General features: G+C 39.6%; 1 protein-coding gene across 1 annotated transcript; it reads right to left on the reverse strand.

Moving 5' to 3' along the window:
* Positions 1–11,432: 11,432 nt before the first annotated feature.
* On the reverse strand, positions 11,433–50,985 carry LOC126474379 (uncharacterized). Its single transcript, XM_050101846.1, has 4 exons — positions 50,818–50,985; positions 45,648–45,965; positions 43,449–43,621; positions 11,433–11,517 (listed from the first exon to the last, which is right to left on the reverse strand). The coding sequence occupies exons 1-4, from the start codon at positions 50,983–50,985 to the stop codon at positions 11,433–11,435; spliced, it is 744 nt and encodes a 247-aa protein (XP_049957803.1).
* Positions 50,986–72,089: the final 21,104 nt, after the last annotated feature.

Below are 72,089 nucleotides of genomic sequence, written 5' to 3' on the forward strand. Positions count from 1 at the left end.
TTTCATGTACAATACGTTTTTTGTTTAAATAAGGAAATTTCATTTACTTTACTACTTGATTGAACGAAGGAACAAGTTTGATATGTGTGTGAGATATGAATATTGGGAATTCTAAGTAAGTGGAATCACGAGAATGTTGGTTTACTTCATCTCAGATGTTCCTCTTTTGAGTGTTCAAAACAGTTTGCAGATTAAAATACATGTGTGAAACCAAGTCGATTTGGGTGCTGGAGAATGTTCCCACAGTGGTGCAGGAACCAAGGACAGAAGCTAGTGTAAAAGATCTCATAGCATAGGCCATCGTAGGTAGTAGTGGTGGAGTTCACATTGAGAGTACCACACAGTGTTGGCAGCTGCATGAATATTTTGGACAAAGACCAGAGAAATCGTATTCATGTTCCTTTGGATTTCGACGAAGTGCCTTCACCTCAAAGCTGATACTGCACTGGCTCAGTGCTGTGTCGACTGTGATCTCGCAAAAATTCTGTGATATAGGGTCCATCGAAAATGGAAAAGTTGTCAGTTCAGAAACTGACGTTCCCCTCCGTACGCTGTGGCTGTGACTGAATTAACATTTATGTCTGTCCTGTTCAAATCTTTTACGTAGTGAGTTACCGGGGATACATTTTATTTTAGCGTATGTTAATCTTTCTTCCCCTTTGATTCACGGAGCGCAGGAAGAATGAGTACTTTTTAGCTTTTTAGCCTCTGTGCTACCTCTTTTTTTTTTTTTTTTTTTTTTAAAGTGTTCACTTCAGAATAGACTATGTGATGAAAAGTAACCGGACACTGCCAGAACCATACTCTTTTATATTCGGTGCATTGTGTTGCCACCTACTGCCAGGTACCTCATATCAGCGAGCTCAGTAGTCATTACACATCGTGAGAGAGCAAAATGGGGCCCTCCGCCGAACACACGGACTTCGATCGTATTCGGGTGATTGGGTGCCGCTTGTGTCATACGTCTGTACGCGAGATTCCCACACTGCTAAACATCCTTGGATCCACTGTTTCCGATGTGATGGCGAAGTGGTAACGTGAAGGGACACGTACAGCACAAAAGTGTTAAGGCGGACTAGGTCTGTTGACTGACAGAGACCGCCGACGGCTGAAGAGGGTCGCAAATTGTAACAGGTAGACATCTATCCAGACCATCGCACAGGAATTCCAAATGCATCAGGATCCACTGCAAGCTCTATGACAGTTAGGGGAGAGGTGAGAAAATTTGGATTTCATGGTCGAGCGGCTGCTAAAAGTTCCAAACGACGCCTCGCTTGGTATGAGGAGAGCAAACGTTTGTGGAGTAACGAATCACGGTACACAATGTGACGATCCGATGACAGAACGTGGATATGGCGAATTCCCGGTGAACGTCATCTGCCAGCGTGTGTAGTGCCAACAGTAAAATTGGAAGGCCGTGGTGTTATGGATTGGTCGTGTTTTTCATGGAGGGGCTTGCACCCCTTGTTGTTTTTGCTTGGCACTGTCACAGTACAGGCGTAAATTGATGTTTTAAGCACCTTCTTGCTTACAACCGTTGAGGAACAATTGGGGGATGGTGACTGCATCTTTCAACACGATCGAGCACCTGTTCAGAATGCACGGCCTTTGGACGGGTGGTTACACAATAATAACATCCCTGTAATGGACTGGCCTGCACAGAGTCCTGACCTGAATCCTACAGAAAACCTTTGGGGTGTTTTGGAACGTTGACTTCGTGCCAGGCCTCACCGAGCGACATCCATACCCCTCCTCAGTGCAGCACTCCGTGAAGAATGGGCTGCCATTCCCCAAGAAACCTTCCAGCACCTGTTTGAATGTATGCCTGCGAGAGGTGAAGGGTAAGCCAACGGCATATTGAATTTCAGCATTACCGATGGAGGGCGCTAAGGACTTGTAACTCATTTTCAGCCAGGTGTCTGAATACCTTTGATCACATTGTGTAGGCACTTGGTGAATGTTCATAGCTCTTTCCCTGAAACACAGTTTTTAAGTTCACTGTGCAATTTCTCTTGAGAAGTGTGGCCGTTTTTAGCATGTATCAAAATCTCGTCAGTAAAACAAGCCACTGTAATGTCATACCTCCCTTATTTTTATGTGTTCTATGTTCCCTTTGAAGCGTCTTGGTATGCGCCCTATTCACTTATATAGTATTTAAAATATGTATTCAGTTTTTTCAGTTTTGATTTCTATAGGACAAATACGAGTTTCAAATTTATTATGCGCTGTGTTCACATGTGTTTTAAAATCATTTAAGTCCTCTACTAATTCCCCAGTTGTATCTGGAGTTTTCTCTAGCTGAATTCTGATGTTGTTTAGGTCTTACTAATGCTTTTTAGTGCCTGACCTTATCTCTCAAGCGTAAATTTTTGCACTTGTTGGTACAACTTCTTTTCTAATTTCTAAGTCTGTTTTCTAAATTTCTCACATCGTTTTCACATTTTATCCTACTTCAGCTGTCTGGCTTCTAGGTTTGTTTCACAATGAGTCTCGCAAGCTTATTAAAAGGGCTATTACTATCGTCAATTATCTCTTCGTAGCTGAAACCTTGAAACGGTGAATTCACTTGCTCTATCCTCTTCTGATAGTCCATCAGCAATATTGTCTGGAACTTCTCGTTCGTTATCTTGTGTCACATTTTCTACCCCACATCTTGACTGTTAGCCCTAATTTCGGCACGCATTATCATCTTTCGCAAAAAAACACACAAAAGAAACAAAAAACAAAAAAAGGCACTCCCTAAACAGAAAGTTCCTCGCATGATCTATTGACCATACAACTTTGAAGAAAAGTTAAAATAAGCGTAGTTGGTGCGATGTTACACTTCATTGTAGAAAATGGTTCTCACAATTCCACAGTTCAGTTTCCTCGTTCAAGTAATTTTTTGCTTTCAAAAGACATCAGCGTCCACTGGAGTATTTTGGTTTCCATATAAAGTCGTCTTTCAGTCTTTATGTTAAAACTGATCCACCTCAAACTCAAAAATTAACCATCGCACTTTGACCCGTATTACGTCACCTCACCACCCCAGCTCGTACCACCGTGTTGCGGTGTTACTGTACCTCTGTGGGTAAAATATATGTTTCCCCAAAAAGAATATAAAGTGAATGTTAATCAACTTGCCATACCATTGATGTCAGATGAAATGAAAGTTTTTGCAAATAGATGGGTGTAAGTCAGTATCATGAGAACAGTAATTCACAAAGTAAAGTTACCTTCATCTTGATGCTCTTCATGCGTCGCTGCAGATGCTCTTTCCTGGATGTTTGTTAAGTGAAAACTGCCCAGTGAACTGTATGGTTCTCAATAATCATGTGAAGTCAGTTGTTGCTAGAGGTGTAATATTTATTACGTCACAGAGTCCTCTTCGAAATATTACATCTTACTGGACGCCGCAGTTTTTAACACAATTACTAAATCTGTCGGCAATTACAAAAAATTGGTATCATACGGTAGTTAGAAATGAAATGCATTGAATCTGATACCAGCTCAACCGCAGCTGTTCTTTCTTTAAGGAAATATAGTCGAAATGCTTTGCTAAACAATGCTGATTACAGTTTTGTTAATTACACACCACACGAACTACTACATCAAAGATATATCTAACATGTTTTTGGTTTCAAATTGCGTACATTAATTTTTGGCTTGAAAAGAATTTCAATACACATTACAACAATTCAAATAATCGCTTTGTTTACATCGTCAATAAGATTTCATTTTATGAGTTTTAGTTATTATTAAGTAATTAGGTGGTGTTCTGATTAGGAATTGTATATCAAATTGACAGTACATTAAGCAGAGCTGTTACTCGTTTCAAACACAGGGTGTATCAAAATGAACCATCTGATTTGGCATGTGTGTCTTGCTGAAACAATGAATTTGATTTTTTGATGACCGAGAAATTAAAAAAAAATTTCATACATTCTCACAGGTGTTTATATGCCCCCACTTGAGTTATGCTGTATATATCAATGCGGTATTCAAACTGTTCTCCCATTGCTGCGAGCTTGTCATAAATTACAACTTCCACAGCTGTTGCTACACGTTGTCTCAGTTCATTCATTGTTGTTGGTAACAGAGGCAGATAAATAGAGTCTTTTACAGACCCCCACAAGAAATGATCACAAACAGTGACGTCCGGTGAACTTGGAGGCCAGTAATGTCAGGTTGAATCATTTGGTCCAGTGCGACCGATATATCGCACAGTAACCCTTTGATTTAAATTTCCCACACTTCTACATGCCAGTGTCGTGGTGCCCACCCTGTTGGTAAATGAATTCGTTTGAATGAGTCTCGAACTGTGTCAAAAGAAAGATCTCAAGCATACCGATATATGTGCTTCCTGTAACAGTGTTGGAAAAGAAAAAAGGACAATGTGGACTTCAAATTTTAATGTGGGCACTGAACCACAGTGGAACTTGAGTTTTTATATCAATAAATCAAAAGCCTGAATGAAAAAAGTTGAGCGACAGGAGCAAAAAAATTTAGGACAGAAGACTGAACCATAAACTTTTGAGTTTGTAGTCGGACACTACCTTTCCCCATGAAACTACATAAAACACATTAAATTTGGGGAGTCCCTCTCATCTAGCAAAACTTCACATAGTTGTCCCGTACCCCATATTCTCACATTATGATGGTTCACCTTTCCTTGTAAATGGAATGTTGGCTTGTTACTGAACACTAAGTATGGAAGAAAACTGTCATCCTCCATCTTGCGAAGAATGAAATTACAGAACTCCACAGCCGGCCGGAGTGGCCGTGCGGTTCTAGGCGCTACAGTCTGGAACCGAGCGACCGCTACGGTCGCAGGCTCGAATCCTGCCTCGGGCATGGATGTGTGTGATGTGCTTAGGTTAGTTAGGTTTAAATAGTTCTACGTTCTAGGCGATTGATGACCTCAGAAGTCAAGTCGCATAGTGCTCAGAGCCATTTGAACCATTTGAACCAGAACTCCACACGTTGATGTTTCTCATCTTCACGAAGAGCTTGCAGAAGTTGAATTTTGTTTGGTTTCATGAGTAAACGTCGACGCAGTATACGCCAGACGGACATCGGGGTCATGTTGAGCTGTCGATCTGTACGGCAAACGGATTTCTGCGGTCTCCTTGTGGAACTGTTGTGGAAGCGTTCGACCTCTGTCAGACACTCAGGGCCGGCCCGGCGAATAGGCTCTACACAAAAAATGGTTCAAATGGCTCTGAGTACTATGGAACTTAACATCAGAGGTCATCAGTCCTCTAGAACGTAGAACTACTTAAACCTAACTAACCTAAAGACATCACACACATCCATGCCCGAGGCAGTATTCGAAGCTGCGACCGTAGCGATCGCGCGGTTCCAGACTGAAGCGCCTAGAACCGCTCGATCACACCGGCCGGCTGGCAGGCTCTACACAATGTAGCGTTGCTCTTTTGGGGGGGGGGGGCAAAAGTAAAAGAATCATTAGTTTTTTTTTCAAAAATTTCGAAAATGTTAATATTTTGCTGAGCCACTTGGCAACAGAATCAGGGATTGATTACACTATTATAATAACATACGTTGAGCATTAAATACCTGAATAAGAGTAGCAGATTGATTTATTTGAGACCGTTCGGAAGAAACATTCACATTTCTGTGCATTTTTATAGTCGCGATGTACTCATACCCAAAACAACACTAAGGGACCAGAACATTTATAGACTTTAAAAGAAATGCAACAGTACGCAATTAAAAAAAAGAGTTTGTTAAGAAATAATAGCAAAACGATAATGTTCCTTCTGCCTCACGCTGCGTTCGGCCCATCAGCGTGATCGTAATTTCTAGTGATGAACTAACACAAAATGATTATCATTCAAGTAAATGAGGAGCTGGAAATCATGAAGGTTAATTTACTAAAATAAGCACACTTATCTTTAACACACGTTTTTTTAATGCTTCGTATCTTTTCATATTAAATTACAATATATGACCATTGTGGTTAAATACTTTATACATAACAGTCAAAATGTCCTCTTGATGCTATCTGTTCGTAATCAATTACGAGAAACTACATGTTTTATGATTGGAAAAATAACAATTAGCATATTCACTCAATATTTTCCCATAAAATATAAAATACCGATGCGGAACGCCGCAAGTCCGCGTCCACGTTTCATGGAATACAAACAGTAAAAGGTGAGGCGCCCAATGCCTCATTTGTCTTGAAACAACAGAATTATTTTTTATATCATTAATCAATACATGTACCTAGAGATTTACAGGCACCGCGCAAGAACGGCAAAGATAAAGGATAATATATTCTGTCGCTGCTTTGCGATGGTTCATTTCTTTTACTTTACAATTCTTCGATAACTCTGGCAATCAGGCATTTACTATTTGGGGTAAGTTAATGTTTGGGAGGCGAAAATTATTAATATTAATACAAACAACCTGTTTCTCGGAATTGTGCATGAAATCGTCTAATGCTGTGTGCTTTAGGAGGATCTACGCCATACCTAATACGAAAGTCGCGCTGAACAGTTACTACTGGCGCGCACTGTACAAAACGTAGAACACAAAACGCTTTCTGTTGTCCCGACACCATTTTTACTAGATCTCAAATAACATAATACACTAATCCTCAATTTAAGTAGTTCTAAGTACTAGGGGACTGGTGACCTCAGATGTTAAATCCCATAGTGCTCAGAGCCCACACTAATCCTCATAAATTAAGGATAATGATGATACATGGTAAAACAATGCTCTGGTGGGCGGTTTGTGGATTTAAATCACCTCGGGGTATGACCATGATGACCTGCGGTCGTCATACGGTAGCGCTGGCAGCAGTCCATATACGCAGAGGTGTGTTGGTGCACGCCAGAGTATGTTGCAGCGGGTAAGTGTGCAGACGTTTTCAGACGTGCTAAAGGTGACTGTGTGTCGAAAATGGTTCAAATAACACATATTGATGACGTTATGAGGGGTAGAATGCTAGGGCGACTGGAGGCTGGTCAAACACAGCAGATCGTAGCACGGGCCCTCCGTGTGCCACAAAGTGTGATCTCAAGATTATGGCAACGATTGCAGCAGACAGGAAACGTGTCCAGGCGCTACAGTACAGGACGTCCACAGTGTAAAACACCACAAGAAGACCGATATCTCACCATCAGTGCCCGCAGACGGCGACGGAGTACTGCAGGTAGCCTTGCTTGGGACCTAACCGCTGCCACGGGAACAGTTGTCTCCAGACACACAGCCACAGACGACTGAACAGACATGGTTTATTCGCTCAGAGACCTGCAAGGTTCATTCCATTGAACCTTGGTCTCAGGAGAGCCAGTAAAGCAAGGTGTCAAGAACACAGTACATGATCATGGGAACAGTTGTCCCAGGTTATGTTCACGGACGAGTCCAGTTATAGTCTGAACAGTGATTCTCGCCGGGTTTTCATCTGGCGTGAACCAGGAACCAGATACCAACCCCTTAATGTGCTTGAAAGGGACCTGTATAGAGGTCGTGGTTTGGTGGTGTGGCTTGGGATTATGATTGGTGCATGTCTTTGACAGAGGAACTGTAACAGGTCAGGTGTATCGGGACGTCATTTTGCACCAGTATGTCCGCCTTTTCAGAGGTGCAGTGCGTCCCACCTTCTTCTTGATGGATGATAATGCGCGACCCCTCCGAACTGCCATTGTGGAGGAGTACCTTGAAACAGGTGAATGGAGTGGCCTGCCTGTTCTCCAGACCTAAAACCCATCGAGCACGTCTGGGATGCTCTTGGTCGACGTATCGCTGCACGTCTTCCCACCCCTACTACACTTCAGGAGCTCCGACAGGCACTGGTGCAGGAATGGGATGCTATACCCCAGCAGCTACTCGACCACCTAATCAAGAGTATGCCAACCCGACGTGCGATATCCCATATTGATGTCGGGGTACATGCACAAGAAACAGTGGCGTTTTGTAGCACATGTGTTTTTGGACAGTTTTCTCACGTTATCACCAATACCTTGGATTTACATATCTGTATCGTGTGTGTTCTCTATGTGCCTACGCTATTAGCGCCAGTTCTGTGTAGTGACACGACGTGTGGCACCACATTCTGCAATTATCCATAATTTAGGATCACGAGTGTAGTTATGATTTTTTTATATGCCCTGGAAAACAGTATTTTTGGTGTCAATTTTCGTAATGAAACGTTCTAATAGTAATTAGACAAACTGATTCATCATGTTCCTCGCAAAGGATGGATGTAATACTGATGAGTGCTTAAATTGCCGTTATTGAAAATTATATTTCGTTATTCAAACGGTGAAATTACATACGTGGCTCCAACCTACTGATACAACAGTTAATTAAGCAACCCGAATGAGCTTTAGTGTCGATTGAAGATAAATTAGTTCTTGGAATTGCGTGAAAAACGGGCTGTTTCATCGGATATTCCGATGTCTTCACGCTCACGTTTCCAATAAATTAACATCTTTTATGGTAAATCCTGACGACCGTGTTTAATTTCTGACACCCTTCAGTCCTTTAACCTTTCTTCGGTTTATTCTCAATCCAAGGTATGTGCCCATCGAGCTATTTGTTCCACTGAAGAAGTCCTCCAGTTTCCCTCACTTTCACTGAGGATAGTGATATAATCTGACGAAGTTATCGTTGATATTATGCCACTGAATTTTAATCCCTCTTTCCTTTTATTTCCACCATTGCCTCTCGATGTAGTGGCTGAAAAGTTGAGGAGAAAGACTGTATCCTTGCCTTGCACAGGTTTGAATTGTAAATCTCTTTTGTCGGTTCCCACTTGTTTGTTTTAGATGTACGTTACCTGCTTTTCCCTGTACACTGTACCCAATTTTATCGAGAATTTAATGAGTCTCGCACCATTATCCGATTTTCCTGCAACTGCGAACCCTAAGATGGCTCGAATTTTCATAAGCCTTGTCTCCATTGTCAAGTTCTCCATAGCCTCGTCAAACTCTTTCTCTAACATTGCCTCGCCTACTTCGACTACTATTCATTGTTTCTTCTGTTATGCCAACATGCTGTTCCATCTCCTCATAGAGACCCTCAAAGTGCCAATTCCACCAATTCTCATTCCATAGTTTTTATTAAAGATTTTTTCTCGTCGATTCTTCGCAGAATCTCTTCTTTGTAACTCTCTTAACCTAATGCCTTGATGATTCTTCAGAGGCTTCCAATTGTTTCATTCATGTATTCTTTACTATTCTGTTTCAACAGTCATAGAGAGTTCTGCTCTAAACACAGAATTTCATGAATATTTCTCTAGATTAAAACTTTATATTTCTTCATGTTAGCAGCAGTTTATTTTTATAGAAATCATATTCACATTGCGCAACCATTGTGACTCTATCTATCTGGCACGTTTATTCTTTGTCTATTCCGTTTCTGAGCTAGAATTAGCCCAACTTTTCAGAGGGTCTTTGGACCAAGATTAACATTTACCCATCCAGGAAATCCGTCACCTTCTCTCAATGTTACCTTAGTTCCTTATTCCTTATGTGCATATTATAGCCATCATCTAGCACGAGACACTTTTATCTTTCGGCGAATACTTGTTTGTAACAGTAATTCGAGTCATTCTGATTTTCTGTCCATGACAAACAACTCGCACATCGAAATAAACCCTCACTTCGTTCACCACCATTCCATATCACAAATAAATTTTTTCGTGGCTTTGGGCACACATGTAACCCTACACGTAGAATGCCCAGACGCTACATACCTGCCAAAGCTTTTATTTTTTTCCCTTCTTTTTAACGTAGGGAAACATTACAGCATTCACTTGCTTCTGGGCCCTATACGCTTACAACTTCATCTAACAGATGCAGTTTAATTTGGTAATCTACACAAGACAGAAGACACAAACATGTATGATCTGAAGGGCATGAATTATCCTACAGAACTGACTTATTACATGTTGCAAAAAGTTAACAGTGCAGTAACAGCAGATGCAGGTTCTCAGAAACGCTCGCTACCACGCGGGTCGGAAGACGGTAAGATTTCTGGGCGTTGTGCTAGGACCTGCTCAGTTTAAATTTATATATCTTGAAACATATTTATCTGACGTTAATAAAAATTTTGTTAGTTTGTTGCCACCACAACCTAGTGAAAATGAAATTCCATCATTCTCAATTTACAGAATTTTCCAATTAAAAATAAACAAGCTCATGCCATTTTTCTGAAGTAACTTTTTCTTAGCACAGGATAAACTTAAAACAGAATGCGTGCGTTAGTTCTGCAGCTGTCTTTCATGGTTATCGGAACCCGCATTACTCTGGTCGTACAGCGTGATACTGATTTTATAAAGAGCATTGTTGAAGAGGGCTTGTATGCGTGCTGGATCGTGCGGTCAGCTGACAGTGACCATGGGTAGCAGCGGCATTTCCGGCTGAGTCAGCCGCTCGCGGGCTGGGCACGCGGTACCGCAAAATTCCCCCCTGGAAGCCGGCGGGACAAAAAAATGGCTCTGAGCACTATGGTACTTAACTTCTGAGGTCATCAGTCCCCTAGAACTATTTAAACGTAACTAACCTAAGGACATCACACACATCCATGACCGAGGCAGAATTCGAAACTGCGACCGTAGCAGTCGCGCGGTTTCAGAGTGTAGCGTCTAGAACCGCTCGGTCACCCCGGCCGGCCCGGCGGAACAGGCAGGACGCTTGGCCCCAGCAGCTGCTGCGAAAGGGTTGATTATAAATGGTTATAGGTACCTACCCTCCGTATCAGATTCCTGATTTTGACCTCATGTATCATTCTGTTTCTCGTGAGTGACCAATCTACTACATGCAGGTACAATGATTTAGGAATGCCAATAGTTCCTAACTGAGTACTTAAATATTCGTTCCATTCGATATTATTGAATCCCGTCTCGAAATTTACTAATACAATATATGTTTTCTAATTTTTCCCAAGCTAGCCCTCTTTTATCAACCGGAGTGCTACATTGCCTTCTCGAGTTCCCTCACATCTCTCAAAGCAAAACTGGTCCTCTGTTAATCTACTTTCAGTTCACCTCTCGGTTTGTCCAAAATTCAGTACTGTTTTCTTAGAAGCACAAGATAATACGTGTGGTAATTTTAGAAATACCCGATCTTGCTTTTATCGGAAATGTAAAAGACACATTCACTTCAGAATCTCATAAAAATTCCTCAACCACATAAATTTTCCAAAGACACGTGTCCTGGTGCACGAAGACTTCCACTGTGTCTCACTAATACCTGGGCTAAAAGTTTGTGCAAAGGTTTTTTGAAATTATGATGTGAGTATTGAATGTCTCCTATCATCGTCTTGAACAGTGCTTCCATTTTTATTTTCTGTTGTTTTCTTACATAAGCCGTACAAGATAAAATATGCAGTAACTTTAGTTACTATTAGTAAAATTACCGTTGCATGGCCAAATGATGCCCACTGGACGAATTTTGTTTCCCCCATTTAACTCTTTATGTTTATTCTGCTCCTAGTACTACTATTGTCACTAAAAAATTTCTAGTTGCAACATTTTCCTCAGCTTCATCTGCTTTTCCCAATGTCCTTTGAAGTATTACCAACACATGCAAAAACATCACCTCTTACATCCGATAATCCTGCGTTGTATATTCTACTGATTTCACTCAAGTTTAAAATGAACCTGTCGCTTTCAGTTTTAATCATGAAATATGAGATTTTTGAGTTCCAGTCTGTGTGCTCAATTCCTTTAAGGGGAGGTTTACTATCTTTTGGTTGAAAAAATCGATTTTTTAATTGCATTTTTGGCTCCATAAAAAGTTTGGAATCCACCCCGGAAATGTTTGTCATTCGCGTTTGAACAAAAAACTACACGCGCCAGAAATCAGCCTTTTTCACGCGTTTTTTTTCTTTCGGAGGACGAGTTATTCTACCGGTGCTTGCGAGGAAACACACAAAATTCAATTGAAAGTTTGAACGCATGTGTTTGGAAGTTAGCCCTCAATCATTTGCATTCCGGTGCGAAGACTGTGGAGATTGCGACTTTACTGGCAATGAGCAGCTTCAACGAAGGGTATTCAGCAACTTTGAAGACTGTGACAACGATGGACGTCACCCTGGGACTCTATTCTACGCAGTTCGCCAAGGATTCGGACGGCCACCGGATTCAAGAGGCAGAAAACCGCTCGTCAGCGGCCGTACGAGCTGCTATGGAACAGCGCAGGATGGCCCAGATCGAGCAGAACGCCTTCTGTGAGAAAGAGGAAGGACTAGTTTATGGACCCTGAATAGTGGATTGAACGTAAGTTGCATAATATTGCATTTATATGTAGTCAAAACTAAAACGCGTTTTTCTCGAAATGACTTTCTTTTTATCGCGCGGTATGGTAACTTCAAATCTACTGTACCGATTGGCATGATTCTTTGTTTCCGACGAAGCTAACTAAATTGTCTAGGAGTTGTACCACTTTTATTCCGATCCATCAACTATAAATATTTTTCATTGGCCGACAAATTCGAATAATCTGTGAAAAAAACCCTATTTTTTTAAATGGCTGCAATTTTGTTTCCTATGTTCTAAATAACTTAAGCGAGGTAAAATTCCTAAACAATCTTACGTACTTCGCTAACGTCAACTCAGTTTTGATTTCAGACGAGCCGGCTGACCTATGACATACCGCGCGTGGAGGTTTACATCGAAATTTTGTTTCGTTCCGATGGCACCTCCGCCTTTTCTCTTAGACATTTCCGATCGAAAAAATTCCAGTTTGTAGAGGATATATCAATAAATATTTTGACCAACTTTGACATTGATATCTGTAACACATCCCGAGAAAAAAAGTCTCAAAGAACAAGCTTTTTTCGGGCCAAAGATAGTAATCCTCCCCTTCATCAGTTTGTCTTCAAGTTTTTCAGTTTCGTTTTCTCCAGAAGTAATACGAGTTTCAAATTTACTATGCTCTCTGCGTATAGGTGTTTTAAAATCATTTAGTTCTACTTCCAGTTCCTCATTGGTCTGTGATGTTTTCTCTGCCTGAATCTTGACATTGTCTAGATCTTTCCTAATGCATTTTACTGCCTGATCGTGCATCTACAAATTTTTATCTAACAGATCAGTTCTTTCCCTTGTTGATCAAACTATTGTCTAATTTTTTATTCTGTTTTATTTTTTACGTTTTTCACTTTATTATCGTGTGTCAAATTTTCAATCTCCTTATCTCTCCACTCAACAGTGCTGTTTCTCGCAAAAAACATAAAGAAACTAACTAAAAAGCAAGAAAACACTCCATAAACACTGAACGAGGTGGCGCAGTGGCTAGCACACTGAACTCGCATTCGGGAAGACGACGGTTCAATCCCGCGTCCGGCCACCCGATTTAGATTTTCTATGAGTTCCCTAAATCGCTCCAGGCAAATGGTTCCTTTGAAAGGGCACGACCGACTTCCTTCCCGGTCCTTCCCTAATCCGATGAGACCGATGACCTCGCTGTCTCGTCTTCTCCCCCAAACAAACCAACCCCAACTCAATACACAAAGTTTTTCACACGACCTACTGATTACGACGTCGAAGAGAAGATGAAATAAGTGTAATTGGAATACTTCCGTAGTTTCGATGTTCCAGTAGATTGTAGTCACTGGTTCCCTTAATTCCACTGTTCAGTTTTCACATCCACGAAATTTTTTAGTATCAAATGATTCCAGCGTCCAGTCAAGAATTGTACTTTCCATATGAAGTTGTCTTTCAATCTTGATGTTAAAACTTGTCAAACTGAAACTCAGAAATGAACTTTAATACTTTTAGCCGAATTAAATCACTGTCCCAGCTCGCACCACCATGTAGTAGTACACCTGCAATTCTGAGTTAAAAAAATGATAGAAATGTTCCCCTAAAAAGAAAGTTAAGTGAAAGTTTACCAACTTCTACCAATATTAACGTCAGGTGAAATGAAAGTTATAGCAAATTCGTAGTTGTAACTCAGTATCTTCAGAAGGATAACTAGATTACCCTCATTTTGATGCTCTTGATGCATCATTGCATATCCTGTTTCCTGGAAGTTCGTTAAGGGAAAACAGACTGGGCATCTGCATGGTTCTCAATAACCGTATAAAAACAGTTGTTGTTTCACGTGTACTATGTATTATGTTACAGTGTCCCCTTCGAAAATTTATGTTTTCCTGGCCGTCCTAGTCCCTCTCTTATTCTTCTGACGTAATTTTTATAGCATTTAGTGCATTGTTACATACAGTAAATTCGTTAATTACAGTTATATAATTTATCGACATTTACAAAAATTAACATCATCTGGTACTCAAAAATGGAATGCATTGAATATGATATCTGTTAAACCTCAATATTTCTGTTTGTAAAGAAATATCGTCGAAATACTTTGAATAAACAACGCTGATTACATTTTTGTTAATTACACAGAAACTGCTCCATCCCAAATATTTCTAACATACTGCTGGTTTCAAATATGGGTACCTTAATTCTTGCACTGAACTTAAAGATGTGAAAACTATTAGCAGTAAACTAACTGAAAGTAAAGCACTCATAGTAAAGGCTGACGAACGAAGTTCTTTAATCGTAATGCATGAAAGAGAATACATAGAGAAAACCTAAAAAATTTTCCATAGCAACAGTATTACTGAAATAAAGTCAGATCCTGCAATCAAAATTCCAAAGCAAACTCCGTAAGCTACTACAAAACTGCAATGTTTTACTGAACAAATATGAAGTATGTAACTGTATAACAATGAATGCCCCAGCACCAGCTTGCACAGATAAAGGTTCATAAAGAAGATTGTCCCATTCACCTGATTGTTAACAGAAGAAACAGCCCTGCATACTTCATATGCCATAAACTGAAAGACCTCATTACCAAATTCTATAAATTTGAAAACAAATACAGTGTCCATAACACACATGAACTCATAAGCTTATTTAAAGACATCCACATCACACCAACAGTTAAATTAGCATCACTAGACATATCAGCCTATACACGAATATCCCTGTCAAAGACACTATTAACATTATGAGAAACAATCTGCTTAAATACAAGAAAAATACTATTGCAGAAATCTATGAACTCATAGAAATACTTACACTTATTCTAGAGCATAATTACGTTAGCTTCAACAACAAGTCCTACCAACAATATGATGGTTTGGCAATGGGAAGTGGCTTAGCTGGAATATTGACTGATTTTTTGATCAACCAAATAGAACAAAAATTCTTCTCAACCAACCAGCACATCTCAAACAAAATAATCTACTGCAGAAGATATTTTGATGATGCAAACTTGCTGGTACAAGTGCGTGTCACAAGAAAAACAAAATTGATTCACGGTTTTACATCTCTCATAAATTACGCAGTCTCATATTTTTCATTGTCACATAGTGATGTGTCACACTTATCTCTCATTAGCAATGACTGACTGTAGTTTCCATACACATCAAATGTTTAGATGATTCGATCGTCTGATGTTACGTGACGTCCTCCGTTAAAAAGTTTATACATTGATTTGGTCGTCACTTTCCATTTGCTTACTCAGATGGTTCGGCGCTGCAGTACAAGTGGTCGGAGCAGTCGTGCATCTATCGCGGAAGGAGAGCCATCTACGAATCTTCTTCTTCTTCTTCTTCTTCTTCTGAGATCTTCAATCTTATGGTTGGTTAGCACCAACACGCCGTGCTTTTGTGTCTTTGACCTGTATTTTGAGAGCGGTCATTCATGATCTGGTTTGTGTCACCCACCTACAAAATGAAGTAACATGTGGAGTACCCCAGTGTTATATAATAGGACCTTTGATCTTCACGACATACATCAATTGCATAGCCGATAGAATTAATTACAGCTCAGGTTTTCAGAGATGTTGCCTATGATGGTGATCTGTTCGGTAAAACACGCAATGAGATCGGAGCTAAGGCTGGCAAGTACACCTTAATATGGGGTAATGCAACGTTATTCCCTTCAAGGAAAAAAAAAACGTGTATACCAGGATTCTCATACTTGGGGTAACATTGGTCAGCGCTCACAACCCCCTCAGCCTAGCTCTCAGCGAAAGTAAAAAATATAGTGTAGTCAGCTGTTTTTCCTTCAAGAAAACGATTTTTATATCGGTATTACGCATGTTCTCAACATGGTCGCCATTCATCTCCCATAACATTGAAAATGCTCCATATCCTCAAGTACTGTCCCCCGCCTCTCCCTACAAATTATCGTCTGTCGTCTGGGTACTCCTGCTCGTATCCGGAAGAGGCAGAAAATACAACCAGTCCTAAAGCACCGTGATGGCTTAAGAGAGAAATAAACTTGTCCCTACAAAATTACTACCACCTTAAATTATCATTTTCTGGAAACAGTGCTAATTTTCTGTTTTAACCACAAACATCCTACGTTCACGCTTTTTTCTGTAACCGTGAAACAGTCCTGAACCGCAGCTCACACTACAAAAATTGCCTTACCTGCACAATTCGTCATCACTTCTTTTACTTACCAGTAAAGAGCGATAACAAGCTACGCAGACGTCGGAAACCGGTCTTATTCCTACCACCTAAGCGCAGAGTGGTAGTCAGACGTACAATGAAATGTATCTCACGCCACAGCCTCTAGATTTGGATTTCTAACTATAGCAGATTTCTTCCTTTCAAGAACAGATTCTGTTCTGCTCTATGAAGAAACACCGTTTGAGTGTCCAGTGAGTAATGATGAGTTGCGCTTCGAAACATCATTACGTTGGCAGTTCTAGAACCGAAGAACCTAAATCACGTAAAATTACATACAATTACATTTAGAATACAATGCATTGAAAAAATTTACCTTCGTACACAACAGGTATCCAAAATTAGTCCTCTATAACCACAATCTTCACGCACTTTCGACTGAGAAAAAACGTTTGTGGAAAAATTAATTAGCAGCATAAATTACTAAGTTCTTAAACAGTTTTATCAAATCAGCTTGGTCCATTTGCTAAGAAAACGTATTAGCATTTTCCGCCGAAAATTACTTTTCTGTCTTATGTTCACGATATTTCTTATCTGATTGTTCTAACAGATAAATATTTAGAAGTTGTTTCATTCAAACTCATCTAAGTACGTCAGAACACTAAATCATATACCTCTTCCATGCGACTTGTGAAGATTCCACTGTTGGCCTCCCTTATACAGGGTGCGACAACGTAACTTCCTGATGTCGAAACGCAGCCCATTCATGAATCCGAATTTTGTTTTATTTTTTAGTAACGTAGGTACATATATATATAAAGTTTATTTTACACAGTTTAAATTTCATGTTCTGTAGGTAACGCCTCCCATTGCCGATGCACTGAATAAACCAATTTCTGGAGCTTATCCTTGCCAGCATAGCTAGGCGTCTATTGCCAATATTTGCCCGAATGTTGGCGTTCCGGTCTTGTGGATGTTTCAACGGTTGACATGAATGCAGAATTTAAAAATTCCTAGAGACCTTTGATGCAATGCTCGGGGATCGGTTTCGGCCCAATGGCGCATGTTTTCTTTGCTGACACATCCAGTCAAGTGAAAATGGGCTCCGTCACTGATGAAAAGAATCACGTACTCAGGAACGTTTTTGAAAGGTGCAACACATGCGTTTCTCCAAGAACTGGGGTAGCGTTCGTAGAGTTCATGCAGAGTCGCCAATTTATACGGATGATAATGAAGGTCATTGTGATGAATTTGCCACACTGAACGGTCGAAAGGTCCAAGAGCACACGCATCTCTGCATGCAGATCGCCATGGGGACTGGATGTTCTCACATCATCTGAGGGGCCCAGGGAATCTAGTACGTCGCCTGGCGCAGTCGCGGTTTGCATGTACTTATTGACCAGAGTAATAAGTGATTTCCAGTACACGACTTGGCCAAATGTACCTATATTATTAAAATTAACAAAAAAAATCTGATTCATAAAATGGCTTTTATTGCGTTTTGAAATCAATCCATATGACCAACACAAACAACTGACAGTCAAAATTGACCTGGTTTCGACGCTACTATGAGCGTCGTCTTCAGAATTAGACTAACTGTTCTAAAACATATTAGCTATATAATACATTAATAAAATTAAAGTTTGAACTGACTGTAAAAAGATGCAGTCACATTTTAAAAAAGATCGAAGCCGGAAAGGCAACGTCATGAATAGTTGTGAGATGGCGAGCCGCTAAGGGCTGCTCGTACTGTGAACAAGGGTTGCAACAAGACTGAGGTGCCCACGTTAGAGTCTGGAACCGCGCGACTGCTACGGTCGTAGGTTCGAATCCTGCTTCGGGCATGGATGGGTGTGATGTCCTTAGGTTAGTTAGGTTTAAGTAGATCTAAGTTCTAGGGGACTGATGACCTGAGATGTTAAGTCCCATAGTGCTCAGAGCCGTTTGACCCATTTGCCCACGTTAGAAAGTGTGGGCAAGTAAACATGGTGTTGCTACGAGCGCCATCTAGTAGCCGCAGAAACCACTAGGCTTCTGTACATTCAAAATTAGACACATGAAATTGTGATGCAGCTAATTTTGGCATAACGTAAGCACTAATAATAATAGGATGAAGTTACATATTTATCTGCTTTAAATGGAGATACGTTTTGTAACGTAAAAAACGTTAGTTATGACATACAAGAAAACAGCAAAGATGTGATATGAAAACAACATTTCGGTAAACTGCATCAGGAAATCTGAATCAAAGATCAAGCAATGGCTTTATAGAGTCGACAAAGTTTTTATTTCTCAGCTGCACCTGTTCGTTGAGAATGAGGCCAACATGACGAGAGAGATGTTTGAAAATCTCCAATTCCTGTAAGAAATCTAACCTACCCACCTTCTTTTCGGTATGCAGAATATTGTTATCGCCTATGGCTTTAGGCAAGTGTCCAGTAATTAAGAGATGATCGGCAAAGGATGAATTTAGGGGACTGGTGCCGTTCTTTACAAAAGATGTTCTTCATATCTGATGGTGAAAGCACGTCCAGTTTGCCCTATTTAGTAGGAGGAGCAGGTATCGCAGATGATCTTATAAACGCCAGAACTTTCTGAAGCGGAGCGAATGGATTTCAAATTATGAATGAAGTTTCTCTTTAGATTATAATTAGTAGAGAAGGCAACATTGCAGTTGTATTTGTTGCGAAGCATGCGCTGAATCTGATAGGAAATGGGTCCGATGAAAGGAATAGAAAAACGTTCATTATTGACTGCTATGGTTTTAAGTAAATTTAAGTAAATTTAAGTAAATTTAAGTAAATTAAATTAAAATATGGTTTTAAGTAAATTAATCTCTTCTTTCAACTTTTCTGTTGAAAGTGGTATGGAGGTGGCTCGATGGACAGTACAGCGAAAGAAGTCAATATTTTGAGACTGTGGATGAAAAGAGGAAGCAGGCACGATTTGGTCAGTATACGTTTCTTTTCGAAAAATATTGAAACTGATGTTATTGTCTTGTATTGTAAGCGTCAAGTCCAAATAATGTAATTGGCGGTTTTCGTTTTCGAGTTCAATAGTGAAAGAAATTTTTTCATGGAGGTCGTTAAAAAGTTTAAATATATGATAAATTCCATCGGCGGTTCCGTTGTAGATGACTAGAATATATCAACGTATCTTGTGTAAGAAAGGATACCTCGGGAAGCGGCTGAGACACTGTTAAACAGCTTTTTTTCCAAGGAATTGATAAAGATGTCGGCAAGGATGCCGGCTAAAGGCTTGCCCATAGCGAGCCCATCAGACTGCTGGTACAGTTGTCCGTTGAATTCAAAGTAGTTGTACTTGACAACGACATTAATGAGATTCATAAAATCGGTAATCTGTTCGTCGGACAGATCTCTTCTAAATTGATGTAAATTTTCTTCCACAGTGATGAGCGTCTCACGTACCAGGACATTGGTATACTGATTTTTAATATCTAGGGAAAAGAGCTTGGTGTCTGAACTGCATACTAAGTTTTTAATATTTTGGACCAAAACGTGACTGTTAGGAACGGAATAATTATTTTCGAAAACGAAAGATTTTTTCAAAGTTTCGTGTAGAAATCGGGCCAAATCGTGATATGCGCTAACCATGCTATTGGAGATTGGACGTATTGGATCATTAGGTTTATGAATTTTGAACTGGGACCGAAGTTTAGTGGGTTGATGGTTCATATTGATGAGTAGTTTCTTTTGGAAAGGTTTTATAAGAAATTATGCATTGTTAATAGTTGACCTTACTTATTTCTGTAATTTAGGAGGCGGATCATCATGCAGATCCGACATGTTGATTTCACTGAAGAAATTTTCAGTTTTAGAAATATACTCAGAAATATAAGCAATGCCTAGACAACAACATCTATAGGATTTAGTTATTAAAGCATTTGCTGTTTTAAGTTTATTATTAATGGAAGTTACTAAAATTCTGTCGTTATGCGTAGCATTAGACAAAGTAGCTACATTTTTCTCTTGCATGCGGGTTTCATCATACGCAATCCTGGCTTGAGATGCATTGTCTGTCTTACAATAATCGAGACCGATTTTTAAATCAACAAGCATATTTTCTCTCACATTTCTGTCTGACAGGCTAGGCCTGACATTGTATTTTAGTCCTTTTCCTAACAGGACTTTTTCATTCTCAGTAAAGACGATATTGGTTTTATTTAAAATTCTTTTATCAAAGACGTGACTGCTTTTTTGAAATATATTGAAACTGATTTTACAAATCTCTAGATGTTTGTTAATTTGCGTCCACACGTCGTCAATATTAAAATTATAGTTAACACGATAAGTGTTTGTGATATTTAAGTACAAATGATATGCTTCTTCGTTAAGACGGTCTTTTTTAGCGTACAGCTCTTTTATCCGATTACACAGAATATTCTTAATGATAGGTCTAAAGGATTTTGGATTTTTCTTAGATACAGAAATATTTATGTACGCATTTGTATGAGTCGGGACAAGTCCCCTTTTTTCACACTGCTTGTTAAAATAGATGGCCATACTTGTATTTAAAATTTTCTTTTTTAATTCTTTATATTTAGAAGCAGCCTTAGATACCTGGGCAGGTAAGAAACGTAAATCCTTGAACATAGCTGCTAAGGTTCAGTGACCGTGTCAGAATTATATTAGAACAAAGAAGCCCTCGGTCACAAATATTAAGTCAAAATTGACCAGGTTTCGGCGCTACTATGAGCGTCGTCTTCAGAATTCGACTATTCTAAAACATATTAGGTATATAATACATTAATAAAATTAAAGTTTGTACTGACTGTAAAAAGATGCAGTACTTACAAGTCACATATTAAAAAAGATCTCAGCCGGAAAGGCTAACACTTTCAACAGGAAAGTTCAATGAAGAGATTAATTTACTTAAAACCATAGCAGTCATAATGAATGTACGCCTAACATTGTGGACGATATCCTAAAAAAGAAAACTGCAAGAACTACAGCGCTCAACACTTCATGCACTGAAGTTAACCCAAAAAAATGATTCTCTACTAATTATAACCTAAAGAGAAACTTCATTCATAATTTGAAATCCATTCGCTCCCCTACAGAAAGTTCTGGCGTTTATAAGATCATCGGCGATACCTGCTCCTCCTATTAAATAGGGCAAACTGGACGTGCTTTCACCATCAGATATGAAGAACATCTTTTCTAAAGAACGGCACCGGTCCTTTAAATTCATCCTTTGCCGATCATCTCTTAATTACTGGACACGTACCTAAAGCCATAGCCGATAACAATATTCTGCATACCGAAAAGAAGGTGCGTAGGTTAGATTTCTTAGAGGAATTGGAGATTTTCAAACAACTCTCTCGTCATGATGGCATCAAACAGCTGCAGCTGAGAAACAAAAACTTTGTCGACTCTATAAAGCCATTGTTTGATCTTTGATTCAGTTTTCCTGATGCAGTTTACCGAAATTTTGTTTTCCTACCACATCTTTGCTGTTTTCTTGTATGTCATAACTAACGTTTTTTACGTTACAAAATGTATCCCCATTTAAAGCAGATAAATATGTAACTTCATCCTACTATTATTAGTGCTTACGTTATGCCAAAATTAGCTGCATCACAATTTCATGTGTCTAATTTTGAATGTACAGAAGCCTAGTGGTTTCTGCGGCTACTAGATGGTGCTCGTAGCTACACCATGTTTACTTGCCCACACTTTCTAACATGGGCACCTCAGTCTTGTTGCAACCCTTGTTCACAGTACGAGCAGCCCTTAGCGGCTCGCCGTCTCACAACTATTCATGACGTCGCCTTTCCGTCTTAGATCTTTTTTAAAATGTGACTTGTAAGTACTGCATCTTTTTACAGTCAGTTCAAACTTTAATTTATATAATGTATTATATACCTAATATGTTTTAGAACAGTTAGTCTAATTCTGAAGACGACGCTCATAGTAGCGTCGAAACCTGGTCAAATTTGACTTAATATTGGTGTCCCGGGGCTTATTTGTTCTAATATAATTCTGACACTGTCACTGTACCTTAGCAGCTATGTTGAAAGTTTTACAAGCTGTGAACATTTCGTCTCGGTTTAGCGCAACCGAGCTCGCGTGTTTAGCCTTTGACTTACTTCAGATCTGAGCTTATTTCAGACTTCTCTTTTCTCCTAAGTTTCTCAGCAGTACACAATACTGTTTGTATTGATATGGAAACAAAAAAAGGTCAGAATCCTATTTCAATCACTTAATTCTCACCTAGCCTAAATTAATAATGGAGTTAACTTTCGTTCTTGATATTCATGCTCGGATTTTATATCTGCTGTAACTAAAATAAAACGATCGCGGATTGTTATCGAATTTACAAATACTCCTCAAAACAAATCTGGAAGAAGTGTTAACCATGATGACCAAATGTTATTATCAGCCAAGCATATTTCTAAATACCTAACCACATTTCTTCATTGAGTACCTATCCAGGTTTACTGTTTTTGTGGTGAATGTAACTAAGAAAGAGGGGCAGGGAGAGAAAGGAAAGAAATGAGTGAGGAAAAAGGGAGAAAATATGTGGATTTAGTGGAGTTGTGGGTTCAGAAGCTGTCCACGTAAAGCCGCCACGCTAATTCAACGAAACCTAAGTTGTAGAATTTAGTACGGATTAAAAGGTAAGTTGAAGACATAATTTGTTCTCCTCCAAGAGTTGTACTTTTTTTGCTCATACTTTTTTTGCTCACTGTAGTTAACACAAATGAAAAAATCCGAATTTTGTGTCACATTATTTTCATCATCTAATACGTAATTGTAATAACATTGTCATTGATTACCATGCTCCACTTGAGCTGGCAGCGTCACAGACAACGGAAGCTGGAGAAGTCGAAAAGGAATACTTCACAATACTAAACCAGTTATGGATGTATTAAAAATTGCATTCATGCCTATACACTAATAATTTTCTCACATTTTATCGTAACTCATGACGAGTGTACGTAAGACAGAAATAACTCGTTTTTGACGAACGAAAGTAATTGCATGTCGCCGATTGTATGTAGACAGAATTATCAGAATGCAACTAGCCCAGAAAGTATTATCGGTACTTTTTCCCAACGGGATCTAATCAGCAAAGAGATCATTAGGAAGTGATGCACACAGATTTGACTGCGTTTATTTCTTAATTAGCCGCTCCAGCATTGGGTAACGTCTGAAGAAATAGACTTTGGCTAGCCTTAGCAGAAGATTTGTTGTGTTGGCAGAAGAGCCAACACCGTGTTACTAGAGGAGGCCGATATGCACGCGTTTTAGCTCACGCAGGCAGGCGCGAGGAGGGAAGAACTATACTGACGTGAGGTCTGGAGCATGACAAGGAATTAGAATACAGAAAGCGGACGTAGCTAGTTTGATACTTAACTTTAATCCATTTATGATGACGTCGCTCTTGACGGTACATGATTCACAATATCAATATCATAGTAACTGAATATGGCTCCTTGCTAGGTCGTAGCAAAAGACGTAGCTGAAGGCTATGCTAAACTGTCGCCTCTGCAAATGAGAACGTATGTAGACAGTGAACCATCGCTAGCAAAGTTGGCTGTACAACTGGGGAGAGTGCTAGTGAGTCTCTAGACTAGACCTGCCGTGTGGCGGCGCTCGGTCTGCAATCAGTGATAGTGGCGACACGCGGGTCCGATGTATACCAACGGACCGCGACTGATTTGAAGGCTACCACCTAGCAAGTGTGGTGTCTGGCAGTGACACCACAAGATTAGCTTACTGACTTATGTATTGCCCCGACCAGTGATTTTCTTCTCTTCCGAAGGGCTCAGAACTTTCAAATTAAATTTATTTACGTGATTCATTTCATCTGTTCTTGTTACTCAACTGGGTGCTTAATAAGTGCGGACCATTAACCCTGCACTTCTTCCTACTCAGATCCATCGGTTCAGTAGCTTCTAGAATTTATTGCAGCTTCTTCTTGTCTCTCGTAAAAAGGTGCGAAGGAGAGTTAATATGCAACCGGAACATTACCAGAACACGAAATAACGCGGATACATTGCACAATCGGACGTCATTGGCTCTTTAGCTACATACTCTCCTCTATAATATTGCATAACCCGCAGAAAAAAATAAGATAATAAGAGCCTCTTTAAATTAGTGATGCCACTTTTACAAGGAATTAACACTAGCCAACGTATCTGATAGTACTGGATGATGTAGAGCCTGTAGACCCTTCCAAATCCAAGATAGCTGTCCAGTGAGTTCACATATATTTATTCGTCCGCTAAAAGAAGAGGAAATAGTATCATATTTAAATTTTCTTTGTTTTGTATACTTGCTGTAGGGTCCGTTCTTGTCACTGAAATGAATATTAGCGTCCCAGCAGAGCTTGTTCTTGAAAAAACTTTTTCTTTAGCTGAAGTCCCGATAATCGCGACATAACCCGAAGTTTGGCGTGACATGAACACAAAAAAATTCTATTAAAGGTTTCTTGATAGTGCCAAATTCGTTTAAAAAAACAGATTTTCATCAGTGTCTATTGTCGCAATAAAAGTGTAATTAAATGTTTCTAAATCATATTTAACTAACACATTTCGTATTGTTTACTCGTTAGATAGACACGATCTAGGCCTAAATTTTCCGAGTTATAAACGTTTAAAAGCGTGACCAAACACTCCTGATAACACAAATTCTCGAAAAGCAAACTAATTACATATTCATTCTTCTGTCACTGTATCTCTAAATCAGTACAAGAACAACAGCCACCGCACATAAGATCTTTGTGTAGTTTTTTGTTTTCACATAGACAATCTCGCGTCCTTGAAAAATTTACAACATTCTTTAAACTTAATTATTCTTCAGAAACTGACCATGAGTGAGAAATGTGGGAGCTGTTATAGGGTAGTGAGTAGAGGGATTTGTTTCCTATCTCGTAGGAAATCTTTTCACTGGGGGGGGGGGGGGGGGGGAGGGACGCAGTAGGGAGAATGTGTGGAGAACAGAAGAGGCTCTTTCCGGGAACTGCAGAGTATTCAGTAGGAACATTTTGATAGGGGAACAGGAAAGGAAAATCTGTGCCCTTCAGGCACAGTTGGAGGAAGCACGGAAGGAACTCATAAGTATAAAAGGAGATAAGGGCAGGAGGGTGGTTGGGAACTGGCAGCTGGTAGGAGGCTAGGAAGAAAGAGAACGCCGTCTGACTGTTTTATCATCAACACCAAAAACAGGTATCTACCACTGCCAGAGTTAAGTGGAGAAGAGTCTCAGTTAGAACGAGGAGCATGAAATGTGCAGCACAGTTAAATACACGCCAAGAATCCTTGGTATGTTCACAGTGTTAGGAAGAAGAAAGTGCTGCTGCTAGGTAGTAGCCATGGGCGAGGTGCAGGTCCTCAGTTACAGTTTAGGGGCAGCGTACCAGACCACCAGTACTTCAAGCCAAATGCAGGGCTAAGTCATATGATAAAGGACCTAGGGTCTTTATGTAACGACTTTACAAAAAGAGGACCATGTAGTGATAGTAGGCGGGGCAGGAAACAGTTTGGACAGAGGTGTGGCATATGACATAGGTGGTGACCGGGACAAGATAGCTTCCCTGACTACTGACACCAAAGTACACTTTGATAAGCTGTTCCGGCGTCATGATCGAACACACCCTGATGGAGCTGTGAGCGAATCAATGTGGAGTTATATATGGCTCTGAGGACAGCCAACTTTATTCATGTTTCTCTGGTGCCCGTCAGGACTATCAACAGATGAAGTTTCATTAGGCATGGCCTACACATAAACAGGACTGGGAAGGGAAGATCGATACAGCTGATTCATGAGAAAGTATAGGTGGTCGATCTAAGGCCACACATGGTCAAATACCTGTTGCCATAGGTAGGAAAAGTAGGTCTTCTTTAGGATAAATCCAAACAACAGGTTCCCCTGCCTAAAGAGTATCTCCAGCAGTTTAAAAAATACTGAAACAATCACTCCCAAGACAGATATTAATACTTCAAATATCACACATACCAGATGTCACAAAGAAAAACGAACCATTGGAAAGAGTAACATGGGGCATTTCACAGACTTCTCCATCAATACATGCAATCAATAAAAAATAAAATACAACTATTAGAAGTTGAGCTCCAATTTTTGAACTGCAGAGTAGTTTGTGTTACTGAGCACTGGTGTAGAGACACAGAAATCCAACATGTAGTATTATCATTGTATGAAAGGAAAAATTGTTACTGAAGAACTACTTCAAGGCATGGAGGATAATGCATTTATATCAGAAAAGGAACACAGTTCGAATCAAGACATGATCTCAGTACAGTAAGTGAAAACAAACACTTCGAAATATTAGCTATTGAATTAACAGGGCTTGATATAATCATTTTGTGTGTGTAGATCTCCCAGTGGTAGTGTGGACACTTTTTTCAATAAATTAACAGACGTTCAAGATAAAGTCTCAAGTACAAATGTCAAAATAATTCTGTATGGAGACATTATCATCAACACTAATATCATAAATTAATCCAGCAGTACCTTCATAAACATCATTCAAAGATTTGGCATGTCCCTATTGATCAATAATGCAACAAGGGTTACTGCAATGATCGCATCAGTAATTGACCATGTGGCAACAAATATGGACAGGGAAAAATGTGATGTAGCTCCAAAAAGATCTCGGACAATCAGATCATTTCTGTAATACATACAACAGTAAAATCAAGAATCGAATCAATCCCTAAGTTACAAGCCTACAAACGGCGTCTATCGGAAATCAAAAAAAAAAAAAAAAGATTTTTCAAAAGAACTACGAAAACAAAGCTGGGATGAAGTGAATAAGGAAACTAATGTGAATGTGAAATTCTCTAAATTCTCCACATTGTTTAAACTGAACTTCGAAAAGGTATTTCCAAAAGTATGCATGTCCATATCAACAATTCACAACAACATGTGGATAACAGCAGGTATTAAGAAGTCCTCCCACACACTTAAACACCTCAGTTCCATGAAATAGATTAGCAATGATACAGAATTCTTAAACTTCTATCATAGATACAAACAGACCTATAGGAAGGTGCTGAGTGTTGCAAAAAGTCATTTAATGACAAAATAATATATAATGCAGAGAATAAAAGCAAAGCAGTTTGGGGTGTTATAAAGAGGGAAACGGGGAAAGGCAAACAAACACAGAATAACATACTGCTAGGGGAGTGGGATAAGGTAATAAATGATCCACAATACTTAGCAAAATATCAGCATTTTTCAAGTATTGCAGAGAAGTTAGAGCGAAAATTTCTCAAAATTAATATAACACCTGTAAATAATGTTGCACTAATTACAATGATGTTACTTCCAACCACAGAGAATGAAGTCAATAAAACTGTTCAAAAACTAAAAAATTTAAAGTCAGTAGACTTAGATGAAGTACCAATCTGTCTACTGAAACAATGCATAGAGATTATGCAGGGCCCCTTAATAAATATAATAAATGAATCCTTCACATCAGGGACATTTCCAGAGTTGTTACAAAGGGCCAGAGTAGTACCTTTACTTAAGAAAAGTAATGCAGAAGACATAGAAAATTAGCAGCCAATTACCCTGCGATCACCATTCTCAAAAATATTAGAAGTATTTAAGAAAGACAGATTAATGAATTACCTGAATAAATACAATCTTTTAAGCGAATCATAGTTTGGTTCCCGAAGTGGCAAAAATACTGAGTCAGCCATAGTAGAATTCACAAAAGTTGTACTCAATGCTCTTGATAAGGATGAGTGTGTCACAAGCATATTTTTGGATCTTTCTGAGGCGTTTGATACAGTCGACCACAAGATTACATTAAATAAAATAGAACCATTAGGAACAAGACAGGTAGCTAATGACTGGTTTCGATAGCGTACAAAGAGTAGAGATAACATATAATTCAAATAGAGCTTAACATTTAGTAAAACACTTATCAGAACTAAATACATTATTTATAAGGGTCCTTCAGGGTAGCATGTTAGGACCAATACTATTCCTGATATACATCAATGACCTTCACAGTAGTTACTCATAGAGAAAAAATTCTCTTCTCTGATGACAGCAATATTATAGTCACTGAGAAAACAACAGAACTCTTTGCTGAGAAAGCAAATGAAACTATCAAGGAAGTTTATGATTGGTCGATAAGTAATCAAGTGACATTGAATGTAAAGAAAACTAATGCCATGAATTTGAGTTTGAAGAATTAAAATTACAGTGTTAAATTAAATGTAGATGGCACCTCTATAGACTGCGTAATAAATGCAAAATTTCTTGGAATGAAAATTGATTCTCAGTTTAAGTGGTGTGAACACAGTGGTACTCGCAAACAGAATGTCATCAGCATGTTATGCACTTAGAATCCTATCATCAGTTTGTAAAATGCAATGTCTTTTAGTTACATATTATTCATATGTACACTCAGTTCTTAGCTATGGCATCCTTTTTTGGGGAACAAATGCATAAAATATGGCCACAATTTTCTAACTCCAGAAGAGAACCATAAGAGTAATAACCAAAAATACTAGTTGAGCTCATTGTGAAGATCTATTCAAAACACTGGGGATCTTAACTGCTCCATGTGAATACATTTATCAATCAGTTGTACACGTCAAAAATAACTTTGGGTAATTACTGCACAAACAGCTCTGTCCATGACCATGCAACAAGCGACAGAATCAACTTACATTTACCAAGAAAAAATAAACATAAAACTCAGAACAGCATTTTCTACCAAGTAATAAAACTGTAGAATAAATTACCAAAAGAGACTAAAGAAATTGGAATACATTTTATACATTGAAGGATTACTTAGATGAAACCGAGGAGGGGTTTGATGAAAATGTTATACAAATAAATAATAATAATAATGATAAAAACATTTGGCATCCCATATAACACCTTCACTTTATGTTTTTTTTTTCCTTTCTAGAAATACTTACACCCAAGCTATGCATAGCATAATACTAAGACCTCTTCCTCTTTCTGAGCTCAACATCTCACTCATTATGGAGGGATGCTGACTCGGTTTTTCGGGATAGCAAATAGGAAGTTGTAGTACAGAAAATGGCCCAGAGATCACCGATGTGTGTGTGTGTGTGTGTGTGTGTGTGTGTGTGTGTGTGTGTGTGTGTGTGTGTGTGTGTGTGTAGTGAGTGAAGTGTTATGAAACAATGTGTGCATAGTGTGTGCAGTGACTGATAGTGAGATATGAATGAACAGTGTGGCATTACATTTTTAAAAAATTTATTTGTAAAAACGGTATTGTATACCAGGAGTAAATCTAACGACTGTCTCTAACTAGAAGCCTGTAAATATGTGTGTATACTAATTATTTTAAATTGGTCTAAACTTGTAAATACTTTGACATGTCATATTCCTTGTAAAAAGAGATCAACAGAAGAATAAAGCTGCTTCTACTACTACTATTACTAGAACTAAATATAGAGCCATTCCTCGTCAGCTAAAATTTCTATATCTATACATCAGATGGCATCTTACAGCGTTTGATGGCTCCTTTCTCTTTCTGACATCGTAATCTGGTGTGATACATCTGCCTAGGTGCTGTGGAAATCATTCATTCATTGTGGAAAATAAAAACACAATTTTATATCATCGAGGTAGGCTACCTATGGAGGCCAGTGACTGAAGTTTCATTCAATTCAGCACTGACATATGTGAGCATGCATAAATTTGAGGCTGCTAACGACATGTTGGTACTCTATTCTGCCTTCTCAAAAAGTCAGACCTCAGCACCAGTCGGTGATTTTAATTCCGTGGCCATCATACTTCCATGCAAATGGTCAGATTTTAATAAGTGGTCATAGTAGTATCTGAAAACGACGTTTCTCAATAATGCACGGTTATCTGCTGCAGTGAGTACACAAATGCATCAGCTTCAGTTTCTCAGTCTATCTTAATTAATGAAGAGACAAATATTTTAAAAATTTTAATATTTTGTAGTTCCTGATTCCCGCCAACCCCCCCCCCCCCCCCCAACATGAACCATGTACCTTGTTGCCGCATTGGTGGAGAGGCTTGCGTGCCTCAACGATACAGATAGCCATACCGTAGGTGCACCCACAACGGAGGGGTATCTGTTGAGCGGCCAGACAAACGTGTGGTTCCTGAAGAGGGGCAGCATCCTTTTCAGTAGTTGCAAGGGCAACAGTCGGGATGATTGATTGATCTGGCCTTGTAACACTAACCAAAACGGCTTTGCTGTTGTGGTACTGCGAATGGCTGAAAGCAAGGGGAAACTACAGCCATAATTTTTCCCGAGGGCATGCAGCTTTACTGTATGATTAAATGATGAAGGCATCCTCTTGGGTAAAATATTGCGAAGTAAAATAGTCCCCATTCAGATCTCCAGGCGCGAACTACTCAGCAAGACGTCGTTATCAGGAGAAAGAAAACTGGCGTTCTACGGATCGGAGCGTGGAAAGTCAGATCCCTTAATCGGGCAGGTAAGTAAGAAAATTTAAAAAGGGAAATGGATAGGTTAAAGTTAGATATAGTGGGAATTAGTGAAATTCGGTGGCAGGAGGAACAAGACTTTTGGTCAGGTAAATGCAGGATTATAAAAACAAAATCAAATAGGGGAAATGCAGGAGTAGGTTTAATAATGAATAAAAAATAGGAATGCCGGTAAGCTACGAAAAACAGCATAGTGAACGCGTTATTGTGGCCAAGATAGATACGAAGCTCACCTCTACTATAGTAGTACAAGCTTATATGACAACTAGCTCTGCAGATAATGAAGAAATTGATGAAATGTATTGTGGGATAAAAGAAATTATTCAGGTAGTGAAGGGAGACGATAACTGAATAGTCATGGATGACTGGAATTCAACGGTAGGAAAAGGGAGGGAAGGAAACGTAGTAGGTGAATATGGATTAGGACTAAGAAATGAAAGACGAAGGCGCCTGGTAGAATTTTGCACAGAGCATAACTTTATCATAGCTAACACTTGGTTCAAGAATCATGAACGTAGGCTGTATACATGGAAGAACCCTGGAGAAACTAGAAGGTTTCAGATAGATTATGTAATGGTAAGACACAGATTTGGGAACCAGGTTTTAAATTGTAAGACATTTCCAGGGGCAGATGTGGACTCTGACCCCAATCTATTGGTTATGAACTGTAGATTAAAACTGAAGAAACTGAAAAAAGGCGGGAATTTAAGGAGATGGGAACTGCATAAACTGGAAGGACGACAGGTTGTACAGAGTTTCAGTGAGAGCATAAGGGAACAATAGACAGGAATGGGGGAAAGAAATACAGTAGAAGAAGAATGGGTAGATTTGAGGGATGAAATAGTGAAGGCAGCAGAGGATCAAGTAGGTAAAAAGACGACGGCTAGTAGAAATCCTTGGGTAACAGAAGAGATACTGCATTTAATTGACGAAAGGAGAAAATATAAAAATGCAGTAACAGGCAAAAAGGAATACAAACGTCTCAAAAATGAGATCGACAGGAAGTGCAAAATGGCTAAGCAGGGATGGCTAGAGGACAAATGGAAGGATGTAGAGGCTTATCTCTCTAGGGGTAAGATAGATAATGCCTACAGGAAAATTAAAGTGACCTTTGCAGAAAAGAGAAATACTTGCATGAATATCAACGGCTCAGATGGAAACCAAGTTCTAAGCAAAGAAGGGGAAACAGTAAGGTGGAAGGAGTATATAGAGGGTCTATACAAGGGCTATGTTCTTGAGGACTATATTATGGAAATGGAAGGGGATATAGATCAAGATGAAATGAAAGATATGACACTGCGTGAAGAGTTTGACAGAGCACTGAAAGACCCAAGTCGAAACAAGTCCCCAGGAGTAGGCAACATTCCATTAGAGCTACTGACAGCCTTGGGAGAGCCAGTCCTGACAAAACTCTACCATCTGAGTGGGAAGACGTACGAGACAGGCGAAATTCCTCCAGATTTCAAAAAGAATATAATAATTCCAATCTCAAAGGAAGCAGGTACTTACAGATGAGAAAATTACCGAACTATCAGTTTAATAAGCCACAGCTGCAAAATATTAACTCGAATTCTTTACAGACTAATGGAAAAACTGGTAGAAGCCAACCTCGGGGAAGATCACTTGGATTCCGTAGAAATGTTGGAGCACATGAGGCAATACTGACTCAACGACTTATCTTAGAAGAAAGATTAAGGAAAGGCAAACCTACGTATCTAGCATTTTTAGAATTAGAGGAAGCTTTTGACAATGTTGACTGGAATACTCTCTTTCAAATTCTGAAGGTGGCAGGGGTAAAACACAGGGAGCGAAAGGCTATTTACAATTTGTACAGAAAACAAACGCCAATTATAAGAAACGAGGGACATGAAAGATATGCTGTGGTAGGGAAGGGAGTGAGACAGGGTTGTAGCCTCTCCCTGATGCTATTCAATCTGTATGTTGAGCAAGCAGTAAAGGAAAGAAAAGAAAAGTTCGGAGTAGGCATTAAAATCCATGGAGAAGATATGAAAACTTTGAGGTTCGTCGATGACATTGTAATTCTGTCAGAGACGGCAAAGGACTTGTATGAACAGTTGAACGGAATGGACAGTGTCATGAAAGGAGGGTATAAGATGAACATGAACAAAAGCAAAACAAGGATAATGGAATGTAGTCGAATTAAGTCGGTTGATGCTGAGGGAATAAGATTAGCAAATGAGACACTTAAAGTAGTAAAGGAGTTTTACTGTTTGGCGATCAATATAACTGATGATGGTTGAAGTTGAGAGGATATAAAATGTAGACTGGCAATGGCCCGGAAAGCGTTTCTGAAGAAGAGAAATTTGTTAACATCGAGTATTGATTTAAGTGTCAGGAAGTCGTTTCCGAAAGTATTTGTGTGGAGTGTGGCCATGTATGGAAGTGAAACATTGACTATAAACAGTTTAGACAAGAAGAGAATGAAAGCTTTCGAAATGTAGTGCTACAGAAGAATTTTGAAGATTAGATGGGTAGATCACATAACTAATGAGGAGTTATTGAATAGAATTGTGGAGAAGAGGACTTTGTGGCACAACTTAACTAGAAGAAAGGATCGGTTGGTAGGACATGTTCTGAGGCATCGAGGGTTCACCAATTTAGTATTGGAGGGCAGCGCGGAGGGTAAAAATTGTAGAGGGAGACGAAGAGATCGGTACACTAAGCAGATTCAGAAGGATGTAGGCTGCAGCAGGTACTTGGAGATGAAGAAGCTTGCACAGGTTAGACTAGCATAGAGAGCTTCATCAAACCAGTCTCAGGACTGAAGACCACAACAACAACAACAACAACAACAGTTCCTGATTCCAATCGAAAACATTATGGACTAGTGTTAAATGTATTTTCCATGTTGTCTGCTCATCTAGTAGCATTTAGTTGTGTTTTGTAACTGAATAATATGTATATTACAGTTATGAACCACTATTCTGGTAACTACTGTGGAACTTTTTGTTATTTATGAGATCAAGATGCTTATTATTTTATGTGTTAGAAACGTAACAGCAAAGTAGTTTTTAAAGTAGATTTCTTCAAATGCACTGACATATAAAAATGTCCAAGAAGTATCGTTCAGCTATTAAAATATGTTTCTAACGCCAATTTGTTAACTTATTATACGAATAGAGTGTGACTTCGTGTCTCTCATTGGCAACAGTTTTTCAGGCGTGACCTAACTGAGAAAAATGCACCAACTGGCTACAAGTTACAACCCTAGGAAATGAACAATGTAGCACCATATAATTCTCAAACATTAACATGTATTTGTTACTTATACCAAGGTGTTAAATTTTACAAGTCAGAGGTACATCTACATCTACATCTACATTTATACTCCGCATGCCACCCAACGGTGTGTGGCGGAGGGCACTTTACGTGCCACTGTCATTACCTCCCTTTCCTGTTCCAGTCGCGTATGGTTCGCGGGAAGAACGACTGTGTGAAAGCCTCCGTGCGCGCTCTAATCTCTCTAATTTTACATTCGTCATCTCCTCGGGAGGTATAAGTAGGGGGAAGCAATATATTCGATACCTCATCCAGAAACGCACCCTCTCGAAACCTGGCGAGCAATCTACACCGCGATGCAGAGCGCCTCTCTTGCAGAGTCTGCCACTTGAGTTTATTAAACATCTCCGTAACGCTATCACGGTTACCAAATAACCCTGTGACGAAACACGCCGCTCTTCTTTGGATCTTCTCTATCTCCTCCGTCAAACCGATCTGGTACGCATCCCACACTCATGAGCAATACTCAAGTATAGGTCGAACGAGTGTTTTGTAAGCCACCTCCTTTGTTGATGGACCACATTTTCCAAGCACTCTCCCAATGAACCTCAACCTGGTACCCGCCTTAACAACAATTAATTTTATATGATCATGCCACTTCAAATCGCTCCGCACGCATACTCCCAGATATTTTACAGAAGTAACTGCTACTAGTGTTTGTTCCGCTATCATATAATCATACAATAATGGATCCTTCTTTCTATGTATTCGCAATACATTACATTTGTCTATGTTAAGGGACAGTTGCCACTCCCTGCACCAAGTGCCTAACCGCTGCAGATCTTCCTGCATTTCGCTACAATTTTCTAATGCTGCAACTTCTCTGTATACTACAGCATCATCCGCGAAAAGCCGCATGGAACTTCCGACACTATCTACTATGTCATTTATATATATTGTGAAAAGCAATGGTCCCATAACACTCCCCTGTGGCACGCCAGAGGTTACTTTAACGTCTGTAGACGTCTCTCCATTGATAACAACAAGCTGTGTTCTGTTTGCTAAGAACTCTTCAATCCAGCCACACGGCTGGTCTGATATTCCGTAGGCTCTTACTTTGTTTATCAGGCGACAGTGCGGAGCTGTATCGAACGCCTTCCGGAAGTCAAGAAAAATAGCATCTACCTGGGAGCCTGTATCTAATATTTTCTGGGTCTCATGAGCAAATAAAGCGAGTTGGGTCTCACACGATCGCTGTTTCCGGAATCCATGTTGATTCCTACATAGTAGATTCTGGGTTTCCAAAAACGACATGATACTCGAGCAAAAAACATGTTCTAAAATTCTACAACAGATCGACGTCAGAGATATAGGTCTATAGTTTTGCGCATCTGCTCGACGACCCTTCTTGAAGACTGGGACTACCTGTGCTCTTTTCCAATCATTTGGAACCCTCCGTTCCTCTAGAGACTTGCGGTACACGGCTGTTAGAAGGGGGGCAAGTTCTTTCGCGTACTCTGTGTAGAATCGAATTGGTATCCCGTCAGGTCCAGTGGACTTTCCTCTATTGAGTGATTCCAGTTGCTTTTCTATTCCTTGGACACTTATTTCGATGTCAGCCATTTTTTCGTTTGTGCGAGGATTTAGAGAAGGAACTGCAGTGCGGTCTTCCTCTGTGAAACAGCTTTGGAAAAAGGTGTTTAGTATTTCAGCTTTACGCGTGTCATCCTCTGTTTCAATGCCAACATCATTCCGGAGTGTCTGGATATGCTGTTTCGAGCCACTTACTGATTTAACGTAAGACCAGAACTTCCTTGGATTTTCTGTCAAGTCGGTACATAGAATTTTACTTTCGAATTCACTGAACGCTTCACGCATAGCCCTCCTTACGCTAACTTTGACATCGTTTAGCTTCTGTTTGTCTGAGAGGTTTTGGCTGCGTTTAAACTTGGAGTGAAGCTCTCTTTGCTTTCGCAGTAGTTTCCTAACTTTGTTGTTGTACCACGGTGGGTTTTTCCCGTCCCTCACAGTTTTACTGGAATGATGCATTCAAACAGAGTGTAGAATTTGATTATATATGAGCCCATTTTTGAAATGAAGTTTCCTTAAATGCCATCCAGAAACACCATTAAAAACAAGTGAGTAATTATACATAGCTGTATGGATTTAAAAGATGTAAATCGCTGGAGAAACATATAGAGCTATCAAAACATCTGAAGATCCTACTGTGCCTACATTCTATACAAGTTCCCACAATATATTAAAAAAAGAAATCGTCATAAATGTGCACATTATGGCAGATGTTAATGGTAACAATAAAAGAATTCTGTCTGTATGGAAAATGAGTGGCTGGACAACCAGTTAGTGCACAAGACAGCTTCACAATTTTATTGACTAACTATATGGTGAATGATAAATCACGAAATGCAAATATTTTTAATTCTCATTTTTAACGTAAATTAAAGGAAGGGTCAGGTAGTTCATTGAAGGAGGAAGGAGATGTACTGAACTATTTATCCTACATAATTTCCATTGTCAGATAGCACTAGCATCTGCTGTTAAAATGATGTGACAAATTGAGTTCACAAAAGTGAATGCTTCTGCACATGAAGAATTAATCTTGAATCAAACTGGCAAGCATTTTTCCGGATGGAAGGATATATGCCTTTGTTATATGTGCTTATCGTAAAAAAATCAAGTGAAACATCTATATAAGTCCATTGATTCTCCTGAGGGGTATCATCTTCCAAGCTATCTGCGATGGAACAGTACTCAGCAGTAGTTTCAAATTTAAATATACAAAATTTACATATTACATCTTATTTGAATATACACTAAACTAAAATGAAATCTACTAAAAGATAACCTGCATGTATCTTTTAATCTGTACAATTGTTATATCTTAATCTTGTCAAAGCTTTTTCATTGTGTACGTCATGACATTCTTTAAGGAAAGCTTCAGTTTTATGGATTCAGTAATACTTCAAGCAAATAATTTTCAACATACGTAAAATGGGCTAAATGGAGTAATTATTTTAAAGATTGGTGGAAGAAGATATTTTGAAATGAAGGAAAAGTCATGAATTTCCCTGGAGGGAAATTAGCATTCTTTTCGAGGAATCCTATTGAGAAAGTTTAGAGAGCCAGCAACTGAAGCTAGCTGCCGAACGATTCTACTGCCACACACATACATTACGAAGGGACTGATGCCCTGTAGTTTCGACCCTTTATACCCCAAACCAACCAACCAACCATACAATGCTCGTAAGGACCGCGAATATAAGGTATGAGAAATTTGAGCTCATATAGAGTCATATAGATAGTCGTGTTTCCAACGCTATGGCTGCGACTGGAACAGGAAAGGAAATGACAAGTATGAGTACAGGGTACCCTTTGCAACGCACTGTATGGTAGTTTGCGGAGTATCTATGTAGACAAAGATGCAGCATAAAATTTAGCTGTTCTTAATCCTTTCACAGACAGGAACAGAAGAAATTTTTTGTGATGTTTCTCTAAGAATTAGTAACTACAGTAATTTTCCAAATGAACTCATAATACAGTACATTCAGTTCTATACTATAAATAGAATAACACAAACAGTTAATGTACCAGTAGTTAGTGAATATTGTCAGTGCAGGACAAGAAAACATGAGGAACAAGTAGATTTTCATAATAAATCATTTCTAATAGCAAAGATATGCGAAGCCCCTGCAGCTAATTTTACTTGTTCATAAATCAACTTGAAGCTCTGTTGGCTTATGTAACAGTAATCACGGATAAATGATGGTTGTTGGTGAGGATACTATAGATTTTTCTAAAAACTCCTACGGTAAGCATATATTTCAGTCAATAACGATGTGCATTCCTACTGAAAATTTCACAATGTAGGCTAGCTAATTGCTCAGCCAATTACAATATCATTATACAACATTCTGTTGAGGAAAACAATATTAAAATACCAAAAATCAATGGCTTCTCAGATCATGGCCGACAATTCATTTTGTTGTGTGTTAATGCTCATCAAGTTACAAAATCTGCTAAGTAGCTTAGGAATATAGTTAGTAAGCATAAAATTGCTTATGTCAGGAAACCCATTGAAGACATGCACTGGGGTGATGTAAACAGTATTGGTGACATGATTTAAAGACAAATAAGTTTTATTAATAATGTCCTTAAAAAGCGTGCCCTGGAAAGATGATAACGTCAGGAATATCTGAGACCAGCTATTAATAATATCTTCAACAACCAAAATATAGTGCTCGCTATAACAATAGAAATAACGTCCACTGTGAATATTTAGAATCAAAATAAATTAGTGATTATCATAAAGCATCAGCAGAGTTAATTCAAGAGTTTAGTTCTGAATTTAGTAATATATTAATTTGTTTGAGTTACCAGTCATTTTGTCAGTGGCACATCTAAATGAGTGATTTTTTTTCAACTCAACCCTTAATGGAAGTAAGTAGATGAAAAAAGTACTATCAAGCTTCCATCCAACTTACTTTTGCCTACGTATTAGAAAATCCCAGAAAGGGAATATGCAGTTGACTTCTTACCTGCCTGACTTCAAATAATACACTGACGTCAAAAATTAGAGCAACAAACCGAAATTTTGCCAGGTTGCATTCATTTTGCTAAAAAAACAATATAAACAGGTGATAATAAAAGGGAAAAAATTTAATGAATAAAGAACATAAACAACTGCGACATTCATAACCGAAGACAAAAATTTTCTTCGCTTTTTCCCAAGTTAACGGATTTGTACACACATTCCAGCAATTGGTTAATACGCAGTTTGGGGTGTGATCACCTTTGGCAGCAATAACGGCCTGGCAAAGACCGGACATGCTGTGAATGATGTCATCAATCTCCTGTTAGGGCAATGACACCTACTTTTCCTGCAGCGCTGCTCACAAGTCTTGGGGGATGCTGATGTGATGCAAGCCATCTCGCTAGTGCATCCCAGGCATGCCCTACGGGATTCAAAACGGGAGAGCGAGCAGGCCACGATATTCTTGCAATACTTTCCGCTTTCAAGAAAAGAGCAACCACACTTTCACTGTTAGGTCAGGCATTCTACTCCATCAGTACGAATTCTCGGTCCACAGCACCTCGCAACAACCACACACAAGCTCCCAAGTTCTCGCCACAATACATGATAGAGGTTAAACCTTGCTGTGTTATCTGTGCAGTCTCATGAAGTGTGTTCGAATACTTGACATAGTCCCGGCCCTAACCATTAGGGATCCTCCTCTATTTCGCTCTCTTTCCACAATGTTTGGGCCCCGAAATCGTTTCACGTTCCCTCCAGAAACGAATCAGTCGAGAAACACTCTCCAAATCAAATTTGAATCCATGTGTGAAAAGAGTATTTGCCCACTGTTCGTCCATTAAGGCGGCATGCTCACGACTCCTCTCTAGACGCTAGACGCTAGACGTTCTCTTCAGTGAAGATACTTCAAAGGTATGCATACAGCACATATCCGGCAGTAAAGGACAATCTCTCGAACACTTGTGTGCACCGTTTGCCTCAATACAACATCAGTGGATGCTGCAAAGTCAGGTGCCAGTTGTCGTGCAATATTGAGGTCGTACCATTGTGTACTTTCTGATGTCACGGGTGGTCGACTCTGGACTGGTGTTCGATATACAGTTTCGATCTCTGTAAACTGACGTCACATCCAACAAAACAACAGATCGATTCACATTAAGCCATCGAGCCACATTTGTTTTCGACTCTTTTGCTTCCACTCTTCCTATAGCCCTCTGCTGCAGACAATATAGTACCCGTTTCTTCTGTGCCATACAATACTGTCTTTGACTGTGTACACAGGGATTGTAGGATGTGGGACTAACCGGCAAACACTACCAGTTTGACAGTTGCCCTGACGTCATAGTAGGCGTGGTTGTCTATTGACTAAAATGCCATCATCAATGCAGAACACGATCTTATGGACATCTGTTGACAGTTTGTCTGATTATATCGCGAATTAGACCTAGGATGAGAAATAGCAATTTTTTGCTTTAATTTTGAACATCAAGCTATATTGTCGATGTGATAGCCTGGTTTTATACAGGGTTCCGCCACTGTGAAGGCCACTAAGACATACAGCAAAAATGTACTTCAATCTTTACGCAATAAATTACAGGGTGTTGGTGTATTCCGTGACCTGTAAAAAGCAGCTAACTGTGTAAATTACAGCAGTGCCCATTCAAAAAAAAAAACAGGGATATTGATGTGCCACAAGAAATCCACAAAATGCTTCAAATTGCGTCTCCCTGACAGGAAACGTGAGGTGTCAACAGCAAAGAGACCTGTATTAAGCTCTCAGGCATCATCAGCTGAGAACTAATTACATGAGGTGTCCCATGGGGTTCCATCTTACTTTTTTGGGGTAAGCAAAGGACGTGTCATCTCTAACATCTTCGAATGCCTAGTATATTACGTTTGCAAGTAAAGAGGCAGTTAGGTATAAAATTTAGAAATGTTATTGGTTACTACTGTTGTTATCCTTAATGATTGGTTGCTAGTCGATTTTTTGTCACTACATGTTCAAATAATGTTCTATATTCAGCTCAGAACATGTAAGAACTGCCCCCCACACCCAGTTTATTCCTACAATATGATTGGCATGGAGAAGAGGCTGACCGCATTAAACTTTTGAGACTACAACTTCATAATAAATTGAAATGGGAGGAGCATGTGACACCACTACTAAAGCACCTAAACAAATTATTTTTACCATTGTCGACACTGGTACACATAGGTGACATAAAAATAAAAAATGTGTCATATCTCGCTTCTTTTCATTCATTAAGCCATAGAGGACAGTTTCTTGAGGTAATTCATTAAGCGAAGCTAAACAATTGCCATATTCAAGAGTCTGTATTATAAATTATTTGTTGCATGAACTCAAGAACGTCCAGCGTGGCACATTCAAGGAAATTAGGATGCTAATTATTGTTACCCAGTACATTCATATTTTAAAATATTGCGCATAAGTAATATATCTCGTTTTCAAACCAAGCGTTAACTTCATGAAACGAGTACTGTAAATAAGTTAACTTCATGGAGGTTAAAGTCCCTTGCTTTAGTCCAGAATGATGTCTATTATTCAGGAACAAACATTATCAAAATCTTCTCGGCAGATATAAAAGTTTAGCCATTAACAATAAATTTCAGTCTAAGGAAAACTTAAAATGATACATTAGAGGTGAACTCGTCATAATCCAACAACGAATGTCCTAGCAGATCTTCATAATAAAAAAGTAAATCTGATATATATTCCAATTTCTTGCGTGTGAATACTCATGAATATTTGAAACTGGGAGAAATATTTTTGAGCCTTTAATATAGCTAAACTCGGTTCACAGAAATACTTCTTTTGAAAAGATGCAAATAAGTATCTTGTTTTATTCTCGCATTTTAACTTATTAATATCTTATGGCAAACTTTTCTGAGGTATCATTCTGAAGGAAAAATAAATACTTATATTTTAAATATTCTTTGTCAAATTGTTTTATGAGCTAACGTTTACCTTGATGAAACAAATAGTGTGGCAAAGCACCACCGTAAAGAGCCACACACAATGAGGCCAAATTATCATAAAGAAAATTAGGTAATATAATTCATGTCGTTCTTTGTCAAAGGGTTTTGAAGTTTAACATTCCCATGATTTTAAGAGTGCTATAGGAAGGAGGTGGTCACATATTTGAAGTAACAGCTCACCCTCAAGGAGGTAGGGCTGATGGTTCAGACTCTCATATCAATCTACAAAAGCATGTGTAGCGCAGTATTGGTACCTTCTTGAAAAGCAATTGAAGACTGCTGCAAATACCCTGTCATCTGTCATGAATGGCGGGCGGGGGGGGGGGGGGGGGGGTTGAGTCTTAAAGTCCCATTCATTTGTCGAACAGAATAAAGTTAGGTAGCAATATATTAAAACAAGAATTGTAAATAACAAGATTGTAACTTGGCAACTTTGGTAGTCGTAACTAGCACATTAGATGCACCAGGATCTATGCATGGTGTTCGAGCTGAAAGACATGCTGAACCATGTTCCCCTTCCTGCAGGGTTGATACAGCACATATTTTTCAGAGTGTTTTCACAAACTGTAAACTGTAATACATTTTCGCAAATTTTATAACACCATGTACATGTACCCTTGGGAAACTAGTCAAAAGAAATCCTCCACAGTTTGAAAAAGTGAAGATATACCTATAGATTCAACACGAGAAGAAATTATATTATGATACTTGTCACTAAGGCAGTCAGTTGATGATAATATTGTGTTAGATATACAGCCACACAAATATTTGATAATTAGAATATAAACGTAAACTTCTTCTAAAAAGTAGAAGTAATACGTCACAGCAGCCTCAGCTGTAAGGAAAGAAAAGTGGAATAACTGTTTTGTTGCACTTGTTTCACAAGAAATACTTGTAATGGCTAAGGTCAAAACGTTCATTTTTAAGAAAACAGAACCACAGCACTTTTCTATAACACTTACGTGTCCTGTAAAGAGAAGGCCTCAACGTATCGAGATAAATGGTGTCCTTGATCTACGACGCATTCACTTCATATCGTTGTTGAGATACCGGCCATTCACAGTGTTCCACTTATTTCTTTTGTTGTTGTTTTGTTAATGGACATGTATTGAGACAGAAAAACAGATGGTACAGTAGATTGCACAAAAGGCTTACATTCGCGACGATAATGGTTTAAATCCCCACCTTACCATCGAGATTTATATTTCTTGTGATTTCCCTAAGTTGCTTTAGGCAAATGATCGGATGGCCGTTATGAAAGGACACGACAGATGTTCTTCCCCTGCCTGAGGTAGTACGCCATGCTTAGCGGCTTTACCGTTGACGAAACAAGAAATCCTAGGATTCCTACCGTTGTTTAAGTCGGATGAGATTGAAATTACATAAATATGCACGTGCACCATTTCCAAATCATGTATGTCTGAGTGGGAATATAAGAGTTAACATGATACCCGATGATGGCGAGTAATTTTAGTTCCTTTTTTTAAATGTCAGAAAGTAATATGCATTATTCTGAGGTTTAAGAGGGAACGAAGTAAGTTCGAATTAAACTTTTCGAGATTCTATATTTAATTATTTTCAGTATATCATACATTCGTAGTTACTTTCGTTGGGTCTTGCTGAGGCACCATAGTTCTTGGAGTTCACAAAACAAAATCTGTGGTACGAAGAAGTAACATTCTTTATTATTTATGTCACTATACAAAATATGATAGTGGTCTTCAGAAACGTTAGTGGTATTTGATAGATAGGATGTCAATCGATCTCTCATTATATATAATCCTTGTGTTTTGGGACCTATGGTGATACTGCTGACAAACTGTAGCCGTTCATCGTCTTGAAATATCACGCGGAAGTTCTTTGGGTCGTGAGGCTTGCTTGTATTCCAGGAGTAGATGGCCAGTTCATCTAACACGGGGAAGAAAAGCAACTGCCCCTTCGGATCCACTGCCATTACTCCACTCTGCCCAGGCAATTCTCCTGGCAGATCACCCTGAAACACATATACCAGTCTTAATTAGAAAACTACGAACAGATAACAGAAAAAGCTATACCTGTTCCACTCACTTCCGAATACGTTTAGTAATGGTAAGCAACACTTCTATTAGTGTGACAGTTTTGGTCACACCACAGTTTCCACCACCGTAAAGGATATTTTCTCAAATGTGTGGCTGGTGGAATGAATATTTCATCAGCAGAATCCAGTACATTGCACAGGATGGCGAATGCCCCACAGAAACGCAAGTAACTTCGGATGTACTTCAAGCAAGCTAAAAAATTTTATCAGAGAGCATCAGCAGCTTTGTAAGTTCGTACACTGACGATACTGTTGCACTCATCAAAGGACCATCGTTGGACCATTGTAATAAATAACAGAAACACTTTGACAACATTTTCATTTGATGCAATGAATGGCAGTCTTTCAATGCCTATGGCACAGAAAAATAACGCGATCGTATCTGATTATAAGATTAGAGGTTAGTAACTAGAGCAAATCACATCTTAAATGTCTTTAGTGGTAGTACTAAGAAGCGGTAATAATTCGGACGGTTACGCAGTTTCAGTGATAAGTGAGGCCAATGGAGGGCAAATCTGTAGAACAGTTTCTACGAAGATGCCGGAACACACATATATGACGCTACTTCGACTAAATCTACAGTAATGGTCCAGTTTTTAGAGCCCTTATGCAGCAAGCTTGTGAACAGAGAATAGGGAAGAATTCAGACACCTAATGTTGGGATCGTAACAGCCCGGCGTAAACCACATGCAAGTGCAATAGAAATACTTGTAGAACTCAAATGGAAATCCTGGAAGAAAGATGATGTCGTCCATGAGAACGACTGTTGGTTAAATGTAGAGAACCGCCATTCGATGGTGTATATGTAGAGTAGAAATTATGTCCTTATTCATATATATGTCTTTCTTTAATTGTCACGAATAATATCATGGTTTTCCCTTGGACGATGAAACTTACCACAATATCGCAGCTGTAAGATGCTTCAAGCTGAATGTGACAAATTTGCTCCTATTCCCAACGGGGATCCTCCATTTACTCCAGTGTCAGCTCGTCTGGTAATTGTCTGAATCGAACCGCTGCAATCCTAGAGGTGGACATTCAAAATAAAACGAAAACCAGACCTCTAACATCCTGATCCACTGCTAGGTATGGAGAATGAAAAATAAAATCATTTACGTGTTGGTGCACAGGAATACTGCATTGGTAATGGGAACTCCACTTCTGCAGAAAGAATACTATGAGGATAGTTTTTTGTAACTAGAGGCCTGGGCACTTCTGATTACAATGGAATGTCATAACATGTTAACTTCAACCGTAAGAAAACAACGACAACAGCGTCTTGTAACTAGTCGCTGGAATAATTACGTTTGCTAAATAGCTTTCTCATAGATTATAGTGTTAAATTTGGTAGGCAAAAACCTGACAAAACGCATCTAGCGATAGCTGGTTCCACGAGGGATCGTATGATAAGTTGAATGAAAAAATTCAGTCTTTATTGAGTGCTCAAAACAACCAACGATTCCTTCGTTTTGTGCTCTGAATCAGACTGTAATTTGTCATTCTCTTAGTGATAACCAAGGGCGAAATTAGTTTTGCTTTCATGCCATGGATCGCAGGAGAACTGTAAACTTTCACGAAATGTCCATTGATGAACACGAGTGGAATAACGTTGCATAAACGTGAATTTATCCTGGTTAATTAGGTTTTTGTAGACCCTGTGACAGCAGTAACAACCTTACCTTCTATAATCCACATAAAAGGCTCCATACTCTGTCAATAGAGACTGCTGACATTATGAGAACGCAATTGCCCGACACTCGTTGTGTAGAACTTAGTACAGTCCACTTGACTTATTTTGTACCTGGCCTTTATCGTATATTTCACTCAGGTTCCCAGAAACAGAAGGGTATATATGCCAGAAACTGGGCACATGAGTACAAAAATTCTCTCCGTGTAGATGTGTTTCACATATTGTGCGACAGCGGAACCGATGTGACGTTACCTGCATCTTGATATCCAAAACATCCCCATCTTTTGCATCCAGGACGACCTGCTTATTAGCAAAACCCTGGATGTTGCTGGCGAACGCCTGGAAGTAGAGTCTCCCGTTGCATCTCTCCTCGGCCGTCACTCCATTGAGGCCGTCCGGCAGGTAGTAGCCTGGACCTCCCGCCTTAGTGAAGAAGAAGCCGGGCTTGGGGTGGAAGTACTGGCTCTGCAGGTGTTTGGAGGCTCCAGTGGTGAGGTCCGTCACCGACAGTACGTTGCCTCTGGTGTCAGAGCTGTACGCCGTCAAGATATACTCTGGGCACTCGTCCACCTGAAAACAAACTCGTGTCTCCGATACGTCCTTTACCACAGTGGTCACCCGTGTTCTAAAGTACTGCAGTGCTTTCGTTAAATAACTTTCAACTGATTGGCATAACAGCTTGTATAACTAACTGAAAAATAACAGCAAACCTCTTTCAATAAAACAATTAGACTGGATAATTAAACGTTTCCAAAAACTATGTTTGCCTGTTGCGACGGTACAAACCCCCGTTACTAGATAAATATTTCTAGCATGCAAGGATTGCTTTGTGGAGAGCGAGCGCACTACATGATACAAGATTCGCGGAAGCGCGTGGCGCGCCTGCGCGAGATTTGCAACTGTCTGTGTGATGTCTCTGCCACCGGGCGGCCACGTGGCCCACAGCTTGGGGCATTTGGTTTTTCGCACATTACGCGAAAACTATGTAACTTACGGTGAAGAGCGATGCGGCAGTGGATTGTGGTCAGCAATATGCACCTTCTGAAAGCTCGATCTTTATTTCATGTCACGAGAAGCAAAAGCTGTAGTAACCTCAAAATCGGTTAATATCACGAATACTGAAAGGTTAATAAAAATAGTAAATAACAACTTACAGGGATGACGAAGCACTCATTAAAATCGTCTCGTCATAGCGAATCGAGTGCCATAGTCATATGTTAAGATTCATAAATAATTAAACCCGTAAAGAGCAATAAACAAAGTTTGAGAGGAAAACGTTTATAAAATTCAATAGAAAATTCATGACGTAAAGAACGGCACTATATAATACTTTGGGTGGCATCACACGTATTTTAAACTAGTTAAGTTATACTATACAATTGCAGTAGTTTTCATTGTTTGCAAATTATTATTAACATTTATCGCCCATAATTAATTAATTATTATAGATATTAAGATTTTGAGCAGCGCAATGTGTAGATCGCTGTAGGTTACGTCTAAAAACGGTGCTACATGCAGTTCTGTGTTAAAACTTTGCAGCATAGATGTAAACAAACAAATTTGCGCTAAGTGGCGAAAATTTGCAACAGCTAAAGCTTTATTTACCGTCTATAGAATAATCCTAGAAATTAATTTAAAACTGTAAGTAAGATACACTGTTTAGCGCGGTTCCGATTATGTACTTTTTTCTATCGATGGATGTATGTATCAAAATTCGTTACCTTAACTGGTGAGATTGGTACTTAAATAACCAGGAGGATTGACGTCCGAGCCTATATAAGCGAGCGGCCATCTTGGCCAGTGGTCAGACGTTCGTCAGTCGTTTTGGAGGGTGGGTGGCGAGCAAGCGCCACTTCATGATCGCCCATGTGGTCGTTTGAGAATTCTTTTTCGCACCGATTTATTTCGTCAAAGAATATTGTTTCATAGTGCAAGTGTGCAAGCATATATTTGGTGAACTGGAAATGCTACGTTTATTTGGGTTGCGAACTGTGATTCCGCGCCAAAACTGTTAGAACAAAGAGGACAGTGGGAATGGTGGTTCTGTTGGAATTATTTGAATAATTTTCGTTTATAGCAGCCTACATTACTGCTATTGGGGGCTCGGAGTCAAAATTATTATTAAACTGTAAATTGTCTCACCAGTGCTAATTTCATTGTGTGAAAGAAAAGTACTATGCCAATAAATAGTGATTGAACTGTGTCGTGAAAAACTGATTTTAGTATAATAATCGCCTAATTCTGTACTTATGTCTGAGTGAATAATTAATTCAAAAACTATAACAAATGCGCGGGTGTGGAAGTGTACTAATGCGCCAAGTGTGGAAATCATCCCCTGAGACTTACGTGAGAGCCGACATTTGCAATAACATTTCTTAACCAACAATTTGTATATGCGCTTCTTCTTTATTTTACCGCCCCGTCGCACTGTCATTTCAAATTGATGTCCAATCAAAATTGACAATAGGTGGAGATGAATCCCAGTTCTCTCAACTACACATCCACTCTCTTAGCCAGTCGGATAATAAAGAATTATCGTCTACGTAAAATAAACACTTAAAGGAATGACAAAAAAGCATACTCCGTTGTATTTAGGTTTAGTCCAGTTTCAAAATTTTGTTTAAATAACAGCTAGTTCTGAGAACAGATTTAATGACGGCAGTAAGACATAAATGTTTTACGTTGCAAGTAGGAACCATATTTTGAGGCAGCTCTCGCGGTGAGTTGTGCCCCTGCTGATTCAAATTTCACAGCACACTGATCCGTGCGCATAATTTAGTAGGTATGTCAGCGTGAGTCACCAGTAAAGGCCGAAACGGGCAGGGAGTACACACGGACAAGAAAAAAAAATCCCGGAATTGTACCGGATCTCCCGGTTAAAAACGCACTTTTCCCCACGTGGAAATACACTTCTTCCAAGGTGAAAATACCCTTTTTCCTTGATAAGTGACAGTGTGCTTTCCCTCGGAGCTATAAAAACATCAATCCTTTGAATGGTTTTATACACCAGCGAGAACTTCGCGGCACTTAAGAAAACGAAACTCGGCAAGGGGGAAAAAAAGGAACGCGTTTTGGAATAATCTTTGATGTGCAGCAACATGTACGTTGCATATTTTCTTATTAGGAAAGTATAAATTCGAATTCCACCAAACACAGCACGTTAGTTTCCAAAAGTATTGAAACAGAGATTGCAATGCGCTATTGTAAGCCAATCATAGGTCATATTACGTGTTCTCGCCAGCCAATTACAGAAGATATTCAGAGCATAGGACACGTGATGTAGTCAGCCAATAACATCATCACTGTTAATTCGCGTGAACGCACAAACAAGAAAAGTTAATGGTTTAAATTATACATTGTGTAGCTAGAAGAAAAGTTAAGCTTTCACATATAGTACTGGTCTTGAAGAATAACAAGCTACATGAAAACGTAAGCTTACACTTATAATATTGGTCTTTTTAGCATGTGTTACACTTTAAAATACATCACACAAATGTACGAGTAAAATTTTAAAAAGTGGCGTTAATGTCTGGTCTTCTGTGGCCGAAATTATTCCAAGCGGCTGCTCCAGAAATTTTTTTAAGTTTAATATGAGAGTCAAACACTGTGTGATTTACGAAATTCATTGCACATTCTCACACGTAACATAGTTCACCTCGCGTAAGAGAAAATTTTCTTTGAAAATAACACTTTCTGAAAAACCATTCCCAGTACTTTACCGCGACCTCTTAGACATGGGTTCGTTTCAGCAGCCGCCAGAGAGCAAGTCTTACATTACGTCATAAAAGAAATAGGACATCAGAGGTTACTCGAAGGGCATAGGAATTTCGTAAACCATACTGAAATGCACAATTCGGCTTATAGGACACATTCACATGTCCAGATTCACAATGAAGTAGGTACTAACCTGATATGAAGCTTTTCAGTGCGCTTTTCTGCAAGCAAATTTTCTTGAAGTACCACTACTGTATTGTCTCATATTTGATTCTTTATTTCGACATAATGCGATACAGGCCAGAATATGAAAATGTACACTTGAAATTCAGTGAACAGTTGAAACTATTTAATACTGTGGAATCAAACGCTTCGTTTCTTATAGATTGACTGCATCTGCGCAAAACATCAATAAAAGCCACATTTATTTAGCACACAGGCAAAGAAAACTTAATTTTTGTGCAAGGCGATTAATGCATGACTGCAAAAAACGTGGAAATAAAATATAATCAGAAAACTAAAACTAATAACAACCGTCCGTAATTATATGCATGTATTTTAATTCACTTGATAGCTACCGGCCACAGAAATCTGATCTGTTTTCATTTGACGAGTGAACTGTAAACGAAGAGGAAATCAGGAAACATCAAAATCACTAAAAGTGAACGCGGGTCACTATCCCCCCCACTAAAAACCTGACTGCTCTGCACATGCGCGCTGGCCAGAAAACTTTTTCTGTGCTTCTTGCTACTGCTACAGCAGACATCAAGTAGTCAGAAAGGGTAGAGGGCATTGCTCGTAAGCCAGTCAACTGCGCATGCGTATGATGTTTGGACGAGAGTCGTTGATTATTGCGTGGAGGAAAAGATTACTCACTCTGGTCCTTACATGGTATGTTGTTTGCTGTTTACTATATTAAGTAACCCTAACAAAAATGAGAGAAGAAACAATGAGGAGAAGAGTTTTCGTGAGTTATCGACTGAAATTAATATAGCGAGAATGAGAGACAGTTCTGAAAGGAATGCGATCCTCTAGTTACAATGAGGACAATTTTTTGAAAAAATTCGATTTTAAGGTAAAATACAAACGAAGGCAATTACGAAAGTAAGAAGAAGTTGACCTCTGTGCTAGTAGAAGATAAAGTGTCCTAAAATATATTGAAGAATGTACACGCAGCCGAAGTTGCGAAGGAATAACGAGTAGACCGGTATATTCTGAAGATTATTTCCTCATCAAGGGAAATGTTTGATTACTGATTTATTTATTGATTTACACATTCATTTTAACTAGTAAAATTAAGACACCGCCTTTCATTTGCAATCACATTTCTTTGGATGTGATATACAAATATAAATATAACCAGTTATGAACGCAATCTTACTATTAAGAACAAGACCAAAAGTAGTTACAATATTTGTCATAATCATTGCTATATTTTCAATTAATATTGTGATAAAAAAGTTTTGCTCGCTGAACTAAATGCTAACAACAAGATAGAGCAGAAGCACTGGAAACATTTATTGAGTACAAGTTATTTTTTCCGAAAAGAAAATTGATAAAAGTCAGACAGAATGCATAATGAAGGAAAAACGTGGGGGATCGAAGAAAAGGAAAGAGAGTACGAGATAAGGATCAAAATGCCAGGAACAGTTCAGCACAGAGATTGCATGTCTGCAGAGTACGAATGTACATGCCAGAGGAGACTTACCGTCGTTCTGATGACGTTCACCAGCTGGGTGTAGCAGTCCGTGATGGAGTCCTCAGTGGTGTGGTGCATTTCCAGGTCGGGGTAGGGCTTCAGGCGCGAACTCTGCTCTCCGTCATAGGGGATGGTGCTCAGCGTCGCCGGGATGCCACGACGGAGATTAGGCGACATGACGAACATAGGCAGATCATATTGTGTTTTATAATCGGACGTGTAAATAGGCAGGAGCTTGACTGCATGAACAGTATGACCATAACGGTGTCGTAAGATATTTAATGCATCAATAGCAGAGTGCTCGCTGTAGTAGTTCTGTCCTACTACCTGCTTGTGTTTCTTCCTTCATATTTAACTCTCATTACCTGCAGGTTGCTTTTCTTTGGCGTAAGTTAGTTATACGTACTGTGTTAGTCTGAATTAGTTTATACAGAAATGTGAACAAATAAATGGAAAAATCAAGTACTTCGAAGCCAGAAACATGTGTATTAGCAACATACAACAATACTATGGGATAATTTTCGAAAGATATTGATCGTATCTTTGCCGTTTGTAATCGATGATGTGTTTAAACTTTCGTAAATGTGAACATCTACTTCTTTCACTGGTAGTATTATCAGATCTGATTATGTTACACTAAAATAAGGTAAATCGCCCATCTAGATTTTTTACTCAGCAGCATAATGAGCTTGAATACATGTGAGAACAAATTCAAAACTGAGTTTTGTTAGATTCGAAAGTAAATATACACTCCTGGAAACTGAAATAAGAACACCGTGAATTCATTGTCCCAGGAAGGGGAAACTTTATTGACACATTCCTGAGGTCAGATACATCACATGATCACACTGACAGAACCACAGGCACATAGACACAGGCAACAGAGCATGCACAATGTCGGCACTAGTACAGTGTATATCCACCTTTCGCAGCAATGCAGGCTGCTATTCTCCCATGGAGACGATCGTAGAGATGCTGGATGTAGTCCTGTGGAACGGCTTGCCATGTCATTTCCACCTGGCGCCTCAGTTGGACCAGCGTTCGTGCTGGACGTGCAGACCGCGTGAGACGACGCTTCATCCAGTCCCAAACATGCTCAATGGGGGACAGATCCGGAGATCTTGCTGGCCAGGGTAGTTGACTTACACCTTCCAGAGCACGTTGGATGGCACGGGATACATGCGGACGTGCATTGTCCTGTTGGAACAGCAAGTTCCCTTGCCGGTCTAGGAATGGTAGAACGATGGGTTCGATGACGGTTTGGATGTACCGTGCACTATTCACTGTCCCCTCGACGATCACCAGTGGTGTACGGCCAGTGTAGGAGATCGCTCCCCACACCACGATGCCGGGTGTTGGCCCTGTGTACCTCGGTCGTATGCAGTCCTGGTTGTGGCGCTCACCTGCACGGCGCCAAACACGCATACGACCATCATTGGCACCAAGGCAGAAGCGACTCTCATCACTGAAGACGACACGTCTCCATTCGTCCCTCCGTTCACGCCTGTCGCGACACCACTGGAGGCGGGCTGCACGATGTTGGGACGTGAGCGGAAGACGGCCTAACGGTGTGCGGGACCGTAGCCCAGCTTCATGGAGACGGTTGCGAATGGTCCTCGCCGATACCCCAGGAGCAACAGTGTCCCTAATTTGCTGGGAAGTGGCGGCGCGGTCCCCTATGGCACTGCGTAGGATTCTACGGTCTTGGCGTGCATCCGTGCGTCGCTGCGGTCCGGTCCCAGGTCGACGGGCACGTGCACCTACCACCGACCACTGGCGACAACATCGATGTACTGTGGAGACCTCACGCCCCACGTGTTTAGCAATTCGGTGGTACGTCCACCCGGCCTCCCGCATGCCCACTATACGCCCTCGCTCAAAGTCCGTCAACTGCACATACGGTTCACGTCCACGCTGTCGCGGCATGCTACCAGTGTTAAAGACTGCGATGGAGCTCCGTATGCCACGGCAAACTGGCTGACACTGACGGCGGCGATGCACAAATGCTGCGCAGCTAGCGCCATTCGACGGCCAACACCGCGGTTCCTGGTGTGTCCGCTGTGCCGTGCGTGTGATCATTGCTTGTACAGCCTTCTCGCAGTGTCCGGAGCAAGTATGGTGGGTCTGACACACCGGTGTCAATATGTTCTTTTTTCCATTTCCAGGAGTGTATTATCTAACTGTGATGTGGATTTCACGTGGAAAATTACGTCGCACATATCTTGAGGACAATACCTTTGCGTTCACTTAGCTTTTTCCTGTAAGTCAGAGCTTCAATGACATTTCCAGCAAATGGTACCTTATCCACAAGTTTGCTAGAGAAGAAACCGATGGAGGTCACTGTTGCAATGAAAATACCATACTTGCCACATACATTAATAATTCGGAAGGCGCCGAAATGTAGATGGTTTATCACATTTGGTGCTGTTGCACACCCAAAAAGACTTTATTCGAATAGTCTTTTTCGTTGTGGTCCCTACGAGATACGTGGCGGGTTGTGACACTTGCCTTGAATAGAAACTTATAACTGTTTCGTGAATCTAAACAGGTATTCAGGAGACAGCATACGTCTGTCTTCAAGCATTTTGCATATCAGGTTTTCCAACATTCTCGTGACGCTCTTCTGTGACTCAAATAAACCGTTGAACATTCCAGCTATCCTCCATTTTATGTGGTCGATGTCACCCATTGATTCCCTTTGGTATGGTTCCTACACACTAGAGCAAAATTCCACAAGGGGTCGGACGAATGTGTTACGCAGTCTTCTTTCTTGAGTGATTGCATATTTCATGTATCAGACCAATGAAGCAAAGTCCACCATTTGTTTCGCGTGCAACTGTGCTTATTTCATTATTTAACTTCATATCCCCACAAGTTGTTACAGTTACAGAGATAAGGTGACAGTTACCTGTGGGCATCACTTATATTGTCTGCAACATAGACATATTTGAGTCTCCAACATAACATAATATGCTAAATAACGCATCTCCCACAATACGAGAAGCAATCTTAGATTCCTGTTTCACCATTAAATGCAACAATTACGTCCACTACACATGGGTTATCTTCTTGTAGTTTCCGTATGAACTGTAATCAAATTCCTAAACTTATTTGGCAATTCCCACGGTCGTCACAAATCAATCTCCTTCCACTTGCTCCCTTACTATCCTACTTTTTGTAGACATTAGCACAGCTGAGTTATTGATTTTATTGTCTTTCGGTGACCTGCTTGGACATGATTAGCATCAAGCAATAACAAATATGTAGGAATAACAAATATGATAAACGTATTTCTAACAAGGATTCTTAAATGTTACGTCGTACCCAGAAACCTGTTTAGGGTCGTAGCGCCCGGTGGCCCTCAGTTCCGTTTCCAACGTCCCATCGTCTCCGAAGTCGAATTCGAGCTCTTTGGCGGCCTTGATGGTGACCAGCAGCGGCTCCTCGGTAGCGCCCTTGCTCCTCGCCACTGGGGACGCCTTGCCGGCCCTGTGGGCCGCTCTGACTCGACCGCCGTGCCTCGTGGCGTGGCTTGACTTGTGGTGAGCGCCACCAGCCGCCACCAGCAGCAGCACTAGCAACGCAAACGTCGACACGCGAGGTCCCATCTCGTAACTGTGTGTGAATATTTTGCATATGAGATTCAGTACCCCATCAAAATTAACTAGCGGGAAACGCGCAGTAAAGATCACTGTAGATGTGACGTTGGTTTAGTCCTCAGAGCGTGCATAGAATATTTAGTGTCGACTTTCGTGACTGCGTTAAGCCCTAGGCTATTCGTTCATTCCAGTGTTCATTATAGATTAGACGAAGCAGTCTCGACAAATGTTCCTTTAACAAGTTCCAGCTATAGTATTCGGAGTAAACACATCATCTTGCGTTATAGTTTGCAATGTGGCATATTTTCTGTAGCATACAAGTTATTTTTCACGTCAATGGCTGTCACACCATTTGACCGACGTAGTTTTTTATGGAACTATAATCTTTTCGAAGTAATTACAAATAGCCCGCAAAGAAGGCTTTTACGTCATAACATAGGTGGAACTTGATCGAACAGTAATAAGATACTGGCTCCTCAATCTACTGTCCCGCCGTCAGGAGTAAACGTACCACAACTGTACTAAATGTAAGAAAACACGTAATCACGTAATCCGAATATTATTCATATGCTTATTAGTATGATACCCAATTCAAGTGTTCAAAATATTGATCTTTAGCATTAATAGATAAAACACAGAAATTCCGGCGAAACAATAGTGCCCGTCTCATCAAAGAAATCTTGTCTTAGAGAACTGTCGATGTTTCATTGCTCTATTGTTTCCATTTCCCTCATCGGCAAAAGGGCGCTGATGCCAAATGTAGCTTTCTACACGTCATTTTTTCCTAAGAAGGACTTTAATTATTTCTGTTGAAATAAGGGGGGGGGGGGACATTCGTGGTATAGGTACCAAATGGATCGTCTTTCAATAACAGAATATATGTTGGGAACTGCAGCTTCGTCAGTAAAACAGCGACCAATTATGTCATTTCTGGAGGCCCCCACCACACCTTTACAGACCAAGGTCGTTTACCCTCTTCTCTCGGCCTGCTTGTGTTATGAACAGAACAGTATAGTGTATTTGAGATATATTTGTCAACCTTCGGGAAAAAAAATTGCAGAGAGACAATTTGTTGTTTTCGCAGTCACCAATCTGCCGTGGACCGAAAATGAGGAAAGCATGAAATTCTTTGGGTTCTACTGTGGTGTTCATAGAATACTTCTTTGATTTTGCTCGCACACTCAAGCTGGCCCTTAGTATCATGTGGATTTACTAAAAATTTAGTGACATTTCTCTCCTCAGTTCTTCTTCGTAGTAAGCGTAATTTATTCTAGACACAATCGCCTACTTGAGCTTTCTTACAGTGTATTCAAAGCCAGATCGTGAGTGCTTAGCTGGGTCAGGATACATTTCTACATATGACCTCACTGCTGCTCTAACACCTTGGCGACATTCGCTATAAACGGGAAATATATCCACTTTTTCAACTATTGTAACGTTGTGGACGTCTGAATAGCTCGACGTGCAAATTGTCTGATCACAATAAGAGCATAGCACTGACTGATAGGACTTATGCTCACAAATAAGTATAGGAACCACGTATGACTTAGGTTTCTACCTACATTTCAATCAGTAAAAGCTTATACATCTTTACCTATTTGACAGTGTTTTGCGGCTGTGCCATCTCTATTTCATCAAATTCTACAGATGTTTGTCGCCGAAATTCGGTTTGACGTCTCTTTGCGTATTCACGAATCAAATATGTTGTTGTATTATAAACGTCGGCCATAATTCAGCAACTGCAACTGGTTCCACATATAACAAAGACGGTCTTATATATATAAGCCCGTCTTTTTAGTGTCGAATAAAAACAAGTATATGTATGTATGTTCACCATCTCCTAAATCGTTGGATCGATTTAGTCCAAATTTTTTACCCGTGTCACCTGCTATCAAGAACTAAGCACTGTGCTCATAAGAACCAACCCCCACAAAATGATGAAAGGGAAAGAATCTGTCACTAAATTTTCTCTGTTTATGCATTATAATTATACCAAACATAGTTCACGGATATGACGTCATAAACAACCAGATGCTCGCACAACTACGTTTTCTTAAAACGGAGTGCGTGCTACCCGGACTATACCCATTCAGTGTTTGAGAATGAAATCACATAGAGCCTTATAAGAAACTTCAAACATAATCTCAGACCTATTTCGAAGCTTTATGCTTAACGTCAAGTATTTAACAAATTAACTCATTTTCAAAGTGCTGAGAAGTTCGATGCTCTTTTATAGATGGGAAATCGATTCCTTAAGGAATCAATGGTTTACTAGTACTCACTATTTGGAAAAAGGCACTGAGCGGTAAACATTCACCTACATACCACAAAGCTTGCAATGAAGAGCACACTGAAGCATAATCCAGGATCACCTGGAGCGATTTCAGTCAAACTTGTTAGGTACATGAGTTTTTATTTGTACAAGAATACTGTGGGAGTAAGATTCCCCCTGCCATAGGTGCGACATAAAAATGTCCGAAAAGACATCTTAGCATTTACTCCCATTATGCGATTGCCTTAGAGGACTTTTAAACGTATGCATTGCAATTTGTGCCTTCCTTTCGTCGTTTTGTGTGTCAACAAGATCGCAGGAATGAATACGGAACGAGACAATAATTTTTTCATCGTGTCTCGTGATGTAAGATCAAGCCACACGACTGAACACCACAAGTAAGTTTAAAATCCTCTCTAGAGTCGTGTGGTGTAAAACTAAGAGACTCGGACATTATATATATATATATATATATATATATATATATATATATATATATATATATATATATATATGTCAGGAGGAGATGTAGAAGTTATGAATATCGAATCGAATTCAGCCAAACTTCGTACATGTAGTACTCACTACCTGCAAAGGGATTCTGTGGGTATATTTTGGTGGGGGTGATGGATAGAGAGGGGGGAGGGGGTAGATAGAGAGATGCAGAGACAGGGGTCAGGGGTAAATAGACGAAGACAGGAGGGAGAAGCAAATGGCATAATAGAAGACTGGAATAAATGTTGCAAAGTTTTGTTACGACGCCCAAGATTGTTAAATCTCGTCATGAGGAACAACTTTTGTTTAGGACAAACTGTTTCGTCACGCTACCCAGCACCTCTAGACGTCCTATTTTAGAATTCGTCGGTCCTGGAACGACGCGATTTCATCGACCTATCAGTGCCTACTAAGCAGCTGTGTCTCCTCTGCATGCTGTCTACTACGGTGAATGGATAGATAGCGTGATTCTATATAATAAAACTTTAAGAAGGATTGTCTATAAGCTCAGTCTACCCGCTTTCAGGAGGTACAGAGGACTCGCATATACCAAACAAATATTGTCTCTAACAGGAAGTGCTCCCAATGACTTGATAAATAACCTGCAAACGTTAGTTGCAAAGACTTTGAAAAATCGTGTATGTATTCCTTTCTGCCTTCATATGTCTCTTGATCGCCATCTCTCTCATTCTAATGTATTACTTAAATAAGTTACGTGCTTAGGAAACTGCCAATTCATGCCTTGGGAATAAAAAAAAGTCAGTTCATCTTACTCTGAGGGAAGCAGGTAGTCAATATCGGGTACTATAAGCACCTGTGTGCAGAAAAGAAGAAAATGTGTCAGTCTGAAGCCTTATACGAACAATTAATTGTTTCACTACGACCTTTCATACCGGAACAAGTCAGTCACACTAGTATCAACGTCGACGACTAGTATTGATGCTGTGTCAAATGATATACCATTAACCACATCGAGCGCAACATGAAGTGCCACAATTTTATGCAAAAGCGTTCATTGTCATCACTAATTCCTAGTTTTTACCACCGGCTTTTTAACACAGGTAACACTACAGGAAACTCGTCTCAAATAGAAACGTATCTCTTAGATTAGATTAGATTTGATTCAGTTTTCGTTCCATACACCCAAAAAATGAGATGATTCTCGCTGGTGTGTAACATGTCAGAAAGTATAACACACAAACACGAAAAATTTGAATACAATACGAGGGTAATCCCAAAAGTAAGGTCTCCTATCTTTTTGTAACTACATAGACTTGTTTATTTCTAAAATGGTTTACGTTAGTTTACAGCTTGAACATTTAGCTATTTTTCGACGTATCACCATTCCTGTCGATGCATTTTTGTAGACGCTGTGGCAGTTTTTGTATGCCTATGTCACACCAGTTCGCCGCCATGCTGTTCAGAAAGTTATGAACCACTTCTTTCACCTCGTCGTCGGAGTTGAATCGTTGGGACCACAATTAACGCTGACAGCTACTGTGACACTGTGAAAAATCTCAAATGGACAGTTCAGAACCGGAGAAGAGGAATGTTGAGCAAGGGCGTACACATTCTCCATGACAACGCTCGCCCACACATCTCTCGGCAAACAGTTGCTCTCCTGCAACTGTTTCAGTGGAACATAATCACCCACCGACCCTACAGTCCTGACTTGGCGCCCAGTGACTATCACCTGTTCCCTAGGTTAAAAGAATATTTGGCCGGAAAACGATTCAGCTCCGACGATGAGGTGAAAGAAGAGGTTCATAACTTTCTGAACAGCATGGCAGCGAACTGGTATGACATGGGCATACAAAAACTGCTACAGCGTCTACAAAAATGCATCGACAGATATGGTCGTTAAGTAGAAAAATAGCTAAATGTTCAAGCTGTAAACTGATGTAAACCATTGTAGAAATAAACAGGTCTATGTACTTATAAAAAAGTAGAAGACCTTACCTTTGGGATTACCATCATACTTACTACCCGGATCATTCGTCACGAGACTGTCGAAATAGGTGAATACAATCCGATAAACTGGAATAGCTAATACTTACAGAATTAACACGCTGTTAGAATGAAACATTGTTATGCACTAGTAATAAATTTATCATACACAAAATACCTAATCTTAGTTGTTGTGACCAAGTGCAGTCAAAACTGAAATCTAACAGACGTTTTTACTTGAGCCGGCTTAACAGTCCCTGTTAAGATATTCGTCTGTAGAGTAGAGGGAGTTGCCTATCAAGAAGTTTATCAAACCCTGTTTAAACCGTGCTTCATATGAAACCAAGTTTGTAATGGTTGCTGGCAATTGATTGAATATTGTACCCCTTTTTGGTCCAAGGTAAGTAATTTTAGGTATTTATGTAAATTTTTCTTATTTCTAGTATTGATGCTATGTACTGAGCTAGGGTTGGAAATAGAGATGTATCACTTGCAACAAATTTCATTAAGTAATAAATATACTGAGAAGCAGTGATTAGAATACAAAGTTCCTTGAACAGGTTTCCACATGATGTTCTTGAATTTACGCCACCATTGATTATTATCACACGCTTTTGGAGCTTAAAAAATTTTGCTCGGTTTGATGAGTTGCCCCACAATATGGTCCCAAATGACATAGAATGAAATTAAGCAAAGTATGCAAGTTTTTTTTATATTTACATCTCCTACACCTGACATCATTCTCACTGAAAATAGAGACTTGTCTAGGAGCTTAAGCAATTCTGTGATATGTCCTTCCCAACTGAATTTATTATTGAGTTGTATTCCCAGAAATTTAACACTGTGAACCTCTTCGATCTGCATGTCTTCATACGTTATACACGTACGGGAAGACAATCTCTTACAGAATCTGAACTGCATATAGTGAGTCTTCTCAAAGTGAAATGACAGTGAATTAGCTTTAAACCATTTATTAATATCAGTGAAAATTTGATTAGCAGTTATTTCTAACTCTGTACTTTACTTGCTACTTATTGCAATGTTTGTGTCATCTGCAAACAAAACAAACTTAGCAAATGGCAATGTAACAGATGAGAGATCATTAATGTATGCAAGAAAAAGCAATGAACCCAAGATGGAACCTTAAGGAACACCACGTATTATTAATACTTAGTCAGATGAAGACTGACTGCTTATTGTACAGGTATTTCGCAACGACACCCTTTGTCTTCTGTTAGATAGCTAAAGCTCTAAGCATTTTGCAGCATTGCTGGTGACACCGTAATATTCTAATTTACTTCAGAGAATGCTGTGGCTCACACAATCAAAGGCTTTTGACAGGTCACAGAAAATGCCAGTAGCCTCTAATTTATTATCTAATGAATTAAGTATACTCTCAATGTAAGTGTAAAAAGCTTTCTCTATTTCAGAACCCTTAAGAAATCCAAGCCGTGACTTGGACAATACATTATTTGCAGTCGGATGCTTAGGGAGACACTTGAACACAACCTTTTCAAATATTTTTGGGGAAGCCGACAAAAGTGAAATTGGTCCATAGTTTGATGGTATCACTTTATCCCCCTTCTTTTAAAGAGTCTTAACTTCAGCATATTTTAGCCAGTCTTCAAATGTTCTCTTGATAATAAATTGATGATACAAATAACTTATGGTAGGACTCAACTCGCTTGAGCACTCTTTGGTTAACTTTGTTGATATATTATCATACTCACTGGAATACTTAGATTTTAAGGATTTCATGATGGACGTTATTTCTTGGGGAGACATGAGAGTCATTTAGATTTCACTGAAGTTATTTTTAAAGACTGGTCTTAGATACTCCATTGCACCATTTACTGAACCTGGTAACCTCAAGCTGTCAGTCAGTAATAGAAATAAAGTACTTGTTTAAGAAGTCTGGAACACTGTATGCACTTGTTACCAAAGTCTCATTTATTTGTAGAGCTATCTATACCTCTTCCTTTTTGGCCGCATCTGTCTCTGTCTTTACTATATCCTATACAGTTTTTATTTTATTGAATGATGTAATTTCTTTTTCTCATAATAAAGCTGCTTCGATTTCTGGATCACTTGCTTCAATATTTTACTGTATTATTTGTAATACATTACAATTCAAACATCAGAACTGTTCCTAGTTCCTGTCTGTTGACGTCCTTCGGTATCCAAGACGACTTCCTCTGATCCACAGCCTTTCTTCTGGGAGGCTCCTTTCAAGAGTCGAAAGAACCATCTTGACACACGCTCCTCTGATTTTTAGCACACCTGCGGTATGAAGTCACTGTTTGAATGTGTACGAATCGTTGATGGTTTTGTGTGGACATAAACCTTTCTTCTTCACCGCCCAATTTGTCACAGGTATCTGAAATTTCTCCAAGAGGTACTGCCGTAGTCCGTAAAAGATGTGACATGAAGCTTTTGGAAAGATATGCGAGCATATTTTCCAGTTCCTCTTCGGGACCACCTCTAGGAAAGCCTCGTCACATTTTTACATCTCGCAACTATTGCAGCACTCCTTATTAAATATCACATAGATACTATGCCGTAGTTTTTCCGTTTTATTTAATTTAAGATTCAAACAAAATGAGCTGTAATGGTTGCTGCGGCGGTGGAAGTAAAAAAAAAAAAATACGACACTTGTCACACTACAAAACCCAGAACTTGAGAGCTGAGGTGTTGAAAATAATGAGGTGGGGGGGGGGGGGGTGGAGGAAAAGGGCAGCATGTCATTGGTTAGCTGCTACTAGTACCTGGTATCATATCAACGAAAGGAAACTCCTCACTTCGTTGTGAAAGAGCTACAAGTTACACCAGTTCGTAATCAAACGTAAGCAACAGATAAGGAAGTAATGACTGGTCTTGTGACAGCAGAATGGAAAATATTGCTGTCGCCCTGACCAGCTTCGATTTATCAGAATACTGCAGTCAACCTATCTAGCAGGAAGTTGCCGCCTTTAGCCTATTTGAATTGCAACATCATAAAAGTGTCATGCGGCAGATGGTTATTAGACGCTTGGATATGCAAATGATTAGCGTTTCAGCGCAACCACACAAGTAGGCTGGAGTAACGCAATCTTAATTTTGTATATAAGAAAATATTACGCAGCGGGTTTCTTATTCCGAAGCACATTTGAATGTTAATTGTTGGTGAAGAGTCCGTGTTACGCTTTGTGTAGGGAGAAATGTCTGCCTTCGTGAGTCGGAACTCGACGATGATCGGATCACAACCTAAAGAAACTGCTTCTCACGTTGTTTTCAGTCCCATGGCGTCATGTGAATACGTAGAGGATGGATTAGCAGGGCCGTGCTCGACGCTATGCAATAACTCAACGGTCCCAAGCGATTTCACCCCAGAGGGTAGACATACTGTTTGCTAGGCCGTGAAGGATCTTAAGCTCGAGTACCGTTTTTATATAAAACAATGCCAGTGGCCGGTCGCCACAGATATCAAGTTCGATCGGCTTCCTGGTGGCAATAAAATTTTTAGCCTCTAAGTCTTGCCACCCGGAGCAACTGTCGTCACTGTATGTGCGAGGTTATGTGGTAAAAGCGTTATCCGCTCGAGCTATTCGGGTTCTGTACCTGCTCATGGTCTGATGAGTCTGGCCCTGTGCTTCTGTAGCATGTGGCTTGCCTCATCTGCATATCACGTGAGCCGTCTCCGCGGCCAGTTTGTGTCGCAGGGCGTGGCGGAGAGGTTGCTGCTGTTGTTAGGTGTTCCCATTCGCCGACATGGAAATCAGCATCAGATTCATTTTCCAAATGGAATCTTCCGACCATGAATTGTGAACGTTGGCGTCTGGCCTTGAATTAATAGCTAGGGAAACGCAATATCTGTTTCACTTGATATCTTCGTAAATATAAAGGGCCTAACGACAGATTGATACCCCGAATTGTGGATACGCGAGGTTTAACCTTATAAATGCAATCCGAAATCCAGAAACTTTTGTGCAGTTTGTCGTATCGAACGAAACGACACTGGTCCAGTGGTGGGTTCTTAGCTTCACACCTGGAGTGGGTTGGTTGGTTGGTTGGTTTGGGGAAGGAGACCAGACAGCGTGGTCATCGGTCTCATCGGATTAGGGAAGGATGGGGAAGGAAGTCGGCCGGGCCCTTACAGAGGAACCACCCCGGCATCTGCCTGGAGCGATTTAGGGAAATCACGGAAAACCTAAATCAGGATGGCCGGACGCGGGATTGAACCGTCGTCCTCCCGAATGCGAGTCCAGTGTCTAACCACTGCGCCACCTCGCTCGGTCCTGGAGTGGGTCGAGACGATAATACAACATACAAAATATAACATCATTTTATTAAAATTTAAACTTATGATCAAAAAAACATGTTCACAGGGATACCATGAGTATTAGTTACTGTCACTGTACATTAATGCATCATTTGATACAGTACAAGATGCTAGTGTCCTCTCACTGAGTACAAATGGCGATAAACTTCTATGCAGAGTTTTGTCTAATACAAGTGTAGCGCTGTTGACTCGGGTCAGAGACGACGCTGTCGTCTTCGGCTGTGGTTGCTGACTGGGCTCGGAGGCACTGGGCTCACAAGGGGACCGTACGTACTTGCCCTCACCGACTTGATTCATGTCGACAGGGTGTGCAGAGCATGTCTAATACTTCAGCTTACGTACAGAAGAAGGCGCAGCTCTCAACCGTTTTCAAGAAAATAGAGTTGGAAGGTTATAGGCATGCGTGATTATACTGTTATGTGTTGCTGTCGGGCAAGAAATCGGCAGACAATTCATTAAGTGCTTAGTTTCTGAAACGCAATGTCTTTGGATCGAACCTCGCTGCAGGTACTTCTTTTCTATTCAAACGTAACACTAACAACAGATATGTTATTGATTTCCAGATTATCAATATTTAATGAATTATTTATTATTTGCATAACATTTATCCTGTGAAGTACGAAACCAAAATGTCTTTATGAAGGCATTGGAAATAATGAAGGATACACGACTATTTTGAATCAAATCAGTGCAGTCTTTTTCTTGACATTACCGTACCTACATTAGTGACACAAATTGAGCACGACACGAATCAGGATGTTACTGATAGTAAAAACAAGTAAAACATTAATTCTTGTGATGTACAGCACGTATAATGAACGAAGATTTCTTGCATGAGCACGGTTTTTTCAATGTCTCTACTGCAAAACAAACTTGGTTTCTGTTCGTAAACGGTTCTCGGACATCACACGATTTCGTGGCATACTACACATATCTGATCATGTCACCGAATATTGGTGCAAGTACAGATGGTGTATGATTTATTGAATTTTTGTGCAGGATTCTCGTGAAACTCTCTCTATTGTGTTCGATAACGTAAGAACAAATCTGTAGTCGTTTTATAAAGTTATTCACCTACCTACAAAAAAAAAGTCGCAGGTCTGCATTTACATAGTACATTGTGGAGGAATTACTTTAACACCGTCCGTTGGCAAACCCTCTCTATCCTCATGAATAGAGGAGCAAAAGAAATTGCTCTTCTCTCAGGTATGGCTTCAAGATGTCAATTACAAATTTCCTATATGATACTATTGTGCGTTTGCCAGACATTGAAGATGTTACTGCAACGTTTCTGTGTTTGTGTGCGTATTCGGCAGTTTCTTTTTTCATCCTTGGTCCAAATGACCCAGTGATCTCTTGCACGCAAACGAATATCGTTGGTAGCCGTTTCTCAGAGAAGGTGACAACATATTGTGCGGTATTCGAATGTGTCACCTTGCGCATATCGTTTCACTGCACAAGTACCACTTTTTTTCCGCGTTCGACGCGAGTTCGGTTATAAATTGAGTGACGTTGGCATCCTAGAACAAACATCCACAAATTAGCACCCTTTGGTCTATAAAAATACTACCACTATTGATTTAAGTGAATGAAGTAATTTTGTGTGTAATACCCGTTTGATCAATGTTAATAACAAAATACTTGTCGTATTTTGCTATGAGCGCTCGAATCTGCATTTGGAAATTTGCTTCTGCATCAAGAACCTACTGAAGATAAGCGTTTTGGATCTCAAATCTGGTGACACCTCTCTGACGAGCCTGATATCTTCGTTTGAAGAAGACGTCCCACTAGCCAGAAGCTTGAAAATTTAAATCAGGAAACTGTATAGCAGCTGCAAGAGCCCAGTGCTGCAGGTTTCTCGTAGTCACCTGCCGATTACATTCTCGAGCTTCTATGAAACAATCATAGGTCCACGAATCAACTGTTTTAAGTTGCTCATGGCTTCTTCCACTTTGTTTTATATGATCTTCTCATATTTTCAAACCTTTTACCCTTTTGAGAGGTGAAACTACCCTTCTACGACGAGTGACCGAACTCCGTCCTGCATGTTCTCCAGCTTGGCTGACGACCTTAATCTTGTAATATTGCGGAACTGTACATAAGTGTCGTTTGTAATAGTAGTTTTAGAGCTTCACCGTGAAGCGATTCGGCATCACAATGAGGTTCAAGTTCTCGTGCTGTCGAAATACCAGGCACATCAATACATTGACTCGTAAAATCGGACACGTTGGAGCGTTGATACGTAACTACTTCGGAAGCTACAGTACGAATTTAAGTATTCTTCGTGTCTGTAAGCGGCGCTCCGTTACTACCTTAATCTACAGAAAGCTGTTTGTGAACATGAAAATGTTACTGGTGGAACAAAACTAACTGCAGGATTACTGGGACAATGGGCTCATGGTGGAACGAAATGTGCCTGCAGGAACACGGTTACACTGATAAAGCTCTACCAAAACGGTAGAACAAAACTCGAATTTTCAAGGTGAAGATTATGATAATGATATATGAATCCAACAATAAATGATTCCTTAGGTACTTATAATTTGCACAGTTATAAAAAACGAAAAAAAGATGAAGAAACAGTGGCAGGAGCGAGATTCGATCCAGAGTCCTCCAAGATATGAAAGTGTTTCTTCGCTCATTGTTTATTCGCTCGGCTACGGATTGCGTCGCTGGTAGCGAACAGACACTAGTACATATGCATGCTTAAAATATTCAAACTCAATTTTCTCGAAAACAGTTGAGAGTTGCGCCTTCCTTTTTACAAATCCTAGCCATGATCTGCACGCCCTATGAATAGGAATCAAATCGGTGTGAACAAGTGCGTACTGTCCCCTCGTCAGACGTAAGTAAGCGAGCTGAGTGTGTGGCGTATGCAGCCTCTGGGCGTGTCTACGCCATAACCTCTTTTGCGCCGTTGCTTCTGCCAGTGACCATGTTTATTGTGGTTCCGTCGCGAAATACCTACCTCGCGTTGGCACCTCGCTCTTCGGATGACATCGCACAATTTTCAGTCATTACATGTATGCCGCGGTAATATTCACACGAAAGAGAGTGAGTGGTCGCGATGCGATGAAACTCATCAACAAGTTATGCAACACAAAAATGTCGATTTCATGTAATCTTTCAACAAGGGTCCCATGGCGTAGCACCATCATCGTTCACATAGAATCAGAACTTAGTTGCATATGTTCTGAGAGACGTCCGTTAACCATGTCGGATGTTGTATCGTTTGAGCCAACGCGCATCTCCAGCCTATAGGTTGAGTCACCACCTTACAGGCGATGAAATAGTAAATGCATTATTATAAGTTAAGTGTACTTTTACGATACACGCAGTGGAATAAAACAACTTTAATTTAACCTTGGCCTGCACAACACGTTTGGACATTTACAAATTTCTTAAAACACACATTCTAGAACGTCCACGAATTAGAAGTTTCCTGACGTGTTCACATGTACTGGCTAAAGATGAGTGGAGGTGTGTAATGAGATATCTAACAGTACAGTCACAGAGAAAAACGCTTTTCTGTAAAATACTTTTTGTAATGATTTTCCTATTTTCATTTACATTGTGTTATATATTAAATAATGTCAGTTTCTTCTGTTTAACTACTTTACTGAATGAACGAAGAAGTGTGACATATGCATACTTGAAATTGTAAGTACCTGAATGTGACAGCGTGGGCAAATGGATCTGTAAAGTGTGGATCAGTTACATATGTAGAGAAACTTTGTGTAATGAGATGGCAGTTTACGGTCCTGAAGAAACAAGAAGCGTATTTCATTAGTTCAGTCTTTTAACGAGGTGATTAACTGAGTTTATTTGTTTGTTTGCAAATAATTTTGTGATACAATTGGTCTAAAGCCCCTTGATAAAGTAACAGGTTCAAAATGGAAAACGCAGGGTGCAGACGAATCTCGAAAGCAGACTGGCTGCATTTGGGTTCACCCAATAAGAAGACAGTATTTTCACGCTCTATAGTAGGGCTTCCACGAGTGCTATAAGCAGTTCATGAGGAGTCAGTGCTCGGATCTTGTGATGATCTGGCGTGTTTGCATTCAGCATTTTAAAAAAATATTGAATTTCAAGTAACTTTGGAGTGTCGGAAAATATTAACGGACTTCCGTAAATGAGGACTGTGCAAATTCTGCTTTTTCTCTATAAAATGGACTTAATTTCGAATAACTAATTCTGCGTGGCGCACTGTGCAACTGTAAACGAGAACTGATAGTTTAAAGTGAACGTTCGTAGAGCAAAGAGCGTGTATTCGAGCCACAGACACTCCATGTGTAAATTGAGGTCAGCTATGAAACGAAGCTGATTTAACTTACTTCGCTTGTTTAGTAGTTAGCAAAACCCGACACCAAAAGACTTTGTACCGACACCCGTAGTCCGATTGGTTTCGATTACAGTTTTCCAGTAGAAAAACAATTACTCGTAGCTTCAGGGAAAGTTCACGTAATGCAGAAAAAGTCACCGCAAGGTGAATGTGACGTTCTAGTGTATGCTACAGAGTGTGCCGCCAAAGGACGTTAGATTGCAAGTTCCAAACCCAAAGCAGCCACAACGAATAATTTCGCTATGGAGTTCTGCAAAAGGTTTTGGGACATGCTATTGAATACTATTTGCCACTGTCGGAACATGCCATATTGAATTTATAGCAATCAAAAGACTGCTTCAATTCGCACTAAAAAGACTCGAAATTTCCGTAAACGGCATCGATATCTAGTCACAGTCTTTTAGGAATTAATACCATAACCCATACTACCAATATAATATGATGTTAACAAAAAAATTATCAGTGCTCCAGGATAGACGACCTCGCGTCACTAGAGCCAGGCAAGGGCTCCCTCAGACCAAATCGCAAAATCATATCTTGCGACGAAATTGCGTTAAAGACCTCTGCTTTGTTTGGCCGAAGATCCAATCATCTTCCTGAAGAAGTTTGAGGTACGACTGCAGCAGAGCGCAGCTAATTTATTAGAACAACTCTTGTCAGCTAGATAACTTGTTCAGAGCTGATACAAAGACCACCCAACTTCCATGAGTCATGCATTAAGATAACAACTGATTAAGCTGTTTGGTTTTTTGCAGAAAATGTATGTTAACATTGTACCCTTTCCAAATTATTGTCCACTTTGTTAAGCACAGCGTTGTTCAGATCAACATAATGTGTGAAGATCACGCAAAGCTTTACTCTGTCCTTTTGAATACAAACTTCAATCTAAAATCGTTATTTTGAAATATCATTTCATAGGATTAGTTACTCTCTCCATTCCACTCCTTAAACGTTTATCATTACGAATTATTACATGCACCATGTAGTAGGTAACATTTTGAATATTCCAGAATGAGAATTTCACTCTGCAATGGATTGTGCGCTGATATGAAATTTGCTATCAGATTAAAACTGTTTACTGGGACCAGATTCTGACTCGGGACCTTTGCCTTTCGCGGGCAAGTGTTCTGCCGACCGAGGTACCCAGCACAAGTCGCGACCCGTCCTCACAGCCTCAGGTCTGCCAACAGCTCGTCGCCTAGTTTCCACACTTCACAAAATCTCTTCTGCGAACCTTGCACAAATAGTACTCCTGGAAGAGGAGAAGAGGTACTGGCAGAACTGAAGCTATGAGGATGGGTCGCGAGTCGTGCTTGGATACCTCAGTCGGTAGAGCAATTGCCCGCGAAAGGCAAAGGTCCCGAGCTAGAGTCTCGGTTCGGCTGCAGTTTTAGTCTGCCAGGAAGTTTTAATTTGAATATTTATTTAGACAAAGAAAACTAACTTAGACGCTGTCTGCTTCCTTTTAGCTGTTGGGTTTTTGAGAAATCTGCAACAGCATTGTCGAGACGCGAAGTATGTGGAAATTTTGACTAGTGACAGATAACTGTTTCTCCTCAGTTGCGTATTTAATATATATACAAGTTCAGTTCAGTTCAAATTAGGTTCTGTTCAGTCAAAGTTTAGCGTACGAGTTTAAGGTTTGTACCAGTTTATGGGTACGTGGTTTTGGTAATACGCAGACTTTTTATAGAATGAGAGGTAAAGCTACGTTAAATTTCATAAAGGAACATATTGTAGGGAGCTTACATATGTGGGTGGATCTTGTCTGTCAGGGGAGTTTGATGATTTTTATTGTAATACGTAATAAGATAGAGATGGATTTCTCGAAAGAAATAGTATCTCTGCGCTAATTTTACTAACGCTGTACGTCTTTTCCAGCCAAGTCATCTAAAATTTTGTGATGAATATGTGAAATTTTGTGTTGTGTGCCGATCATCGATTACTTTGTTACATAAACTTTGTAGCCGTCTTTAAATAATTATTGAATGAATGGGTGATTTAAGATTTTGTGTAACTGATTTTACTTACTATCTTTTTTAAAACTATTTCTTCTTTGTAATACACTGAATGACTGTGAACTGATAATGCATACATGCCTGGAGTTATCGTGTAGAGTGTGGAAATTACAAGTGGTGTACTTACTCTGCATTACTGGTAGCAAAAACTTTATACGAACTGATTGGGCAACTCAATTCCCAATACCAGTAAAGAAATTCAGTCACAGCAAAATACATTCAGCCCCTTAGGCACTTAATTCTTTGGCCCTGTCAAAACTGATAACTTTGATCCCTGTGCACATAACAAATAAATAATGTCTTACCCCTAAAGGAGCAAAGGAGGATTTCTATATTTTCTGTTCTCTCATGAAGAAGAATAAAATATACTAGCTTCAGGCTCAACGGTGTGCAACGCTGGTCGTAATACTTTAAAATTTACATGAAATTCTTTTGGCGGCTAAATAAAGGCATTTAAGAAAAATGTGACATACGCTTCCCTACTTCCTTGTGCTACAAAAACAGTCTAGATCACCAGTAGATCACCAATACTACTTAATACAGCAAAAATGTGTACAGACTTTCAAAATAGCCCTTGCAGAACGTTCTCATGGACATGAAACATAATATCCTTGTGTTGTGAACTGTATTGATTAAATCATTCACATGTTATTGAATCTTGTAAATATTTTTATATGTTCATTAACACATATTCTTCTACAGAGATATTTCTCTTTGAGTTTGCGTTTTGTATTTTTCTATCCTTAATGTTCAGAATCTTGTCCTCATCTTGTTCCTATCTGAAATTAACTTGTACAAAATTAGACTCAGGGAAAATGAAGGATATGTAAGTTGAATAGGTCATTCTGATTTTTGTAAGGTATCTATGTGCACATCAGAGAGAGAGCAAATTATTTTACTGTTAAGCAATCTTTGGTCTTGTTGTGGCACAGTAGTCCTTGCCTGCGTGCAGTTTGATACATATTTAGTTGAAATATATTATGTAATGTATGTATTCAGTAGTAATGTATTGACTTGTGATTGTGTCTGTTACCTGAAGAAAGATTTATTGTAAAGGAAAATAAGGATGAATATGACGTACCTTTTCGGAAAAGGAGAGAACGTACTTTTTGAATAATGTTATTATTTTTTAAGAGAAGAAATCTGAGGTAACACTGTAGCACTGTGCAGCTAATTTGTTGTACCAACTACTGTCAGCTAGATAACCGGTTCAGAGCTGAGAGAAAGACCACCCCACTGCCCTGAGTCATGCATTAAGATATCAACTGGTCAAGCTGTTTTTTTTTTTTTAATAGAAATTGTTTGTTAACACTGTAACCTTTTCAAATTACTGTTCAGTTTGTTAAGCATAGTACTGTTCTGGCCTACGTTATGTCTGAAGATCACAGAAAGCTTTACTCTGTCCTTTTGCAATCATTATTGATTCTAAAATCGTTATTTTGGAATATCATTTCATAGAAATAATAACTCTCCACATCCACTGCTTAAAGATTTATCATTACACATTACCACATTGCACCATTTGATAGGCAACAGTTTGAGTATTTATTTAGATGTAGAAAAGTAGTTTGGATGCTGCCTGCTTACTGTTTGCTATTGCACTTTCGAGAAATCTGCCACAACGTTGTCGAGACCCGAAATAAATGATTGATTACTACCAGATGATTGGTTTACTTCAGTTGCACGCTTAATACAAAGATGAGTTATGTTGACACCAGTTCAGTTTAAATTAGGTTCTGTTCCAGCAACTGTTAGCATACCAATTTATGTTTTATGACAGTTCCTGGATACATGCTTTTCGTAATACACAGACTTTTTGAAGAGTTGGAGGTAAAGTTGGGTTAAATATCGTACAGAGAAATATAATGGGGAGCTTACAACTTCATAATCAATTAAACTGGGAGGAGCGTACACACAACCGCTGAAGCACCTAAACAAATCCTTTTTTAGCAGTGAGGATGCTGTTAAATGTACATGACATGAAAATAACTAATGTAGCATACCTCGCTTCTCTTCATTCAACAATGTTATAGGGAATAATTTGTTGAGGTACCTCATCAAACCATGCTAAAGTATTCCACATTCAAAAGTGTGTATTATGAATTATTTGTTGTGTGAACTAAAGAATGTCCAGCATGGCATGTTCAAGGAACTTAAGGTACTACCTGCTTCTTCCCTGTATATTTGTACTTTAATAATTATTGTCATAAACAATATATCTCTTTTAAGCTGAAAACTCATTTCATGAAATCTAGCCGGCCAAGGTGGTCGAGCGGTTCTAGGCGCTACA

This window comes from Schistocerca serialis, chromosome 4 (assembly GCF_023864345.2).
Source record: "Schistocerca serialis cubense isolate TAMUIC-IGC-003099 chromosome 4, iqSchSeri2.2, whole genome shotgun sequence".
Classification (NCBI taxonomy): Eukaryota; Metazoa; Arthropoda; class Insecta; order Orthoptera; family Acrididae; genus Schistocerca; species Schistocerca serialis.

What these genes read in the sequence shown, in the direction of transcription:
- LOC126474379 (XM_050101846.1), bottom strand. Translation starts at nt 50,985, where the DNA reads ATGTCGCCTAATCTCCGTCGTGGCATCCCGGCGACGCTGAGCACCATC. An exon ending in TGAACGTCATCAGAACGACG is followed by an intron (nt 45,966 to 50,817) that starts GTAAGTCTCCTC and finishes GTTTGTTTTCAG; the next exon opens with GTGGACGAGTGCCCAGAGTA. An exon ending in TTTTGGATATCAAGATGCAG is followed by an intron (nt 43,622 to 45,647) that starts GTAACGTCACAT and finishes TATGTGTTTCAG; the next exon opens with GGTGATCTGCCAGGAGAATT.